Source organism: Thalia democratica, chromosome 7 (genome assembly GCF_965202585.1).
Source record: "Thalia democratica chromosome 7, ktThaDemo2.hap1.1, whole genome shotgun sequence".
NCBI lineage: Eukaryota > Metazoa > Chordata > Thaliacea > Salpida > Salpidae > Thalia > Thalia democratica.
In genome coordinates this window covers 45,520,072-45,592,160 of record NC_139171.1, presented here as the reverse complement: position 1 = coordinate 45,592,160, position 72,089 = coordinate 45,520,072, and the positions used below count along the sequence as shown (strand labels likewise).

The following is a 72,089-nucleotide window of genomic DNA, read 5'->3' as shown; positions in this document are numbered from 1 at the left end:
AACAAAACAATATTTCACTCCTATATTGGCATATAAGAGATTATCAGTAGTTATAAACAAATCTGAAAAAAGTTTTTGAACAAAATAAATGGAAGTTATGTAAAAATATTAAATAAAACAAAATGAAAAACAAAGTATTGAACTTATGGTTTTAAAACTTGTGTGTAACAACAACAAAAAGTTAAACTTAGTGATGCTAAACTTAAGTAAAAATTTAATAGGTACTATAGACTAAAAAAAATAAAAAAATAGTAATTGCTACGTTAAAAATAAATAAAAACAAATTATACATCAATCTTCCTTTATTCTACCAACATATGTTTCTGTGTGTCAACGAATCAACACACTTCAACTGGGTTGTTAATAGGAAAGATAACTTTATCTTTCCTATTAACAACCCAGTTGAAGTGTGTTGATTCGTTGACACACAGAAACATATGTTGGTAGAATAAAGGAAGATTGATGTATAATTTGTTTTTATTTATATTCCAGTGAAGTTACTTCACTAGGATTTTATGTTAGCAAACAATTAAACCTAAATTTTGAACAGTTATACGTTAAAAATAATAATAAACAGGACTGACATTGAAATTAGTTGCAAAAAATAGAAACATAATAATAAACACAAGGTTTGTAATTGATAAGGTTTTACATAGACTGTTAAAAACTAAAGCTCAAAATTTTTAATTTAGCTTTACGACGTAACTATATTGTTGTTTAAATTAGTGTACAAATTGAAGTAGTAATATGTTTTTGCTATATATTTATAAAATTTTGCTAAATTGTCTTATTGGATATGGTTTATGTAATCAAAAGTTTTAATTTGGGATCGTATTTTAATGTAAAAATTTTTTCTAGAGGCGTAAAAAACTTTTCACAAATACAAATAGTTTAACTTACTATATAACAGGTGCTAGTTTAAGTGTTAAAGCAAAGTTTCTGAAAATGTAGGCAGATTGCAAACAGCTTATTTAAGTTGATTTTTTTGTTTGCATTCGCTATCTCTATTTTTTCTAAAATACAAGTCTTGCGATGCTGTAAATGCTAATAATTTCCCCGATGTGGTGGAGGATACTCCATTTTATGTCGTAAATGATTTTTTTGTGTTTCAAATGCCAAATGTATTTTGCTTGTCGATCCCGCTATCTTTATAATTTTTGAAACCGTTATTGTGAATGTACCATCTACTTTTAAATGTGTCCCGATGAACCTATATAATACTGTATTTCCTTTGCAGATGTTATCGTAGCTTAGTAAATTACATTTTTATAAACAATTGTTATCCAATAGGTATAAATTCTTTGATCGGCAGTTACAGGATGGGGTATTAGTGGGGTTGTTTTGTTCTTTGGTTTAATTACAAACCTTGTGTTTATTATTATATTTCTATTTTTTTGCATCTGATTTCAAAAAGAGTCCTGTTTATTGATATTTTAATTTATTAATTCTTTTTTTTTTGTCTATAGTACCTATAAAATTCTAAAAATCGTAACATAAGTATTAAAATTTCATTAAGTTTAGCGTTAAGTTTTATTTTTAATTGTTGTTAAACCACAAATTCAATACTTTGTTTTTAATTTTATTTCACTTAATACTTTTACATAACTTCCATTTATTTTGTTAAAAAACTTTTTTCAGATTAGTTTATAACAACTGATGATCTCATATATGCCAATATAGAAGTAAAATATTGTTTTGTTGATACTGTAAAAATAAATAATAGATAAAATTCTCCTTAAAGGTATTTAAGTCGAGAACTTTGAATTGTTCGATTTAAAACAAATTACAATATTATAAATATACTACTAGTTGCTTTGAAAGGCTGTGAATGTGGATAAACAACTATAAGCGTGTCACTTCACATATAATGTATAACAAATATAAAGGTATTTTGATTTTTTAAGTGCATAGTGCTTCCATGATGTATATCACCAGTAAAATAAAAAATAAGAATATCTAATAAAAGGCTTAAGAAAAATTAATCAAACTTTTAAGCATAAAATGTTTTTTTTGTACTGTATACTTTTTTTTCTGAGATCTAAAACGAAAGACACAAACTTTTATTTAAAATTAAATTTTTATCAGTTTAAAAACTAAGGAAAACAATTTATTATTTATTGAGAACATTATTTCAAATTTCTTTTATTTTTTGTAAAATTTTATAAATTAGTAAACTGCGATGATAAATTCTTGATGATAAATCCAAACTTAAAGAAAGAGAATTTGTTCTGAAACTTATATTTTTCAACGATTTGTTTTAGATTGGAGTAAAACAGCTTACGGACTTCCAGATCCATACACAAGAGGTGAAGCTTCAATAATACTTCCTATTGTACTTCAATACCTTACCCCTACAGCCGTATGCTTCATTGGACTTGGTGCAAATTCAGCAGCAGTTATGTCTTCCAGTGACTCAAGCATACTTTCTGCATCTAGCATGTTCACAAGAAACATATACCGTAATGTTTTACGTCAAAATGTAATTTTTTGCTTTTTAGTGATTTGATACTAATCTTTATTTAACTAGATTTTAACAAGATAAATAAACAAGATACTTAAATTTAAATTAAACTTGACATAAAATATTATAACCCAGATTTTGCTACGTTTATATATAGAATTATGAAACTTAAACTGAACCATTATTATTCTTGAACAGCTACAGAAGTTATAAAAGTTATTATTTTATAAATAAGAAACGTTCATGAAACTAAACATTTAAATAAATGTTAAGAAAAAATTGTTTCACTGAAATAAAATTTTTAGATTTAATTAACATAGGTAAGAATTGAATAAAATAATATTTTTTTAATTTCTGGTCTGGCGTTTTTATTTAAGTATAGTAAGAATATTATAGTTTTAAGTATCTAAAATCTTCCCTTGGTTGTGTGTTGTTCTTCGTGATTTTTTTGTTTTTATCAAAATCGTTTTAAATAAAAAGTCTTTTTTATTTTACAAAGAAAGAGAAAAACAATTGAATCAAAACGTGATGATAACATACAAACGACCGCAGACTATTGCAACTTTACTAACTAACTACAAGACATTAGCTCATGAAGTTAATAATGAAGAAGGAATTTCATCCCCTTGTGATAAATGTTTGCTTTGCAAAGATACAATGGTAAAGAAAACAAGATTAGTAAAGTTAAAAAACAAAAAAACGATGAAATTGAAAAAAAAACTTAAACTGCAAAAATTTTGGGATATATGCGGCGAAATGTAGTGAATGTGAAGAGTCCTATGTCGGCCAGACAATCACATCCTTTTCGCAAAGATGGTGCTCTAACAGACACATCTGGAAGAGTACAATCACAGATGATGTTAGTGATAGAGCAGCACTTAAAATACATTACGCCAAAAAACACAAAACATCAAAAAAAGATTTAAAAGAAGCTTTTTCAATTACCTTTGTAGACACCACTAATAATTGTTCAGACTTAGATGTTTTGGATAGTAAATGGACCAATAAACTCAAAGCAACAATAAATATCAACAAAACTATATTACCACTTTACAGATAATTGACTTGAATACTAACATTTAACATGTTTTAATGTTTATAAAGTTTTTGATTATACATTTCTAAATATCTTTACAAGTTAAGGTAATACGCACTACTACTTTTATCGACTTATTTATTATAATTATTTACTCTATATATTTTTGATTTTTTAACTTTAACCAACAATAAGCTCGATTAATATTTTATTACTATTTTTTTTTTTTTTACATTTTAAAGTATTATAAAACATTAAACGTTTCATTAACAATTTATTATTTTTAAAACATTAAATCAAACACATCAAAGTTTAACAATTTAATTTCATTTAGTCCTTTGTCTTTGATTTGATTTTATTTCATTTATTTTATTTTATTTCATTTAGTTTTTGCGAGATTAAACTAGAGATACTAATAAGATTTACTATTTGAAAAACGTTTCAAATTTTCAGAGCCAGGTATTTTAAAACAAAGTTTGCTTTAAAACTGGATTTATAATTAAGTCATAATTTACTTTTTTTAAACTTTTTATATGCAAGAAAATTTTGAATTAATTCAGTTCTAATATAATTGCCTACTGAAGACAAATTTTTTTGAAAGTACTTTAGGCAATTTAACGAGTACTTATAACTTTGTAGATTTTTTCGTAAAATAAAAAAGACTTTTTATTTAAGTATATAAATCACAAAAGGAAAATTCTAATTGAACATTACTAAAACTATAACTGTTTCAAAAAAACCATCTATGCTATTTAAGTCATTAAACATAGCTTAGATAAATATTTAAAATTTTAACAACAACTTAGGCAAGTGATAACGAATTAAAATGGGTAATACGAGCATCAATAGTAGTTATTGGAGGTATGGTTGTCTTGTTGGCTCTAACAGTGAATTCTGTTTACGGACTTTTTTATCTCTCTGGAGACTTCGTGTTTGTTATATTGTTTCCTCAGGTAAATTGATAAACTATTAGTAAAGTAAGATTTGAAGTGTTATCACATAAAATTATTTTCAAAATCAAAAAAGACTTTAACGTTTTTCTAAAATTAAAAAAATAAAGGTTAAAATTTTATTATTATTTAAATTGATAATTTTCTTTTACCAAAGTCCATGTTAACTTTTAAATTATTTAAAACCAATATGTAAATACCAAACTACAAAAAAAAATAAAACTATGCTCTAAGTTTAATTTAGTAATTAACTTTCAAAAAATAATAATGATTAAAAATAATTTAGCTTTGTGCTGTTATTTACGGAGACCCAAATACTTATGGATCAATTTTGGCGTTTATAATTGGACTGATATTAAGACTAGGAGGAGGTGAACCGTTTTTTAATTTAAAGCCTTTCATCAAGTATCCCGGAGGAGTGTATTTTCCATACAAAACCTTTTCTATGATAGCTTCAGCCATTACTCTCGTAGTAGTTTCTAAACTTGCCAAATACGTCTTTGCAAACAAATATTTGGATTCCAAATGGGACTTTTTAGAATGCAACCTTGCTAATGGAGGTAGAAACTTTATAAATAAAAGTGTGAAAACGGAAGGTTTTGAAGATGAGAAAAGTCATAAAAGTTTAGCTTTAGAAACATATGCACAAGAAACTGAAAAAAAGTCGTTTGACAATAGTGCATTTACAGAAGATTTCTCGACTAAGCTATAATTTTTTTTAAACAAGCCTTTCTTTTTAAACCGGAGACCAAATGATTCTTTTGTTTCAATTTTTAACTAAAAACATTTTAGTTAATCAGTAAGAAATTCAAGTATTTTATATTGCTTAAATTTTAAAGTTTTAACATTAACAATTTCTAAAAAGTACAAAGACATACAAAAATTTAGCAGGAATTTTATTAAACTGGTTTAATGCATCATAAATTTTGTCCCTATGTTCGTAGTTTTATTTTTTTTTGTTACAAAGCTTCAGCAATTTATATACAACAACTATAAGTACAAAAACTCCTTAAAATATTTGCTATCAGTTAAATTAAGTATTGTTATACTACTATTTTTTAACTCAGCAAGTAGTGTGTTTAAAACTATTTTTCATAAGTATTTAAATAATACCAAAACATACAAAACTTCACTGTAATTTTTAAGTTTACAGCTAAAAATCTAAAAGTGTGGTTTTCAAAAATTCTTCTCTTTAAGTTTTGTCGATTTTGCATTCAAACATACATTAAATATTTTGATGTAAAAAGTTTCTTTTTTTAACTATTTATATTTAACAATATTCTTCAAAAAAAAGCATGTTTTATTTATCTAAATATATACATATATATACCACAGATGTTTTTGTGTTAAAACTTTATTCCGACTACAGGCGTTTCACTGCTCTAGAATTAATTTAAGAACAGATCTACGGAGTCTATAAAATATTAACACACATTAGAAAAAAAAGCATGTATAATTATGTATAATATTTATGTGAGTAGTAATTATAAACGAACTTTATGGTTTAAAAACAAATTTTGGAATAAAAATATAAAAATATAAAATTGTCTACAAAAACTACAAATTTAATAAAAGCATGTTCCAAACTCAAAAAAGCTCTAAGAATAGGCAAGTTTTTTAAAAAGAAACAAAAATTAAGTGTGCAGAAACGTTACGTCATATTAAAGTTAACAAATTAATCAATAAGTTTTTCAGCTTAAAAACAAACTATGCAGCAAAAATGTTTACTAAAAATTTAAACTAAGTTTGAAGTACTTATACAGTACAATATACACGGCATATAATAAAATAGAGGAAACATGTAGTATTAAACTTAATGTTTGTGATTGCGTATGAAAATGTTGTGAAATAAATAAGTGCACAATTAGACAGAGTTAATTAAAGTAGAATCGACGGTTGTGAGGACACATATTCGACAAATCTTGCCGCTTGTTCAGAAGTAGGTCTTTATCTTCTGCTGCAGTCACTGCTCTTTCTGTATTGCAAGTTGGGCAAATTCTACTTACTCCGTTGGATGTATATTCGATCTTTAAAACAATACTCCACTCCATGTTTGGCCTTTTACCGTACCTGTGAAAAAAGCTCTAGACATAATCCGATAAACGCGTGCTTTGTTTTTTATTTATGCTTTTAAAAGTATGTTTATGGTTAGCATATTTATCTTTGAAACTACCTGCTGTACTTCCGATATAAATTTTATCAGGGCCCTTACTTTCAACTTTAACTTTATAAAATACATTTTTAATTAAACAAATATCTTTTAATGGGTAGTTATCTTTATTCATTTTACGGCAATTACAAGTTTTAGGCATATTACTTAACTTATCACTATTAGGCTTAGTTGGTTTCGAATATTTATTTATAGTATTATTGTTATGCATTTTACTTATACTTTTGGCACGATTATCACTTACTTGTTCTAAGTGTTCTTTTATAATTTTAGCAATACTTCTAGTTATACGTTGATTATTATAATCTACACTGTTATTAGTATTATTGATATCAATATTTTCATTATCATCACTATTAAAATTATCATTACAGCTTGTATATTTTATGCTTAAAGTTTTAATAGGTTTTTCATTACTGTTACCATAATTAAAATTACTACTATTAGGATTATCATCATTACTACTGTTATTATCGCTACTATCAAAATTATTATATTTATTATTACTGTTATTATAAATGCGATTAGTATAATTAGAAATATTTCGATGTATTTACGTTATTACTATCTTTATTGCTAGAAGTATTATTTGTATTAGCTTTGATATGACTATTATTGAACAAAAAAGCGAAAAAAAAACAAAAATTTTTGGTTCAATGACCTGGATAGCAAAAAGACCTCTCGGTCATCGAGTTGCATACCCAAACTTAATCAAAATTATAATGAACTAAAAATGAAAAAAAAAAAAAAATTTAAACTCTAAAACGAAAAGCTCCATGAAAAATGGCACTATTAAACTTTACAACATTAAATATTTTTCTTAAAAAAAAATAAATAAGTAAATAAAAATAAAATAAAGAACTTTTACACACACATATATCTAACATTATATAAACATAAATATATATATCTAACTTTACGTTAAAAGGTTAAGTTTTTATCAGAAGTTTTAATTTGAAAATTCATCCAGAACTTTGAAAATAAATTACCCTTTTATATGATTTAAAAAAAAGAAAAAATATATATATATATTGAGTCTTTTCCTTTTTTTACTTGTGTTTAAGAATTTTGACTCTACTACCAACTTATTTTAACTTATCAAAAAATAAGCAACAGTAAAAAAAGATATAACATTGAAAAAAATAAAAATAAAGTAAAGCTGCAATATTCAAACAAAGTAAAATAAAGCTGTATCCATAAAAAAAAATTGCTTAAACTAAATAAAAAGTATAGAATAAATATATCATTTTAATTAAGTATTTTGTGCTAAAAAGGATTTTTTTGATAATTAAGTTGAAAAATAAAAACATTTCACATTTAAATAGTTAAATAAACTATTGTAAATTTTTGAAGAATTTTAAAGAAGTGATTTTTACAATAACTGAACTTAACTTTTATAAATGAAAATATGAAGATATGTATTACGTAAAAAAAAAAACAATAATAATTTTAACAACAATGATATTAACAACAACAAATTTCTTTCCATTAAATCAAAAAAAAAAAACTCTTTTCTCTTTGAAAAACTTGTCTGAGTCTTAACTGAAATAATAGAAAGAAAACAGCATTTGTCAACATAAAAAAAAAGAATTTTGCTTTGCTCAAAAAGAGATTTTTTGTAACATAAATTTGCTTGAAACAGTTATCTCAGCTTGCTTTTTAAATACTTTATTTTCTGCTAAAATATAAACATCTATAACTATTCTTTTTACATTTTCATACAATAAAAAAAAAAAAATAAAATATATATAAAAAAAAAAATTGTAAACAGAAAAAAGAAAAAAAAAGTTTGTAAGTATTCTGAACTTTATTCAAAAAAGTAATCTTAAAGAATAATCTTAAAAATAACTGGACAGAAAATGCTAAAATCTCGATTAAACCAATATTAATGAAACCAAACAATTCTACTTTCAAACAAAAATATAAAAAAAATAAACAAAAATTTGGATATTAAATGAATTATTAAATAGTAATCTTAAACTACAATCTTAGAAATAATTAGATAGAAAATGCTAAAATCCAGACTAAACCAATGTTACTGTGACCAAACAAATCAATTTTCGGACAAAAAAAACTATTTATAAAAAAATTAATATATTAATATTAATACATAAAATATTAAAGTTTGAAATTACTGTTTTGTTGTGAGATTGTATCAAAGTTTTAACATTACTCATGCAACTATAAGAAATTTTAACTGTCTTTCTATTAAAAATTTTATGATAAAAGTGGCTATCGGGGAAGTGTTTATCAACTAGCTTTAAAAATTCTTTACCTAAGTTTATATTAACTGAAGAGAAATATGGAGGATTATACCACATTATATGTCGGTTGCGCGGTTTTTTGTGTTTTTTATCTACATCTAATTTTTCATATTTTAGTTTACATTTAAAAACTTCAATTTTTTTATTTAGTTTTGTATAGTGCTTTTATTTCGTTAAATATCCTTTCATTTGAAGAGAGGGTACTTAAACTTTTTTGTGTCATTACTAGTAGGCATTTTTTTTACATGATAAGGGTAGTTAGAGTTAATATTAATAAAGCTTAATAAAGAATTTGGTTTACAGTACGGACGGTAAGTATTATTAGATAAATTTAAAGTAACATCCAAGAAATTCGTTATTTGTGCTCCTATTTCTAAAGTTATTTTAAAACCGATATCAGACATTAAATTAAAAGTTGATTTTTAATCTTTTCGTAAACAAGAGGTTTTGAAAGATCAATGATACCGAGTTTTTCAAAATCTCTTGTTTTCAAAACTGTTGTCTTGTTCTGACCACCCTTATCATGTAAAAAATGAAAGAAGTTATAAATACAAAACAAAAAGCATTTAAATATTACTAGTTTGTCGTGATTTATTTAAATTAAAACTAATTTCTTCAATTTGATAACAACAAAAAAGTTGATCCCGAACTAATAATTAGTTTAAAACTTAAATAAGTTTTGTGTTTACCACGGTCAGATCACACTTTTGCTAGAATAATGTTGGGATAATGTAATTGCTAAACTAAAGTATAACTTTTTGTAATTATTTGAGTGTTAGTTTATTTTAGAAACGCACCTTACTAATTCTATGCTTTATAATTGCTCGTAGCATGGATTAGTTTAAAAAATCACCAAGAAGTTCAATCGATTATTCTTTTTGTTTTAAAAAAAATATGCGACACAGCAAAGTTCCAAATAATCAAGTTTTTATTAAAACAAAAAAAAAGAAATGCATTTGTTCGTTTTTTTTATTTATTTCAAATATATGCTTTATCAATTTTAAACACAAGTAATACTAATTATAAAGCTAATACTTATAAGACATCTTTTAAAGCAAAAAAAAATTATCGACAATGAATATTTTTTAATTATAAATGTTTATAATTTTGTATTCAATAAACGCTAAACTAAACATCAAAAGAAGTAAATTTTTTCTCAGAATAATTTTTATTATAACAAAATGATAAGCTCTTTATATCTATGTAAAATTTTAAAACTTTAATTTTAATATTTAATTAACAACTACTACCTTTTTAAACTAATGTTAAGATTACCTTTATAATTAAAACAACAGTATCAGTTATAAAACTACTTAGTTAGCTTATACGTTTACTATATCAGCTCGCTATTTCTTAATGGATTTAGTTTAACAAACATATATATATATATAAAAGGCTGTGCTTAAAAGAATCAACAGCCGTTTTGTATGCGTTAAAAAAAAGGAAGGTTGTTTAAATAAGAGGAGTGAATTCATACCGTCTTGTCGACATATGAAAAAGCTCCTTTTAAAATACAATAAATTTTAAAGTATTTTATGGTCACTTAACTCTGGTTTTTGTGAATTTTAGCTGTTTGATTAGTTAGATGGAAGATGAATTTTTACACCGAGTATATGTTATATACAATAATCAATTCTTACGTCATAATATTTTTTTTTGTTTTTTTGTATAACTTCTACATCTCTGTTTAGTACAGTGCTTTCTATTTTAAATTTAACTAGCTGATGATTAAAACATTTAGCTTTATGAAACATATGTACTAGTATTTTTAAAATCGTATTTTTCTAATAAACTATTTAATTGACCTTCAAGTGGGCAATGTAGAAGGTGTTCAAGTTTGAATAATCACCTTATTTTATATATATATATTCTATATATTCTTTTTTTTTAGAGTATATAGAATGAGTTCTATTTATAAGAATATAGTGGTAGTTACACGTAAGAATATTGATATTTACTCTAAAACTTTTTGTATTTTTTCTTTTATTAACCACTGCAGCGAATACAAAAACATGAAAAACACAACTAACTGATATCTTACACAATTGAAAAATAATTATTATTATATTAAAAACGAGTTGTAGGTAAAATTATTGGCAAATTTTAGGTAAAAACTTACATTTTTTTGAACAATAAAAAGATTCTGCGGTAAAAACATACATTTAGGCTCTTGGTTTGGTTTAAAAAATTACCAGTTTAGTATTATAAATTTTTAGTTTCCTGCGGCCCTAGAAAGACTCTTTTCTAAATAGTGCGGCCCACGAACAATTTTTTCTAGAAAAATTTGTCCTTCAATTAAAAAAAACTACCAGTCCCTTGGTAAAAGTACTCCCTTTCTTTCTGAAATAATGATACTTTTTGGATACAATTTTAAATAATTGTTTTCTAATATAACTAAACATTGTGACTTAATTTTTATAAAATTTTAGTTTTATCCATTATACTATTATAGACTATACCTTAAATTTATAGTTTAATGTCAGACAATTTTATATAATAGTTTTCAAGATTTATAAATAATTCGCAAATCGGTCCAGGACACCAGTCAAATGTTTTTACTAGTGATTTTTTTCCCTGCATCAGTAGTTACAAAGATAAATAAACGATGGTTTAAAAATCTACCAGTTTATTGCAACATTTTGTTCAAATTAATTTCGGACAACCGTTCATCATCAGTGAACTTTAAAACTAGTAGAACTAAACCTAGTATTTAACATAATAGTTTTGAAAATTAAGAACGAAGATTACAAGTATTATTTTTATTATAGCTTGAAGTAAGTATAGAAAAATGTTTAAGATTTTGTAAAACTATATAAACTCATTCAAAATTTATTAAATTAAAAAAAAAAAACTTTAGAATTAAAACTTTAGTATGCGTAATAAGAGCTACCTTCATTTAAAAATAACTTTTGTAGGTATCAAACTCTGAATTAAGTATCTACATCTAAAAAACTCTTTACATAATAACTAGCTAGTTATAAGTTAACTAAAAGCTTTTAAAGTGTATTAATCTAGTTTTTACTTAATAGTTATTAGATTTAACTTTTTTGTTTCCAAATTTATGAATATAAGTTTATTATTTGGGAATTTTGTTGCATTTTAATAGGAGAACGATAGTAGTTTATTTTTGATAAAATAACTAATTTACTTAATTATTATAAGGATTTTATGGACCTTAAAACGGAAATTAGTGAACTAAGTTAAAGAATTAGAAGTAGAGTACGATATATCATTAGATAAACTTAAAAATACTAAGTAAAGGATAAAAATAAAAATATTCTTCACCTACAATTGAATAAAGTTTAAAACAACTAACCGACTTTTATATTTTTCAGATTAATATATATAAATATGTATATAGTGCAGGGGAGTGTCTAGACATTTTTCAAAGGGGGTTCACAATTTTTTTTGTTCTTAATTTACCGCTTAAGCATTTCTTAGGTATGCACTGCCAGTTAACTATGCATTATTTAGCCTAAAAACTCTGTGCTTAAAATGTTTTTTTCTGCTTAGAAATAATTAAAAATCATATAAGTAGTAATAGAAAAGTATAATATTTTTTATGTTGTTATACTTTATAAAATTTAGAAAAATTAAAACTTAAAGAACCAGAAAAAAATTATGAGCTTACAAATTGTATATCAAAATTCAAGTATTTTATTTTAAACAAATATATTACTTACAGTTTATTTAATTAACGAAAATAACGATCATTGTATTATGTCTTATATAGGTAGTTATAGACCAAAACTTGCAGGTAGTCTTAGTATAACATAATCTAAATAATTATAATTATAATTTAAACTTTTAAAAATTAACTTAATAAATCTGTTGTATAATACAAAACTGAATAAAAAACCTTTAGAAGTTGTCGAAAATAAAATTGCAAGTCAGTTGAATAAAACAACTGAGAACATAATTTTTACGAGCATCATCATTAATTTTCATATTTTTTTGGAACAGAATTAATAAAAAGCGAAGCTGGAATAAAATTTTCTAATGTAAATAAACTTTTGAACTTTAAACAATCTAAAAATACCAGTAAAACAAAATGTAAAATCTTGATAATAAATCATTCAAAAAAGTTTCCAAGAAAAAATATGCTACTTAATAACTTTTACCTATTATCACATCACAATTAAAATTTCATTTGAAATCTTTTTCAGCTGGGCAAAAACGAGCATTTTTTGTTACAAAACTTATGATTTTTCAGTGTTATACATTCAACATTCATTATTTAAAGTTTATCAAATAACCAAAACAAAGTCAATAAATAACGTTTTTAGTGATATTCTAAGAATATTTTTTTCTTTCTTATTTTCTTTTTTTTTTCATGGGGTTCACAGGAAACCAGTAAAAACACGCCCCTGATATACTTTAAAGATCAAAAAAAAGTTCACGACTTAATGATATGGAGAGTGATCATCATAGAACTCTATTTGAATAAGATTTTATTCAACTGATGATCTCGTTTGATGTTCAAACGAGTGAGATATTGTTTTCTTAATAAAACTCAAACATTTATATATATAAATATATATATTAAAGATAACTATTGTAATGAACTAACTGAAGAGCTGTTCTGTCTAACAGAACAGTGAAACATTTTAGTAAAATATTGTGTTGTATTAAAATAAACAATAATTTTAAACAGCTTACGAACTTTAATCTTGGATATGTCATGGACTACTAAGTGACTTTTTGAGCTACAAACACACTTGAATCCAGGGGGTGAAATTCTCAAGATTGCCAAAACAACCCGCTATAAAAAAATTTTTCCTAGCAGTCTACAAAATCTTGAAAATAAAATTTGCATAAGTTTGAAACTGTATATTTTGAATCCAAATCTGAAATGAAAAAAGAGTAAGTAAATTACTTCTTTTTTTTAATTGTAGGTGACGAATATTTCTTTTGTGTCACTTTGTATTTTTATTGAATATATAGTTTTAAGGTGAAAAAGTTTTGATGTTTTTAGGGAAATCTGTGGTTGCTTTGTTTAAAAAATAGTTATGCTTATATAATTTCTTTAAACAAAACTTAAACCGTATTAACAGTTAACTGTATGTTTAGCATATATAATCTAACACATAGAAAAATATATTCATGTCATAATACAAATAATGCATAAACTAATAAAAAAGAAAAAAATAACTTTTAAAGGTCATAGTAGTTTTTTTAAAGTATCTAATAAGAAATTAATCAAATAAGTTTTAAATATATGGCTTTTTTTTCAATACTTTCAAGTTTATTATAAAATTCCAAAAACTAAAATCAAAACATCTAATTTATACATTTTTAACAAAATTATATATAAAGTTAATTAGTTTTTTCTCTTTATTTACATAATATTCAGTTATTGATTAGAATAGTATTGGTAATATTTATTTTTTAGTCTTAATTACTTCAACAAACAGTTTTTCAAAGCAAGGATACTATATTGAAACTTGCTAACTAGCTGTTTAGTCTTTTCTTTTTATAAATAGTCTTAAGTTTTATTATAAAAAGGATCTATCTTAATCACTCTTTATAACTTTTTGATGTTTTGGATTTAGAAAAACAACAAGCTTAATAGTAAAATCAAACGTGATCTATATTTATTTTTTATTAATATTCAAGCTAATTTCGTAATTTAATTGTTTTTAATGTAATATGTTACTAATTTGTGCTGTTCCTTAACTTTTAAAGACATATCTTAAACTTTTATACTTTTTTTGTTAGTATAGTTGTTTTTACTTTGTTCGTCAAAAGTTATTTAAGTGCGTATGAATCTACTAACAAACTAAATATAATAAATGCATAAAATTTTTAGTTACACATTTTTATATGTTTAATTAAATATAAATAAAGACCTAAAAGGTTTTAATGAGGGTTCCAATTTACAAAAATACTATAACGTTTTTGTAAATTATTTTTTTGTAAATTGTATTTTCAACTAATTGCCTTTTAATCATAATATTTTTTTCTAATAAAAGATACTCTGTACAGTTATTTAAAAGTTTAAAAGTTTTTTTTTTATTACTTGTTTTAATTGACGCAAACTTTATGTTTTAAGAAAAATGCAAAGCATTTTAACTTTCACTATAAAATAAATACATTTTGACGTAGCAGCCAAAACAATGAGTAGTATTAAAAGCTAGTTAGTTGTTAACTAACTTGATACGTACACATGACTACATTTTATTGTTAAGTAAAACTAATTTCAAACACCTTTAAAAAAATATTGAAAAGTTTTTTGAAATGGGAGCTCTTTTGACAAAATTCAAGGACTTGTTTAGAACATTTGGCCCTAATCACCCAGCAAGAATTGTAATGATTGGACTTGATGCTGCAGGTTTGTTTAAAATATATTGATTTGTTTAGTATTATTACATGTTTTATTAAATTCAAACTTTTATTTGCTATTTTCTGACAAAAATAGTTCTTTAACAATGTTAGAACTATGTAACATCTGTATTAAAAAGTGAAATATTACTACTAGTTTTAGAATAAAATTGACACTGATTAATTTTCTTGTAGATAAAGTATTCAAAAATAATGTTTATTTTTATAAATCATACTTTTAATTTTTATGGTAATACAAAGTTACTTTTTCTCTTTTTTTTGAATTGGAAGTTAGCTTTAGGTTTTGTGAGAAACGCTTTTCATAAAAATTTTAGCAAGCTTCCTTAAAATTTTTGTTAAACAGTAAATAATTAACATAAGTTTAAACTTTGCTAATATAAAATCAAGAATAAATTAATTATAAACAGGAAAAACAACAGTACTCAACAAGTTAAAATTTGATGATTACTCCCCAACAATTCCAACAATTGGGTTCAATGTTGAAACTATAACACCTTGTCCAGGAATCACAATGACTGTTTGGGATATTGGTGGACAAGATAAAATTAGACAGCTGTGGATACATTACTATCAAAATACTGATGGTTCGTATTTAATTTAAGTATATTTGTTGAAGCGGTACAGCTGTAATCTTGAAAAACGAGTAAATAAAAAAAAGATAAGATAAAAACCCTTTTAGGTAATCATTAAAATTTCAAAAGTTATGTGTTAACTTAACTAAATTCTATGCATACTTGCGTGCAAAGATGCACATTTATATAAACAATGGCTCGAACAGGTTTGTAGATTTTTTTTCGACTGGGCCAAGTTTTGAGCATAAATAGTGGCACAAGTAATAAAGTGTTACCATAATAACTTAACTTTAAAAATAGTTACAATACATGAAAGATACTATGAGTCAAGTTTGTTTATATTTTTATTAAGCTTTTGAAACTGCTCGAACAAAAATAAAACCGATAGTATTATTATACATAAAATTGAGATCTTAAATTAGTAAGTTAATAAGGGGTAACTTAAGAAAATTTAAAGGGCAAAAACTTGAACATCCCTGGTCTAACTATAAAATACTTAGAAAAAACCGAAAAAATCAGATTCATAAAACTTTTAGATACTTTAAAGTTTTAGATAATAAAGCCTACTTTGGTAGCAATAACATTATTTACATACTTACTTAAGAACTACCATAACTGAATATCTAAGTTTCAAAGTACAATAATATCATATGTATGGTCATTGCTCAGTTTGAGTAATACTGGTCAAAAGTTTTTATAATTTTTGTTATTGTTGTCAAACCGCATAAGTTATAAACAGCTTTCTTGTAAACCAGGGTTCCCCTGACAGCAAAAATTGCTCCTAAAGGTGCGATATTACCAACTTTAAGAAACCTTGTTGTAATCACTTCTTTTTTTGTACTTAAGATACCAGTAACAATACTTCCAAACTCAACTAAAACTTCAAAAATATCTTGCAACAAAGTTAATACTTTTTAGGTACACGGTAGATTTTTTATATAATAAAAATAAAAAACACGGTTTACAGTGTTTTTCTTAGCTTGAGTTAAAAAATATTGTGTGAATTATTTTTTTTTTTTTAAATTTTTGTGTTTATAACGAGGGGTGGAAAAGATATGGTAATTCAAGCAGTTTTTTACAGCCTGCAACCTATAACTAGTTTATAATAACATTAAAAAAAATTTTAAAAATTATTTATAAATTTTACAATTACGGTATAACCTTAAATTCGTGTAGCTGTAATACTAATTTCTTGATTAGCTAATTACATTTAGTGGTTAGAGAAAATAATGTTTAGTAGTCAAGTACAAAAGTAAGCAAACGTCTGTTTCTAACAATAAGGCTCATAATGTACAATACGCTGCAATTCTTGCAGGTTGACTGGAAAAGATTTTAACTATTTTAAACTTTACTGTATTCCTCTTAACAGAGTAATTAGGTGTTTTAAGTTAATTTCAAACAATTGTCTGAATGTACTATTAAGTTTTTACAGAAATAATGTATATTTTTTTCTATTATCTTGTTCGTAAATATGTGTGTAATCTGAAATGTTTAACTTAAACACTATTTTGAAATATTTAAACTACTTTAAAAACATTTACAGGACTCGTTTTCGTAGTGGATAGTACAGACAATGATAGAATGACTGAAGCAGCAGATGAACTTCAACTAATTCTTCAAAACGAATACTTAATTAACGTTCCACTTTTAATTTTAGCGAACAAACAAGATCTTCAGACAGCAATGAACATTAGACAGGTTACTGAAAAACTGCTAATGGATCAAATACAAGATCGAGAATGGTTTGTTCAAGGATGTAGCGCTATCAATAACGGAAGTGGTCTTGTTCCTGGTTTTCAAAAATTGTCTGGTATGCTACGTAGATTTAGAAAAAAATATCCAAAACATAAAAAAATTCAAAGTGTTTAATATTTTTTTGTTTGATATCAAATGAAACTCATTTAATATTCTTCTAGCTACTGACAAGAGAGAATTAAAAACAAAGTTTACTTAATATGCACTGAACAACTGAGTTTTCGCAATAAACCAAGTTATGGTTTTATTTTAATTATACTCGTTCGGTAGCACATAACACACAGTAGGCCCGCAACTGGAAAAAGCAAAAAAAAAACTTTCCAAAGTTTGTAGGTTGAAAGCCAAGATTCTAGCGCATTTAGTGCTTTAAACTAAACTAAAAAATTCTATTTATAACAAAAAATATGCCAATCTGAAGATTGTGATTTGAAGGGTTTTTAATTCTTTCAAAAATCTGTGTCTTTAAAAATCGGAAACCACGGGCTAAATAAAAAACTATTTAAAATATAATTTTACATTAAAATATTTTATTACCTTTTTCACAGTTTTAGAATAAATTATTTAACACTTTATTTTTTTAAATTATTTAATCAAAAAATAAATTATTAAGTTTAAAAATGTTTTTTTGTTAAAAGAACAGTATTTTTTTAATTATTCTTACTGAAATTCTACTAAAATTTTTAGATAAAATATTTTTGGCACACATGTAATATATAAGTATTTAACTATATAATAATCAACAGTTTTTTACAGCCATTTCATATATGATATGTTTCTATCTAATGTATTGCTCAGTAAAGTTTTAGTTTATTAAACATATTTTGCAGAAAATTAGAACTTTGTTTTTTTATAAATATCATGACGTTGTAATAATGAAGGTTTTTGTGCAGTAAGTTAAGTTTTAAAAATACGCTACTTTTAGTTTTGTTATTGATGTTTGTTATTGTTATATTTAAGAATTTGTGCAACTTGAAAAAGTTTAAGTAATTGGTAAGTTTCTTTTAAGTAAGAAAAAACTTTGTAAAGTACGGAAAGATATAGTTATATATAGAAAAATGACAAAATCTGCTCGTGTGTGCGGCTTAAATATAGTTTGATTTAAAGTTCAACTAAGGTTTTTTTTTAAGTATGTTTAGTAATGAATGCATATGTTTCGTCTTTCTCTTTTCTTGCTTAGTGTTACAGTCTTGTCTGATTTATCAATACCGATTTTTCTAAGTTACAAAGTCTGCAGCCGACCTTAGTAAATAGTTTTGATTTTGTTCTGTTTAGTATTTACCATTTAATTTTATAGTCTGTTTTGTTATCTTTTAAACCCTAAATATAGTTTGTCAGTTTTTCTGTGTGCCTTTTGTTAATGTTGTTGAATGAAGATTTGTGATTTCTATATCTTTGTTTAAAACTGTTTTCCGCAGATCCTACGTAGTGTTTGGTTGCATTATTGGATGTTACTCTCGCTCTATAGATTATAGTATTACAAAATATCATATTATATTAGAAAGGCATTGGATGTTTAAAGGGCAGGGTTCTTTGCGACAATTGAAACGTTTATCTTTTGTGTTACTTTCATTCTTTATACTGTTTTTGCTTAAAATTTTAGTGCTGTGTGCTGTTATTTTGCTTCTAAAATTACTTGTACAACTGAATGATATTTTAATTGTGTTGTGATTTAATATTTTTTGTATAAATGGTTTTCATCATAGGATGTGCTTATTGAATTTGAAAATTTTTAGCCTATTAAGAATTTACAGTTAAACTAAACGGTAGGTTGAAAAATATTATATCTCTTTTTCTTTGTCTTTTTTTTTTGATAGAATGGTCTTGTCATATTTTAAACTATCTTTGTGATTGGCTGAAATTATAATTATTTTTTAAAGTTCGCTTTTTACATTGTCAAAGGATTCTTCACTAATAAATTTTTTTATAAGTCATCTGTTTATTGTTCAAGTAGTTGTTTTAGTAGTTGTCGGCGGTGATTGGAGTTGTTGAGTTAAAAATTGTTTGAGTATAAAATTGGTGAATTTGGCTTGTTGTAAAGTCGGTAACTTGAGCTTAATATGTTAAAAGATGCATCTAAAAAATCTGTTTAGAATAATCCAGGTTCTGTTGATATTTCAAAGTAATTTTGTTTAAATAATTTAATGAAGTATTTAGCAGTATTTTCAGCTGACCTCGGTGATTTGCTTCTTGTTTTCCCTAGTCAATCATCTCTCCATATGCCGAATTCATTATCTGTAAAAATATTACTTTTTTAATTTCATTCGGCAAAAATGGTCCTATTAAATCGCAGATTTCTGCCCCGTTAAATGATCTTATGCTAACGTTGAATAACTGGTTTGAGCTTATTTTTTCCGCGGTTTGATAGTTACATGTCAAAATTTCCTTACAAGAGTGTATTGTTAAATTCATATCTTTGTCTGCTATTGGGTAAAAGTTTTCAGCGCATTCTAATGCTTTAATTAAATTACTTTTAGTTATACTTGGATAGAATTTTGTGATATCAAACATTATGAACCTGTAGTTTTTGTTAAATTTTGATTTTTCGGAGAAACAGTTAATTACTTCGTCTGTGTTTTTCCATTAATTTATTTTAGAATGTTCTCGTATTGATGAATTGATTGTCTATTAAAATTTTTGAGTAATGGTTACAGGTGACTTACTTGGGTTTATAACTCTGTATTCTAGTACTATTATATGTATATATTTCTAAAATCCTCAGATTTATTAGATTAAAGTAAAACTAACAAAACTTGTTCCGATTACGATTTTTTTTAATAAGAAGGAAGCATTCTATAAATGTTGCCCAATCGCCGAGAAGTATTTTTTCGTAGGTTTCTCCGAACGACCATCAAATCAGCTTTTCAAGATTTTCGGAAATTGTTTGATGGTCGTTTGGAGAAACCTACGAAAAAATATTTCTCGGCGAATGGGCAAAATTTGCTGGACAATCATGAGTGCGCGAAAAATTATAAAAAACAGAACTTTTTTCTATCGGAGAACTCTTTTCAGCTACATATTCTAGAAGCCTTATGCGTTCGATCTTTAAGCCCCAGTTTATGTAAGCAGAAAAAATTGGTATAACAAACTAGGCTTTTTAAATCCTTATATTAAGTTATTTTAAAGTAATTAGTTTCTCCTAAAATATTTTTTTCAAGTGTAGTTTTATTTTCAATTTTATCGCTGTTTTATTTTAACTTGATTTAAATCTAACAAGTTTTATTAGTACAGCAAAGTACTTTAGTATAAGCTTTTAATAATTTTTACACTTGATTGTTACGTCATTTTATGTTTAAAACTTTAAACTACAGTATAATTTTATTTCAATTTCAATTCAGTTTAAATAAGTGTTTAAAAATATCGGATGCTGTTGTTGTTGGTCGTGCGGCAAAGTTTATTGTTTTTTAGTTTAAATTAGTAAGATACAATTTTTTACAAGACTTACTTCGAAAGTACTCAAATAAATTTAAGAAAAAATGAAATGTGTTTTGTTATATCTTTTAAATAAGTTATGCACCGAAAAAAGGTGTATAAAAAAACTCACTCCCTATTTCCGGTAAAACGCGATTTAGGCCGTTGTGTATCACAAATAATTATTGTAATTTATTTATCAAGCAACATTTATTAGTATAGTCTGTTTGTTGGCATACTCAATTATTTTTTGACCAAGCTAGGGTCTAAAATAGAGTTTTCAAAAGTAAGCCATAGGGGGCAGAAAGCTGTAAAAGGGGCAAAAAAGGGAACTTGACTAGTAAAAAAGGCGATCACTAGATACTACGGGGTTTGAAATGACAAGAAAGAATTTACTTTAGGGTCATTTCACGAAAGTTATAGAACTTCGACTAAATATTCTAGGGTTTTTATAAAAGATGACTAATTTTTTAATTTTCTTAAAACGTAGCGATCAAGAAATGGAGTTTAGGAAATCCTGGTCTAAACTGTCGCGATAATTGTTTACACTCGCGATGGTAATATGGTGTATTTTAGTGGTATTTCGTGAGGTCAAAAACAAATATCGGCTATATTAATAATTGACAATAAAATAATTAATACAAAACTTACTTAAGAGTAACAACCTAAATTTTTTTTTAAATAAATTAGCTTTTCCATTCTAAACTTTCAAAAATTGCATACTTCTACTAATAAGTAAGTATTTAATGTAAGATGATTTGATGGCATAATATTACTAATGTTGTTCGTTTTTAATATTTTACTTTAATAGTTTTTTAAAGCTTTAAATTTCTCGTTTAATTTTAATAAATAAAACAGTTTTTTTTATACAGAAATTTATTCTTTACATTATTAGTTAGTTTAATGGTACTTGTTATATACAAAATTGATTAATAATTTTAAGGATTTGCAAAGTGCAATTATTTTTTTAAAGCTGAGCCATAACAAATGAAGCATAATAAAGTTTGAAAATGTTATAACTTTTACTTTTTGCAAATTATTGTAATAGGTTAGACACATATAATAAACGACTAAAATAATTTTGACAATTTTTTTTTGAATTCTGATTCAAATAACACTGGTAAATAATTTTTGGACTAGAAACTTACACGTGTGACAATCTGCTTTTAACGTTTTGAATTAAACAGTTGATTATATCAACTAAGTATAAAAATTATGAAAATGTAAGTCTGAAAATCATCGCTGTTTACAACAGCTAGATTTACAAAAAAAAAAATTATGGTAACACTCAGGGGAGTCGCGTGGGGTGGAATGCTGGAGCTGTAGCTCCACCTAAAAAAAATTTAAAATTGTGCTTTTTTATTTTATTTTAGAGTTTAAGCCTTTTAACACTCTGCTTTAAATGGGTCCCTGCTTCAACTGTATAATCCCAAACTACGTCAAAATAACTTTATTTTTAAGCTGAGGAATCGAGCTTTAAAATGACATTAATGTTTTTTTATTACCTTAAAAAAAAGGAAGTTATTTTATCATGAAGTTGTACAAAAAATACAGTCATATGTGTACATGAACGTCGTTAACTTCCCTGCTTAATTAGTTTTTTACAATTTTTTATATTTGATGTTCAAAATGTTCGTAAAATTAGAGCTGCAAGCTCAACCTGTGTCAGCTGCATCTTAAACATTTACAAGTTTTCAATACAAAAAATGTTGAAAAATTGAATTCTGGAGCTGCATGAACTTGCAGCACCAGGTGATTAAAATCATGATCACAGTTGAAAACTTACTACAACGCGAGAACAATAAAACAAGCTGAACTCGAGCAGAGAAAACTTGAGCAACGAAAATTCAAGCAGGGGCAACTCGAGAAGGAATAAACTCGAGCAGGGAAAACTCGAGCAAGAAAAACTCGAGCAGAAACAACTCGAGCAGGGGCAACTCGAGCAACAGAAATTCGAGCAGGAAAAACTCAAGTAGAGGCAACCTCGTTTTTTAAAGTTACTCGCATGTACTTTTTTGTTTTTTCTTTTACTAGTTAGACATGTCATGAAATTAAATAAGTAAACTTATAGTTGAAAAAATACATAAACTTACAAGGACATAAATAAAAATAAAAGTAGCTATAGTTGTTAAGAAAGGGTGATGATATACATGGGTATGAGATAACTTAAACTTAAAGTATTTAAGATAGATTTAATTTAACAAAATGTTAAATAGTTTTAAAGTAACTAGTGGTTGTGTAAATTTATCTCATCTCTTGTAAAAATGTTTGGCTTCAACTATCTCATACATCTGTGCTTTTTAAGTAAATATAAGTTTAAAACTAAAAATAAAGTTAGAATGCGTTTAAAAATCACTTTAAAATTTCTTTTTAATCTAAAGTTGCTAGTTTTTATTGTATATATATTTCATACTATAATAGTTTAAGTAATTTTTTTTAACATAGGAAAACCTTTAAGCGTTTTTAAAATCCTTTTATTGCAGACTAAAAATTTTTTCATTGTAAGCTTTTGTTGTAAAATTCACACATTCTCTTGTCAAAAATAACTTAAATACTCACTATAAAACAAAAACATTATAATTAGAGTAAAACTGAATACTTAATCTAAAATAAAATAGATTATACTTTTTAAGAATCCGCGATTTGAAATGCTACTTCCACAACATACTTTTAACAAAACTAAGGGCTGATATGGTAGTAGAATATGCGACTTTCAATCATCTGAAAAACATATTTCGTACAAATGTTTTATTTTTTAGTTTAGGAAAACAATAAGGTGTTTAAAAAATTTCATTTTATTTTTCTATTAGCAAACACACTTATTTTATAATAACTTTTATTTATACAAAAAGTATTTCCAGTAAAAAACAAGTTTTTCAAAAAAAAGGTTATTTTTTTATACTAATTTAAGAAAACTTTGTTCATTTGTTAAAAAAAGTCATATTTTTCAGTATCTATATAGAAAACATGTATATGATGTGGCTTTTTTTTCTAAATTTATCTGAACTAGCAAAACATTTACTTTCATCAATATCGAGATTTTTTCTATTACAAAATAATACTTGGTTTATGGCAACAGTTAAGTCTTAATTCTTCCAAAATAGTAGAAAAAGTTTTGTCGAAGTTTAATTTAATATGCTTTCTAGTAAAGTAATATTTTAAGTTGAGTTCTATTTTGGAATTGTCAGGTTTACAAGGGAACTCGTTTTTTTTTTTGTTTTCAATTAATTTGTATTAAATATTTAAAACTCGAGAGGAAACATTACTCGAAAGAAAAAAGGAAATTTAAAAGATCTTTAAACTAACTTTTTAATTTTGTAAACTTATATAAACACTAAATTATATTATATGTATCTCGTTATTTGAACCTATTTAGCTTTGTGTGGATCATTTAACTTTAAATTAGCATAAAATTCTACTTTTTTAAAGTCGTTCCTAACAAATCAATCTTTTTAAACACCATTATTCGAGAGTTAAAGTTGTATAATTTATTTTTAAAAGACTTATATAAAATTAACATTGTTAAACTGAAACTACAACATACGCAAAAGAAACTTTCTATTTTAAGACTGTTATCATGTTTAAAACATTATAAAAAGAAGTTTATACTTTTTTTTTGCTGAAATAAAATCGACAACCACCTAAATTAAACTTCAAAATATAAATTTGATTAAATGTACAATTTTGTATTCATTATTTAAAAATTTTAGCGAAAACCATAACTTATATTTCAGGACTACTTAATTTTTTTTTTTTTATAGTTTTGAAGTTTTGTTTTGCTTAAAGTATTCTCTACATCAATCCCTACCTTTTTTATTCATAATTATTATACGCGCTAAACTCATATATTTAACTAACTGTTGTGACATTAGTAGTTTTTAAAACAATAATAGAGTTTTCTGTTTACTAAATGCTTACAGTCCTGGGAAATGACGTTAAACTATATCCAAGTGATGTACGACTCGATAACTAAAAGGTTCCTTCGTACACAAGGTCTTTAAACCAAATATTTGGAGTGCTTTTTTTCGTTCAAAAAGTAATAAATGTAGTACAAAAGAACTACTTAAAACAATTTTACACAATCTTTTAACTTAAATTGTTAACTTAAAGTAACTTTTAAAGCATTCAGACTACTTAAAAATAAAAAAAGTCAAAAAGTTTTAAATTCAAGGAAATAAAGTCTTAGACTATGTTTACATAAATATTCTATATTCATTTTACTATAATATTTTGTAAATAAAATTATTCAAGTACTACATTACATTAATTAATCGCAGTAAAAAAGTTATTACAAATAAAAATGTCTTACAAAAAAACTCTTTAAGTGTTTTTAGTCTAATATAAGTAGAAAGTGAGATAAAAACTAAATTTCTGAGCTAAATTTTAAATATATTTTCAATGATTTAAGTTTAAAAACAAATTACGATTTTTTTAATATAACGATCACTTTTCGTCAATCTACATTTTAATGTTATAATATTTATTTTATTCAACGCTGTATGAAAGTAAGAATTTATTTTAAAAATAATTTGTTTAGTTGAAAAACTTCTCAGTGTAAATTAACAACTCTAAACTTGCTTCAGCTTAACATGTTTTCGTTAATTGAAATTTTTTACTATCACTTGTAAAGTGTAAGTTTTAAAATTGTAAGTTTGTTTATATTCTAATAGTCTTTTGGACTTTAACTTTTTCTAAAGTAGTTGCTTTACTTTTTATGTGTAGAATACAATTTAAAAAAAAAAATTTTTGTATCAATAGATACAACTTAAACTTTTACCAATAGATATGTAACCTAAATTTTGAAAAGTTTATTATTGAACACGAAAAAGAAATCGACTTTCACAAATATGACTAAATCACCTACATAGTGTATAAAAATAACTTTCGGTTGTTAAGATAGACATCAATTGGCATTTACTACTTGAACTAACTTAAAAAAAAGTTATTTTAGTATAAAAATGTCTACAAAGATTAAAAATAATAAAATTAAAAACAAATAAACCACAACACTTAAGTCAGTTATTACTTTACAGTATAAAACATAGCATTTTAAATTTAAATGTTAGGTATAAATCTGCTATGTATAAAAACTTAGGCAAAACTCTTTTATTTTTAACTACATTGTTAAATAAACTACTGACAATTTAACAAATCAAAAAAAAAAAAAACTTTGCAAGTAAATTTTATAAATATAGCGAAAACATGACATAGCAATTTTCATATTGTCCAATAAAAACGAAACAGTTATTTGTATCGTTTGTAAACTAAATAGTCCTAGTCAACAAAATAAAACTTAGATTAGTTTTCCACATATTTTGTCTAAATGTTATTTTAGGTAAAAAAATGAAATTTACTTGTTAGTGAAAGGATATTTTTGTTATTTCGTATTAATACTTAAATTAATATTTTCTTTATTTTTTTTGTACAGATTTAAACCCATTAGTATTATGATTTGATACATTATTTACTCGTTACTTATTTTGCAAACTACTACATTGTGAATTTAATTCATAAATATTATTGAACAAACATTTTGCAAAAATTTATGTCAAAGCAAACATTTTTTTGAAGATTCATGTGATTAGCTTTAAACAATAAACACTTTAGAGTGTTTGAAAGTATAGCAAACTTCTAAGTTATATATTTACTTAACTAAAAATATTTGTTTCAAAAAACCGGTCAACTAAAAGTTGCTTAGATCAAATTTGTTACAAATAGTCATGGATAAGTAGTTAAAGCATTATAAAAGATTCTGATAAGTCTTTTACCACTTTATAAATACTAAATACGATTAAGTTTTGCTCAGTTTTAAAATATAGATCATTTCAGAAAATAAAATAAAATGGCTTGTAAAAACAAAAAATAATTTGTTAATATCAATCATTAAATCTATTAAAAAAATAGTTTGAGAAGTATAAAAAAATTATCTTTTGAAAATCTTACTTGTATAGTTTTAGAAAAATAATAACGCATCTTTTTTATATAATCAGTTTTAATTTTTTTTTCTGAATTATTTTATATAAAGTTTATCTTATATTACTCACAGCTTGAAAACTTTTTCTTTTTTTAAGTCTTAAATGAGCTAGCCTGATAAATTCTTCAGCAAAATATTACCTCAGCTGAAAATGTATAACTTATGAATGGTTACCTTGGTAAATAAATAATTAAAGATTATAACTATATGTGTAAAGTTTTAGTTCCAAAGAAAAGAAAAATTTTACTGTTGTTTAAAACTTAGAACCAAAGTCACTTGTTCTTCTTACCATAGTATTTAAAAACTTATATAATTGTTTTGAATTTAAATTCTATCAATCGTTTTTATAAAAACCAAGTTATACTTAATTTTAGAGCTTAACTAGTTTTATTTTTAGGTATATCTTCAGTGTAATAAGCAATGACATACTACTGAAGTTAAATTTAAGTGAAAAAATGTTTAATTAAGGTAATGCTTAAATTAACTACACTGATTGTAATTTTTATAGTAATTTTAACTTTATAATTATTATATCTTTAAAATTCTAAGTTTTTAAGATTGTAAAAAGTAATAAGTTTATTAAATGTGAATGTAGCTGCAGCTTATGTTAAATCATGCATGACAAAAAGCACACTCAAACTCTCTTACTTGTTAATACACTATTACCCATATGGCTTTGAATTCTCTTAGGCTATCACAATTAAATATACTGTAAATTTTGCTTTAAATCTTACATACTAATTTTGAATACAAATTATTTATTTTAAGTTCTTGGGTTTACAGATAAAATGAAATTTGCTATTTGGTTTTGTTTTAGTTAAATTGTAATTTAAATTTTTCAAATGTGATAAAACAATTCAACTTCATCAAATAATAGTTTGATTTTGCGTGAATAAAATTTTTATTTTATTTTTAATTTTATAAGTGCTGATTCGTTAAAAAATCAGAATTTAGCTTGCCAATTTAAACCTATATTTCATTTTTTGTTTGTTTCTAACAATATACAATAAGAAAGAAAAATAATTATGAAGAGTAAAAAAATGTAATTTAGAATAACAATTGGCTTCATTGGTATTTTTTTATTCTTATAGTTCTTAAGATTTGCATAGTTTGTACACACATGCTCTATTCTAAAATTAGAGTACTGCTCTTGTATCAACTAAACTTCACAATTTTTTTAATTGTTCACTAGTTGGTTTTGATCTCACACTGTAAAACTAATACAATTTTATTTTCTTTGAAGTATTTTGGTTTATCTATTTTATATCAAAAATGTCAGATTAAATTTTAAGATAGATGCAGAAAGATTTACTCTTTTTATTTTTTACTTTAACAGTAGCTTAAATCATAATGGTTGCAAATAAAAAAATCTACATCAAGTTTCTTTATGTTGACCAACTAGATTTTATCTTGTAAAATTGAAATACTACATTTTCAATGCTGTCATCAGGAATTCTCTGACACAAAGCCATAGTTTATTTTAAAGTTAAAAGATATAGATTTTTATATAAAGTATCATTCAAACATAACTGGTACACACTCATAATTCCTAGGATAACTCGGGCTAGTTTGAATTTTTAAAAACTCAGGCTTATTTGAATTTTTGTGCATAACTTAGGCTAGTTTGTACATTTAGCTTAAATCTCAGGCTAGTTTTATTGACTTCAAAAGTGTTTTCTTGAAAAATGTGTTTTTATTAAGTCCTGTTTTTTTTTTTTGTGGTATTTTTAGGTATTTAATTTTCATTAACATTTTTATAAAATTTTGGTCATTTAAGTTTTTTTTAATTTTTCTTATAAATTTGATATAATTTCGGCTAACTTTTGGTTATTCAGGCTTGCTTATTTGGTTTTAAGAGTGGCAACCCTGTATTTAAGCTATAGGTTGAAAAGTACTTATAAAATAGTTCTTTATTATTATTATTTTAGATTTATAAAGAAACATATGAATAATATGTTACTAAACATGTATGTGAGATAATATTTTTTATCCTTGAAAAAAAAAATGTATAATTAAACAATATATCTAACATTTAGCATATTTGGTTAAGTTATTTTATTTAACTTTTGTTATATCCAATAAATCGACAATAAAACAAATATTTTATGTATAAATCTTACACGATAGTAATATAATAGACTTGGAAATTTGTTTTTATAAATTTTACATTTTATAATGATAGTAAAATTTTTATTAATAACTAGTAATGATTATAGCCTTAATTAAAAACAAAAAAATCTTTGTAGTTTTAACTGTTTTAAAAGAAAACTTTAACTTTATTTTTTTTTTTTTTGCAGTGTTTACCTGTTTTTTTTTTCAGTTATTACTTAATTAACCAAATTCAAAATAGTAGTTTAATAGTTTTTATTCTAGCAAGGTTAACAACTATTTTTTTAACAGGAGATACAGTTTTTAAAAGAGCATTTTATTGTTACTTATAATGATTAATAGTTTATACTGGAAATAGAAACAAAAAATATGTATCAAGGTAATGTGCCTGGACAATTTAATGGTTCGAGGTTGCCAAGTACAGACTATTCGTCCCATCCTAACTACCCGCCTGGGTTTACACAGACTGGACAGATGTCCGGACAGCAAAACCATCAGCAGCAGGCAGGTCAGTTACCAGGACAGGGAATGCATCAACTTGTACAAGGACAGCCAGCCTCACAAGCTGCTGACATGCAGCATATGCCATATCAACAAGGTACATCAGTCTACCCAAGTAATGTTATGCAACCTGGGTATGGGGGCTCTCAGTCGTCTGTTCTAGGAACATATTCCTACAATCAAGGTTTGGAAATTAATGATTTAGTATAACAAATAACTATTATTTCAAATCTTGTTTGTGTGAAAAAATTTTAGGTTTGTATTTTGGTTGATCTTTTAATTTTTTTAATTAAATTTACAAGTTTTGTACTTATACTATTTTTTGTTTATAAAAAAATATATTTATTATAATGAATGAAGTAATAACTAACATTTGTGAAATACATTTGTTTCATTGAACACTAAAGTAAGTTTATAGTTGACATTCAAGCTATTGCATGCAGTTTAACATATACTTTAGCAATACATAAATGTGACAGGTCAAGGGTTTCATGTAAGTCTTTATAAGTATAGGTAACTAACTCTAAGATTTGGAAAATTTTAAGTTTGTTTCTTTTAAAACTAATTTTTTTTATTGTTTATATATTTATTTTAAGTTTAACCAGTTTGTCAGTATTTTATTTTTTAAAGTATTGTTTTGTCAAAACTTAACATACTTTAAAAAAATAATTTGTATCTGAGAAAACTATTTTTAGCAGACAATTGTAATCTTTGTTTTTAAAAGGACACTATTTCACATTAAAGTATCGCTCTGTTATGTATAATACAACTTTAAAAAGAAACTTTTTAATCTAATTACAAATGTATAAATATTCACATACTAAATTATTTTTTAAATAACTTTTTTGATATATTTTTTATAAGGCACATATAAATAACTTATTAAATATTAATTTTTTTTTGGTAGTAATATAAAAAAATCAAAACTGTGTTGCAACTCTGTGTGAACAATTTAAGATGTTGTTAACAATTATTTTTTGGATTACTTTTCAAGTTTTGTTTAGGGAGAGAATTATAATTTTTTTTCTGATTTTTACACTACTTCATTCAGTAAATTAGTACATGTTTTTGTGAGATAGATAAAGTTTTTGTTATTTTTATTTGGCGCTTCCTATAAATAGACTTAAATTTATAAGTGGTTTAGCATAGAGTAGTTGAAAGTGAAACCTTGAATAAAGTTTTTAAGTTGATTAGTTAATACATGGTAAAAAGCATTTTTATATATTCTACTTAAATGCTAAAAAGTATTAAGATTATTTATCTAATCAAACTTTAACAAATACTTAGTCTATTTAACATCAATTTACTTATTGTTAAATTTAGTTATTATTTATAGAAAAAAAAAGTGTAATAACTCAAATATTTATACTAGATTGATTTCTTAATAAGTTACCTGTAGTTGTGATTGTTATTTGTAATATTTTATTTTGTTATGTAAAAATAATAAAAACAATTAGGTTTTTTAGTTATAAAAAACAACAGTTAAAGAGAGCTTTATTCCATCAAAAACTTTTTTTCAACATATTCTTTTTTTTAAAGTGCTTACAATTTGTTATTAAATAGTGAGCAATACCTAAAATGTAGTACTTCTATAAAAGTTCAAAATAATTGTGTTTTAACAGGAGATATGTACAATGGATCGTCTCAAATGATGGCTACAGGATCAAATGTGGCGCATCACCATCCTCCTGCTTCCTATCAGAGACCTTCTATTTCAAACTCAATTGTGAGCTACATTTATAAAAGAATATTATTAAAAAATATTTTATATTTAGCTAATCGTACTCTTTAAGTTTCAATCGTTTTTATAAAAAAGTTTAGTATTTGTAGAAAATATTTTGATATTTGATTAATTTCTTTGATAATGTTTTAATAATTTGATAAATGTTTTGTACTTTTTTTTCTAAAACGTTATATTCTAGTTATCTCTGTCAAATTGTAACTGTATCTACGAATATATTTTATGGACTTTTAATATTTAGGAATATATAAAGTATTATAAATACAAAACTGTAAGAAAACAATAGCTCCTAGCCCTGAATAATGAAAATAAAAAATAAAAAAGCCATTTTTTTTAATTTCAAGAAAATTGACAATGAAAAAATTACAGTCTATACTTAATAAAAAACTCTTTACAAAATTACCTTATCTCAAATGTTAAATAAAACTTTAATATTTCTTGAAAACTGTCTTGTATTTTAAAATGATTTAACGTTTTATATAACGGCTAATGTGAAATTTTGTACAAAAAAAATCCTTAGACCCCTATGGTTTTAATTCATATTTTATTTAAGTATTTATAAATAAAAAAAGACAAACAAAATTTTAGCAAACTATTCGTTTAAAAAATTCTAATTTGTTCAGTATACTTATTTGTATAACACAACTTTGTAAGTTGCAATTGCACACAGCCATTTCTTTTTTTAAAGTTTTACTAAATAACAAAGTTAAAATAAATTTTCTAAATGTTAAAAAAAAATCTAGTACTTAATATTGATGTAATTGAAAAAAAAAACATTTTAAACAAGAATTAGGGTACAACTGATTAACTGCAATTATGGAAACAGTAGATTTTGCGCTTTAAAAATATCATATTATGCAGTTTTACACCAATAAAGTAAAACTAATGTGTAAATTAAAAATAAATAACTTTCTTAAATACTTTGAAAATTTTTATAATCCATATTTGATACATTGTGTTCTTTTAAAATTATTAAAGAAAGGATTTGTGAAATTATCTTATTTTCATATCTTGTTAGATTAGTTTTAAATTTTTTGTTTTTCTTGAAGAAAAATATCAGGTGGTATTTTGAAGTAAAAGTAACAACTTAGTATATAAATTTACTTTTTGTAGTTCAAATCTAAACATTTTTTCTGTACTAGTTTATTGAATTAGTTTACCCTTTAAATAATATTATATTCTTAAGCTAAAAACGCTCACATTGAGTTAAATTAATATTAAAAATAAATTATAGTAGCTAGTCCAATTTATTTATTAAATAAATTTGTGATACATAACTAAAATTCGTTGTTTATTAAAGGTCTACAAAATTTTATTTAAAGTGTTTTATTTGGAAGTTTCAAAATGTAGTTTTATATTTTAGTGTTATAAATATAGTGTATTAAGCATTTAATTTAAAGAAAGAACTTTTATTTCTTACAATTTAGTTTAGTATAAGTGAAAAGTGATTATCTTTTATTAAAACATTTAATTACAAAATTTTTGTTTCTTATCCATTTTAAATTTGACCAAACAAAAAGTAAACTTATAACTAGTGCTGTTTTAGTGTTTAACAATTTAAAATAACAACAAATAATGTTGATGAAATAACACTACATTTAATATATAAAAAATAAAACACTATTGATTTTATTTGATATTGTCTAATCATTAAATTTTGTTGACTGTAACTTCTTTTTAAAAGACAGTTTGAGTGAAATTTGATTTAATTTTGTTTTGGATTTGATATTAAGCAAGCTCACTACTATAAGAACATTTAAAGATTAAATAAATAACTATCATATTTTATGAATTAAGTTTTGAATAGTTTTGATGATTCTGTTTATAACCTTTAAATTTATTAGGGGGGAATGCAGCATTTTACTGGTTCAGAAGAGAGTAGAAGTGTGGCACCTGCCTCGTATTTAAAACATCAGCAACAACTACAATCGCAATATCAAGGTTTAACTTTCTTTGAAAACAGTGTTTTCACTAAAGTTCACTTAGATTTATTTCGTTTTATAAGTTCTTCGCTGAAAAAATTACAAAATTTAGATTTAAATTATTTTGAAAAATCTGTAGAAGTTTTAAATAATTTGAATAAAAGCAACTACTAAATATATTGACTTAAAAAAATTGTTTTATTGTATTTTGGTGGTCTACAACTTTTAAACAAGGTTTAATAAAGGTATTTTATTTTTCAAACATTGTTTAAAATTGTAAATAAGTTTGTTTTAAATGTTTTTTTTTAATCTAGGAAGTTCAATGTACACGCATCCTGGTGCAAATTCATCTCAACAGCAGTACAACCAGCAGCAGGCCACCAGACCACAATACACAAGGCCACAGTATCAGCAGTCCATGCAAATACAACCCGGTTTGTCTTTTAAGTGTTTTGTTGCCACGTCATTGTGCAATTTTCGCTGTTTGATTTTTTCTCGCGCACATAGCTGTTACTTTACATGTAAAGACGCTCGCATGCACTTTTTAAATTAAACAATTTAGTTTATTTGCCCCGCTCTGTCGCTTATTCGCTCAAAGCGTTTTTTGTTTCTCGAAACTATTTGCTGTTTCTCAATTACATTATAAATTAATTTTACGTTTCAACTATAATCTTATAGAGAATTTCGAAACGGCTTAACTTACTTTTTATTTTTATTTAAATTAACTTTACACTTATTTCCGATTTTTTTAACAATGACTTCAATAAATATTGAAGTTTAATTCCAAATGTTGTAATGAACAGGCAGCCAATATCATGGCGGCGTTATGCGTTCGAACTCGTCGTATGTAAATCCGAATTCAACTGCATCGGTAAGTTCTGTTTCATCGCAACCTTCCAACCCTGCTTCATCTGCACACCACCTGAAGCATCAGCTTCCTTCTGCAAAGCAGCCCGTGTCATCAGGACCTCCTCAAGCGACTAATACAAGGCAGCAACACCCGTCTCAAGTACAAAAAGTATATGGCTTTATTGAATATGAAGTTTTGCCAAGATAAGAATAATTTTTGTGTTTAACTTATATTTTTTACACAAACGTTCGTACTTTAGATAATAATATTTGAATCGCGTTATAAAACTTTTTCAATAAATTTTGAGTGCATATGGTTTATAATGATTAATTTGTAGAGTTAAAATTAAGAAAGAGTGAATTTTTTTTTAATATTGTCAAAAAAGAATAATATTTATGATAGTACTTTTAATTAAAAAAATATTTAGACAACTTAATTATAATTTGCATATGTATGAATAAGTAATTTTATTTCTATGCATTTGTTAATTTTAATAGTTTTGTTTTGAATTCTAAATACTTTAAAGATGAATCAAAATCGTAGTTGTTACTTTAATTTTCTAAGCAGTTTGCTTGTAAAACATAAGCTAGTTTGGTGTACTATTATAAACTTTTTGGTTTATTTATGTTATTTATTCACAACTTTTATTGTAAATCCTAGATATGAATTGGTAAACTTAAGTAAAATATTTTAGCAAAGTTAAAATGTTAGAATAACTAAAGTTAATTATTTTTATTTTGAGCTATAAATGATGTATAAGTTATGTACATCATACATTTATGTATTACAGCACATAGTTGTAATCAGTATTAAAAACTTTTAAATCTTTTTTTAGGCTGCAATGTCTTCAATGCAGCAAACAATGTCGCCTAGACATTCAACTTCAATGTCTCCGATGAGAGCGATCAGACAGTCGAACCCCGCTGCCTCGCAAATCCCAACTTCTTCACCTGCCAGACAAACTCTCCACCAGCAGCTAACTTCTACTTCCCAACCGTCTTCACGCCTTCAAGCTGGGTCAGTTCAGCGCACCTCATCGCCAAGAACCTCTTCTTACCGCAATCAACAGCCTCACCCGCACCAATACCAAGTCCAGAGTTACCCTTCTATGATGCGAACGCCACAAGATACTTCTAAAGATGGCGGTGCTGCTTATGCTCAAATGTTGCAGCAATCACAACAGCAAGCCATGAGAATGCAAGTCCCTTACAATGGTGATTTAAAAGCACAGCAACATCCTGGCTTCAACCCACGATATCCAGCTAGTAGCTGGCCTGCTAATCGAATGCCTCATCAACAGCAAACCAATAATACTGCTTCAATACAATCTCATCCACAGTATTTAGTTCCACAAAATAGCCAACCACATGGGCAAAGTAGGTCTGTTGGAATTCGGCCTTCAATTAACATGCAGTCTACTCCTGGCCAATATCAACAGCAACAAAGCATGCTGCAGCAATCCATGGACCAACAAAAACAACAACGTACGAGTTCCATTGATAAATCAAACATTCACCAACCACCAACTGTTGACCCAACTAATTACCAACATAACATAAAGTCTAATCGGTCAAATACCAACAGCATGACTGCTGTACATGGTGCTAATGTTCGTAAGCCATCATCTCAGCAGTCTCAAACTCCGATTTCAACAAGACAACAGCAAGTTGCTACCAACTTTACAAGCTTGCTTGATGACGATACTGATTTTAATTTGGACACTTTGCTGGCTGAAAATGGAGGCGGCTTTATGCAACAATTAAATAGTGAACCTAATCTACCACCGACAGTTTCAGCAAGTAAACCTGTTGACCATTCAGCAATCAGACCGTCCAACACTACTCAATTACTACAAGCACCCTCTTCGAAACTTCAAATTAATTCAGGCAAAAATACGATTGTTTCTCAACCGTCCATAAATTCTCAGAATTCATCACTACCTATAAATAGTTCTAGCCAAGTTATGAGAGTAACAAGTGAAAAACCTGTTAATGTTCAACAAATGCCCCAAAACAACATGCAATCTCAGTTTACTTCTGAAACTAGAGGTGTTGGCCAAGACAGCTTGACCAAGCTTTTAACAGAGGATAACATTGATTCACTAAGGCCTATGGTCAATTCATTATCAGATCAAAATAAGCCAGAAGTTGATCGAGCTATAACATCTCTAACTAAAAACTCTGCTGTTCCTGAAAATCAAGTCACTAATGTCAATAAAAATGTAGGTCAGTTAGACACTGAGGCCAACATAAAAGAACAAACCTTTAATGTCACTACTTGTACTAACAATGACGGTAAGATTAGCAACCAGTCAACTATAGTTCAACAGTCTTCATCGAAAATGTTTAGTCCAAACAATAGTTCTGTTAACGTTCCTCCAGCATTATCAGGTGTAAACGCGCAGCAAGTTAATACAGCAGTTTTAAAACCTGTAGGCAAACCGGAAAAAACTGCTACACTTTCGTATCTTCCCCAGGATAGCATGGATCCTACTAAAATCCAAAAAAAAATTACTAATCAACAGCATGGTAGTCTTCCAGCAACTCAAGAACAAAATGTAAGTATAATACCATAATAAATTTAAATTTTCGTAACAAAACATTTAATTTAAATTAAAACTCTAAAATAATTTTATGATTGTTTCCAGATTATTTTTATTAGTAGTAATCTTTTTATGAAAAAGATTATTGATTTTAGTAGAATGTTTGTCATAAGCTTTAATAGTGAACATTATAGTTAAATTAGTTTCCTAATTTATCTAATTGTTAAATAAATGAAAAAGTAACAGAAAAATTTATAAAAATTTTAGTTCATCTAATTTTGCTTGAAATGCTTTTCATTTGTCTTTAGCCAGCGAAAACGAAGTAGCAAAAATCTTCCAATATATTTATTAAAAAAAGTTTTTTTTTGTAGATGATTAGTGCACCGACAACGCAAACTACTGTTAATGCTGCATCTTCACAAATGAGCAGCAACTCAAGTATACCTACAGAAATTTCCCACCATAATCAACATTTACAAGGTCATGCAAGCGTAGTAGTAACTAGCACGAATATAGCTAATAGGACAAACTCAACTAGTTTGCAAGGATCTCTATCTCAATCTGACAGCTCAAATAAACTAATGACTTCTAACAATTCCACATCTAATCAACACACAAATAAAAGTTTTCAGCAAAGAACAAGTGCCCCTTTAACTGCTCAGTCACCTAGTCAGACGAGTACTGGTACTATCATGGGACCTACAACCCCAACAAATTTAAACAATCTTCAAAAAACTAATTCATCAACAAATCAGAAACAGGCAAATCAAACTTTGTCTACTCCCAACACGTTTCAACATCACCCTAGAGCTTCGGTTGACACGACAACAGCACAACATGTTCATAACGTCGCGCATAGAGACAATAATACAATAAAACGTCTGCATGGCCCCCAATTTCAAAAAGGAGCTCCTGAACAAATTGCAAGTGATCAAAACCCGACTGCTCCAGCAAACCCCAACGACTCCAAAAATTTACACCGTCCACAAATACCATCTGCTATACCTCCGGATGTATCTGGCCCTGTTCTACGTCCACAAGCAGCTTTTATGAACGACCCTAATTCGTTGCGACAACAATTATCAACTTCTCAAGAGCACAACATAGTACAGCAGAGACCAGTTATGCAAGGTCACGGTTTGATGCATGCACCAGGTATTCGCGATCCATCAATGATGTCGCGTCAACACGCTCCACGGCTTGGAATAGCTGGACAATACCCGTCAAATATGCCTAGGCACCACATAGCATCACCAAGACACTCTGGACAACATTCACACCCCTATGCTTACAGTCCTCATCCACAACCACAGTATGGACCGCAAGTCTTACCCTCTGGTATGCGAGGAAGATCACCTTATCCACCTGGTCAAATGCGAATGAGACCTCCTTATCAACCTAGTATGAGGCCCACAATAACTCCTCAACAGCATATGCTGTTGAACAAACAGCAACAGCTTCATCAAAATTTACAGGTTCCACATTTGCATAAATAAAATTTTATCTACTACTTATAACTATAAGCTCTTCTTAAATTAGTTATAGACAAACTTGTTTTTTTATTTATCAAAATGTCTAGATTTAATTAATATCATAGTTAAATTTATATTTTTAAAAGTTTTACTTACATTAGGCACTAAGACATGAGTCGAACCAGTTGAACGCTCAAATGCAAAGGGTTCAAAAGGAAGATTCGATGAATCGCACTGTTGACAATGATACTACAGAGTCAACCCAGCTAAAAGAACTTCGTATGCGTAGAATGGGAATAGATAAACAGATAAGACAGGTATAATGTAAACTTTTTAGCTAAGTTATGTTATTTCTATAAGTAAAAAATGATAGCGTATAATTGTTTTTAATAATCTTTCTAATTATTTTAAGCTTTTTGTATAATTCTATCTGCTTTTTAGCTAACTTTAATCTATTATAATTTACTTTTTTCTATTGTTGTACAAAATTTTGTCGTCAATGTGCATTGTTGTAGCGAATTATTAATACAAAAAACTACAGTAATCACAAATGGTATATTACTTAGTATACTGTACTTTAAGTATTTTATATAATGCTTTTTTTTTTGTAAATTTATGATATCATTGTCTTGTTTTAAACTTTGTAAAGTTAAACATAAGTTTAATTGAATCATGTTTGTTTGTATATGTTTTCTTATAATTAACTTATATTTACTTTTATTTATTACAGACAAATATTTTTTAGATAACTGCAGATTTGCGTAGAATTCAAACTGAGTTAGGACCAAGACCTCCACTTCAACAAAGTGTTAGTTACAGCTTTATAAATTTATTTTTGAAGCTATTTTTTTTTAATTGCTTTGGTATGTTTAAGATTTAAATTATTTTTTAATATAAAACATATTAATGATTTCATAAAAAAACTAAATTTCATGAGAATTACTTTACATATATACTAACTACTTATAATAATAAAAAAAACTTTCCTATAATAGTAGTTACAATAAGAAATACGTTTTATAACCTCATTGTTTCTTAGCTTATACTTTTTTAAGACAGTTTGAAGGTTAAACTTGTATAAACTGTGGACTTTTTTTTATAACGTTTAATTGATTTAGTATGGATAATGATACTTTGTTATATCTTAAACCAGTAAAAAAAGACTAAATCTTTTAGACCGATGCAATGGTAATTGGAAGCGGAGCTAATTTGGAAGAAGACAAAAAGAAAAAGAGGAAAAAAGCTCAAGGTAAAAAGTCTGAAGAGGAAAATGGAACTAACAAAAAAGAAAAAGCCCCTCCAAAGAAAAAGAAAAAGAAGGAAATTTCTGATGAATGGTTGGTCTTGAAAATATTCTGATTTTTCTATTATAAAAAATAGTCCGTACTAAGTAAAACTTTTGAAGCATTCTAAATATTTTTTATTTGTTCAGTGATGATTCAATGGGAGATAAAAGCGACAAAAAAAAGACAAAGCTTAAAAAACTTTTGAAAGACACAGACTCAGAAGAGAGTAAGTATAATTATATCTTTTTAATCTTTTTTTTTTCAATCAACTATCGTATACTTATTTTTCCTAATTGAGCTGAAATTTTAAAATTACAAAAATTTATGTTTTATAGTTATAAATATATCGAGTATTTAATTATTTTCTGATTTATCTGATTTTTGTTAAAGTATTAGTTAGTATAATAATATTTACTTAAATTTTTGTTTGTTACTATTCATTTAATTGTTTATTTAATTCTAAAAAGTTGCCTCTTGAGTTTTAGTGATAAATTATATATCTTAAAGATTATACATGTTTTGAGGTTTTTTTTTTTTAATTTTGTTAAAAATAAAAGATTTATTTTTTTTATTCCATGTAATTACTGTATAAGCAATAATACCTAGCTATGTGTTTTACTTATAAAACAATTAAACAGTTAAATCGTTTGATATTAATCGAGTTTTTTCAGCTTTAGAAAAGTAAGAATAATATAGTATTTAACAGTTTTGTTGTTTAATAAAGTACAATTTAATGTATGATAAAAATTAAATTCAAAAGAAGGCAAGATTGAACCATCAGAAACTTCAGAGGATGGCAAAGGAATGTCAACTGAAAATGTAAAAGACGATGCAGAGGATAGCAAAGATGCTGATTTTAAGCCACCAGTATCTAAAAGAGCAGAAAAGCGCAAAAAACGGTAAATGTTTTGTTTCACATAATTATATTAAAAAAACTTTATGTCAGCATATTAAAAAAAAATTAAAAATCTATTTTATAAGTTATTCTTTCAGATCGCTTTATTACTGTTTTTTAAACAAAATGCAATTGTCATATACAGAACATTTGCGATTACTTTACAAACATTTGTTTTAGGAATTCTTTAAGTTTTTTATTCAGACCTCCTGCAACATTGGTTAAACCGAAAAAGAAGCGTAGAAAAGGGTACGACTCAGGAGATGAGCTCAACGCTTTAGATGTTTTGCCGTCGACCCCGCCACCAATTGAAGATGAAAGCTTAGTTGAGGTTATTATTTAATTGCTGCATCAGTTTCTGAAACAAAACTAAGGTAAAACTGTATTTTTCTAGGGCTAAAATGTTCTTCTTAACTCAAAAGTTATATTTTATACTATTTTATTATGTTCTTTATATTGTGCATTAAAAGATACAAACTGATATGTTTTAATAATTTTTAAATGAATATTTTGTTTTTTTTTAATATAAGTTTTATCTTTTTTATGTTCAATAAACATTAAGTTTTATAAACTAGAAAAATTAACAGAAACGTAGATCAGGAAGAAACGTAAAAAGAAAACGGTACAACGAAAATAATTTCGACTTGGATCTTGGTGACGATGTTGCTGACTTCCAGTTGTTACCTATTGATTCAGCTGGTGCTAAAAACCAAGAATCTGCTGTTGCTGAGATAAAGGTGTGCTTTTGTTTTGTAAACGATGAACTTTTAGTAGTTATTATTGCGTGATTATACGTTTATATTTAAGTTTTACCAATAACATATTTTTAAAAGACGTTTACTTCATAAGAAAGGTATAAGTATATCTAATTAACATATTTTCGACATAAGATTTATTTTTCTTTAGTAAGTAGTTTTTTTTTAAAGTTTATTTTAATCTTTGTAAAAATTTTAATAGTGTAAATTTTTCAAAAATTATTAAACTAATTTAAATGCTTGAAATCATGTTTTTTATCATAAACTAGCTAACTTATGACAAAAATTAATTACTATCTATAAATTTTTACGTTTGTTTAGTTGAATACAAAGGTTTTTTTTTGCTCCATTTTAAGTAAGTTTATTTTCTCTACTTAAACTTTTTTTGTATTTTAGCATGTACAGAAAATAAAAACTTTGTTGTAATAAAAACAAAGCAGTAATTTTCAAAATATACTGCTTCTTATTAAAAGTGTATAGTTAATTTTTAAAAAATGTGAATTTTTAAACATTAGTAAAAGTAAAATAAAAATCTCTTATTTACAACTTAAAAAACAAATTGGACGTATTGAATTGAAAAAACCTTGGTTAATAATTTTTTAAAACTGGTAAAACATATTTAGTTTTATACTAAACTTATTTTATCACGTTTTACACTACTTTATTCAGAAATGCTATAAAATTTTACATTTAAATAAAATGAACCAAAGTTTTTATTTATTTATTTAGATTTATAAAAACTAATAAATAAACTTAACAAAAACAGGATTAAGCAAAAAACTTACTATTTAAAAATTTTTACACATTTAAATTCTAACTGTATATTAATTTTTGAAATTTTGTTTTTAAGTTTATTTTTTATTGACAAAAGTTAATTGCTGACTATTAAAAGTATAATAATATATATTTTTTTATAAACGTTTTCTTTTTTATTTTAGTTAGAAGATACTGGAGATGAAGTGCAAATTGTGGAAAAAATTCTTGCTCATCGAATTAGAAAGCGTCGTAAAAAGAAAAAGAATCTTGAAAAAATAGTTGAATTAAAAGAAGAAAAAAGTTCCGTTTCGGACAGTGACAATAAAAGCTCTAATGTTGCAGATAATGGTAAGGGGGTTTTTAGACTGAATTTTTTGCGTTGAACACATATATTACTACTAAATAAAATTAATCCCTCAAACAGAGAATACCAGCGTTAAAACTGAAAATGATTCTGAAACAAGCACAGCAGAAGATGGCGTTGAAAAGATGGATGTTGACAAACCTCTAGATGGTAAGAAAGAAAACAAAGAGAAAGAAGAAGAAGAAGAAATTTTTGGTCTTGGAGAAGAAGAATATTTCCTAAAATTCAAAAACTAGTTTGTACTTATTTTTATCAGCTTCAAAATGCAAATAAATTTTTTTTAGTTAATCATTAAAGTTTATCGTAATTTTTTTACTATCGTATTAAAACAGCAGCTGGTAAAATTCTTAATATGAAAGGCTTTTATTTTATTAAGATGCAATGTTGACATTGGAATATTTAAATACAATTTCAGATACGTTTTCGAAAATACTATCATAAAACAGTATATATATTTTTTTCTATATATTTTTTTTTTGAATTTTAGTTTTAGTAGGCTACTTTTTTATAAACATAATGTATGACTTGTACTTTTCAAAACGTTAATCAATGTTTAGTTAATAATGATAGCTGTTTGATATTACAACAGTTAAAAAAACTTAGAGTACCGTGATTGCTGTAATATATTTTTACAGTTCTTACTTGCATTGTGAATGGAGAATCAGAGAAGAGATTGACGACAAAAGATTCGATGGCAAACTGAAAAGATACCAGCAAAAGCACAGATCTAGGGGTCGTATGTCGTACCACGATGATGATGATGATCGAACTGAGGATATTTTCAATCCGGATTTTGTGGTAGTTGATCGCGTTCTTGACGTGATGGTTGGCTCTCCAGATCATGAAGATGATGACAGTGCCGGAGACGATAATGCCAGCGTATCTAATGCAACAGTTCGTATTCACATTCTTAAATAGTTAATTTGGTATCTTTAAACGTCAAAATAAAACATAAAAAACCTTACGCTTGTAAGCCGAAGATTTTTTAGCTTTTTAAAACTTTATTTTGTTTAGAATTTTGTGAAAAAAAAACAACGCTTGAACTAAATAATTATTGATTTACTTGACTTTCTCAAAATAAACAGCCGGAGAAGCACTATCTAGTGAAGTGGTGTGCACTTTCATATGAAGATTCTACATGGGAACGTGAAGCTGACATAGATGCCACAAAAATAGCTGAGTTTGAAGAGAGGTGCAGCATTTGTCCACTCACCAAAAAAATTGTCAGTATTGTCATAAGCAGCGTATAAATTATTTTTTTTCGATACTTTTAAGTTAATTAAGTCTTTAGATTTTTGTAATATAGTGTGAAAATGATTTGTTGTAATAATTTTATTATAATTGAATATTTTAAACTTGAAATTGCAGTCGAGACCTCATAAAGATATGTGGAAGCGACTAACTCAAGCTGACACTTTGTTCAAAAATAATAACAAATTGAGAGAGTATCAATTTGAAGGTATCAATTGGCTCCTTTTCAATTGGTATAACAAGTAAGATATTTCAATTACGATTTAGTTATGTTTCGGAGCTTTTTAAATAGTTTGATTAAACAAAAAAAAAACATATACGTATAATTTAAAATTAAAAAAATGTGTTTTTTTTTTTTTTTTACTTTGTTTATAATAGACGAAGACTGTATTTTCTCTGCCTTATATAACAAATAGACACAACACTAAAACTTCAAAATGTTTAAATTTCAAATGATGTTTATTTTTATTATACTTATTGTACATTGACAAATATTAAAACATAAGGTGAGACCAAGCCTATTAATTGTAAAAATGACCAATTACTATTATTTACAACTTTACTACGAACTTGAATTGTAAATTTATTTTAAGCGATACATATTATTTTATCAAGACAATATTAATGAATTTTTTACAAAAATAACTTTATTTATACTTTTATAATTAGCTTTTGGATTAAACTTGTCTCACGTTATTTTATCTATTTAGAAATTAAGATTATTGAAATTAAAAGAGATAAATATCAATTATTTTTTAGTTTTGACTTTTAAAATAATTTTTTTACAATTAAAAAGTTGTTTAAAACCATAAAATTCAAGTTGTCTATAAACTTAGGCGTAATTGCATACTGGCAGACGAGATGGGACTTGGTAAAACTATTCAATCAATAACTTTCTTGCAGAAAATTTTTGATCATGGAATCAAGGTACGAGTTAAAAAAATATATATAGTAGTTTTTACCAATTATATTATTAATTGCAATAATTATTTACTTCTACGAATAACAGCTAATTTCTTTAAATTTAGTTCTTTTAAGTTTATACCTTTACATTTAAATAAAAATCTTAAATTCGTATACTTTATTTTTATCAGTTTAATTTATTTTTATAGTTTAAAATATTCTAGATAACAATTTTTTAAACTATATAGGGACCTTTTTTGGTTGTTGCTCCATTAAGTACCATTGGTAACTGGATTCGAGAGTTTGAAGCTTGGACTTCCATAAACGCAGTTGTTTATCACGGAAGCCAAGTCTCTAGAGACATGATCAAAACATATGAATGGAACTGTCGTGATGAGAAAGTTAGTATTGACAAGGTTGAATATCAAAACGTTTGAAATTTTAAAATCAAATGCGTCAGTTATTTTACGATAAGAGTGTTAAAAAACAGGTAAAAGGTCAACAATAAACGTTATTAACAGTTGGACGAAATACCAGGAAGCTACAAAATGCAGGCAGTGGTGACAACATACGAAATGATAGTACTTGATACTCCACATTTGCTTGAAGTTGATTGGAAGTGTCTCATTATTGATGAAGCTCATAGACTGAAAAATCTTTCTTGCAAGCTTGTTGAGTGTCTTCGTAGCATGAAACTGGTTACTTTTTTGCCACTTGTTCTTAGTTATGTTATATTAATCATACATATTGTTAAAACAGTAGTTGATACTGTTTTTAAAGTTTTTCTTAGAAATATTGTTTTAATGATCTTTACAGAAGATCTATCAAAAATGTCCAATTTCATATAAATTTTCTTCTTTTATTAAAGGAGCACAAAGTTTTACTGACTGGAACCCCTCTACAAAACAACGTGGAAGAACTTTTTGCACTTCTCGCTTTTCTTCAACCTGAAACTTTTCACAATCAAAATGCATTTTCAACTGAGTTTGGAAACTTAAAGGACAAAACACAGGTTTTTGTTTTACTTTTTAGGTTATTTAATTTAAAAAACCTTTTTCAACCTTTTAGTTACTTATTTTTTTACAAATTTTAATATTAAAAAATGAAAAATTAATAAAAGCTTAATTTTTTCTTTTAGAAATTTATATAAAATATAGGTGGAAAAACTCCAACAACTATTAAAACCAATGATGCTAAGAAGATTAAAAGGAGATGTAGAAAAATCACTTGCCCCTAAGCAAGAAACTATCATTGAAGTAGAACTAACTCCGATCCAGAAAAAATACTATCGGTAAACTTTTAACTGTTTTACAATACGGTTATGTTTTTAATTTATGGTTTTGAAAAATTAATGAAATTTGAGAAGTTTTTCTACTTTACAAAATAAATCTATTTTGCGTTTAAAAATTGAAATAAAATTTCATTGAACCTTTTATTACTATATAAAATGTAAAAATGAATTTAAAATGTTTCAACATTCAAAAAGCTTTAAAATATTATTTAATTTTTGTTTTTTTTTTGTTTTTAGTAACATAAAATAACTTCAATTCAAAAATATTATTAATTATCTAATAAAGTAATAATTATACAGCTAAAATAAATATTTAAACTGCATAATATTCAAACTTTAAACAAAAAGTTTAAACTTGATTTTCTTCTGACGATTTAAACTAAAACAAGTAAAATATTTGCTACAATTCATACTTCATTATCAACCTTTGTAGTGCAATTTTGGAAAGGAACTTTGAGTTTCTTTCAAAGGGAGCATGTGCTGGAAATGTTCCAAACCTGATGAACACGATGATGGAGTTGCGGAAGTGCTGCAACCATCCGTACCTTATAAAAGGTGCTGAAGACAAGATCACAGATGAGCAACAGATGCTTAATAACAAGTTCGATCCGCTCAAAACCATGGTTCAAAGCTCAGGAAAACTTGTGCTTGTAGACAAGTTGTTGCCTAAATTGAAGCAAGGAGGACACAGAGTTAGTTTGAAAAAGTTTTTATAGAAAAAATGATATAGTGTATACCTTTTAAACTAAAGTGATTTAACTTTTGCTTGATATTTTAACAATACATGGTGTTACTAGTACAACAAAATAACATTTGTACTCAAAATACGATATTTAAAGTTATTATGTATGTGCTACATCAAAAAGTTATTTTATTGACTTATTTTAAATATAAATAGTTTACATTTAACTTTTAGGTTTTGGTGTTTTCTCAAATGGTGCGAGTTTTGGATATCTTAGAGGACTATCTAGTGCAAAGAAATTATTTGTATGAAAGGTTAGACGGAGGAATACGCGGTAATGAGCGACAAATGGCCATTGATCGATTTAGTAGAAAAGGTTAGCCATAAAAATTATTAGACTTTGTTACTTCAGAAAATAATATTTTAGAGTACTGAAGTTATTAGTTGTTTTTATTAAACTTTGTTTAAATAATTTTGAAGCTTAAGTTTTTTATAGAAACATATTGAATTTGGTCTATCACATTAAAACGGGCTAAGTTTAGATGCTTAATTAGCACTAAATAAAGTTTTATTGATCAAGTTAAGTTATATTCCAAACTCAAACACGAATACTTTTCGTTAAATTATTTAAAAGTAGTTTATTTATATTAGTGCCGTTTATATTTGAAAAAAAGTATATTTATAACATATCATAATTAAAATCGTAGAAACTTCTGATCAATCTTTTTATTAAATTTTTTTTTTTGTATAGTAATATTTATAAATCATACAATTAAAACAAATTAATACTTTTGTATGTATAATTAATTAAGCAACCCAAAATATATTAAAAGCTAAAAACAGAATGAGTTAATTTACAGTAAGTCGAAAAATTAAAGTTGTCTCTAATATGGTTCATTTACTCAAATTTTAATTTAAAGCTTCTTTGTATAATTAAGATAAAAACGCTTTATAACCATAAAAAGTTATTTAATTGACATTTCAATACCGTAGTTAAATAATAACAGACTTCCTTTAAAATTATTTTAGGATCAGACCGGTTTGTGTTTCTTTTGTGTACTAGAGCCGGTGGTTTAGGTATCAATTTAACAGCTGCAGATACTGTAATCATCTACGATTCAGATTGGAATCCGCAAAATGATCTACAAGTTAGTTGTTTGAAATACGGCCTTAGTATATAAAGTATCAAGTACCTATTTTAGTACTTTTAAGTACAAAACAACACTATCTTGATACTCTATCTTACAATTTAAAACAAAAAATATGTATAGTTATGTAACATACTTTATGTAACTAAAAAGACGTAAATGTAGTAGATAATTTAAAAAAATAAATAAATTACTGAAAATAAAATAAATAGGCACAAGCAAGGTGCCATCGTATCGGACAACAAAAGCCAGTGAAAATTTACCGACTGATCACACGAAACTCTTACGAACGAGAAATGTTCGACAAAGCTTCATTGAAACTTGGACTTGATAAGGCTGTTTTGCAGTCAATGAGCGGAGGCGCTGCTCAAGCTGATAGTTCACTAACTTCTGCCCCTGTACGCTTTATATAACTACGTTTTTGTGCTTTCTCATTTAATTTATATTTTCAAACATAAACAGTTTATGTTTAGGTAAAGTAAGAAAATGAATATGTTTATTGCATATTTTTTGTAATGTTAACAAATTGAATTTTACAACCATTTCACAATTAAAATAAATAAAACAAAAAATATTAAAATGGTAGACCTAATTATAAACTTATTTTATGTAAACCTTTTTTTTATAATAATCTGTTTTTCACTGTATATAAATTTGTTACAGTCATCGGGAACACCGCAACTTAGCAAAAAAGAAGTCGAAGATCTTCTAAAGAAAGGAGCTTATGGAGCTGTAATGGACGATGATGAAGCAGCTAGTAAGTTCTGTGAAGAAGACATTGACCAAATACTTGACCGCAGGGCCCAAACTGTGACTATCGAAAGCGGAGAAAAGGGATCTACTTTTTCAAAGGTAATATTTTGTTTGTTTTTTACAAACATAAAGATATCTAGACAGCAACAACTATATACTAGAGATCTTTGATACTTTATACTTAATAAACAATATATGGGTTTTTTCTATGTATTAGAATAAAGAAAAGTATGCGAAGTGTGTGTATATAAACATTTTTTTTAAACAGGCTAGCTTTGTGTCAGCTCATAACCAACACGATGACATATCTCTTGATGATCCAAATTTCTGGGAAAAATGGGCTAAAAAAGCAGACTTGGATATTGAAAGAATGAAAGACGTAAGTTGAGAAAATCTGCGAAACCTATATAAAACTAATTAACTTTATTAAAATTCAAAAAGTTATTTTTCCGATAACAACTAAATTATCTCTAATACAGAACAAGCTGATAATTGAAACTTCGCGGAGCCGCAAGCAGACGCGCAGGTTCGGAGGCGCTCACGCGGAAGACCCCGATATGCTCGCTGAGCTCGGCTCCGACTCCGATCTCTCCGACTTTCTCGGCAACGAGTCCGGAGCGGAGGAAGGCGGCAGCAGCAGAGGAAAGAGAAGCAAGTACGGCAGGACGCGAACTGGCGGCGCAGGAGGCGGCGTGAGAAAAGGATGGGGAAGGAGAGAATGCTTTCGCATTGAGAAATGCCTGCTCACATACGGGTTTGTTAAAGCTTTGTTGTGTTGAGTTCGCGCCAAAATTTACGTACTGATCTTTAATAAGTTGTTAATATCTCAAAAAAAATATTTTCACAGCTGGGGTCGTTGGGAATTGATTTTGAAACGAGGCGGGTTCAATTCGGCTGTAGGAATTAAAGAATTGGAAGATATGTCGCGCGCTGTGCTAATGTTTTGCTTAAAATATTACAATGGAGATGAGAAAATCAAAGTAAGTCAAATTTTAGTTGTACGCACAAAAAATTTATGTTTAACCAGTTAGTTGTTTTTCTTTATTTTATTGAGTGAAAATCTAACGCGTGCTTATTAAATTCATATCAAATACATTTCTCTTTTTTGCTCTTACCCCTTTGTATTTTCCATTTTTATTTTTTCTTATGTTTATCTTTTACTCGTTAGTTTAATTGCAAATGTATATGATGCCTGTTTGTTGTAGCCTACGCAAGTTTACATCGATTTTAGACTTGTTTTCTTTCTTTTAAAAGCTTCTTTTTGTCAATACTTTATCTATGCTAACTAGTTAACGCTTTAATATATTATATTAGTAGGATATAAATAACATAGGTATTTTTACGACTATTTTAATGTTATAGAAAGTTTAAAACATTAATCTAAAATTTTTTATAATAAACTTACAAAAATATGAAGTGATAATCAGTTTGAATTAAATTATTTAACAATAAATACTTGCATAATTTTTACAACTTCAATATTTTATTCAGTCATTTATGTGGGATTTGATTACACCAAAAGAATTTGCTGAAAAGGTGAATTTCGATCTGAGAAACCACGAAGGTTTGTGAAGTTAATTTAAGAATTCGTTTACTTACTTAGCTCAAAAAAATGAGTAACGCAGCAACAAAGAAACTCGTGAAACTTACTGAAAATTAAAGATTTTTTTACAAAGCGACAAAGTAAATAGATTTTAGTAAAGAAACGTGCACAAGTTAAATATGTGTGTGTTTCGCAAGATAAACAACTGTCTCGTTCAAATTCTTTATCTCGTTTTGTGCTAAACATACTTTTTCATGTAAAAACTAGAAATTTATTCGAAAATTTATTATACTTAACTAGTAAAAAACAACATTTTAATGAACTTTACGTTTAGTTTGAATTATTTTCTCTGGTATTCTATTTTAACTTAATTTAATGTTTTTGATTATACTTAAGTATTTTTTTATACAATTTAAAAATATGTTTTAACGTATAAGCTGAACGATGAATTCTTACTCTAGTAAAAAAATCGTTTATTTACTAAATTCTAAGGTAAGTTTATATATACATTTAATAAATTTTTATTCTGATTTTGATTCAATGAAATTTTAAAATTTTAGTTTATAGTCCATTCCAGTTATAAATTTAACTTTTATTATTGGTCCCTTTGACTATTCAAAGTTTTTGTTAACTCAAATTTAATTTTAAAAAAATTTTGATAATCATTAAACCTTTAAAAATAATTTAGTAATAGAATAAACAGATGCCATTACTTACAATTTGAAAGTTACAATTGTCAGTTGTGTAAAATTTAGGTTAAACATTTTTAGCAGCAATATGAAGGTTTATCTTTTGTGTTTGTTGTTAGATGAAGATTATTTTCGATTTACAGATATTTTGTAATTGCAATAATATATCAGTTTTATAGTGTCTTTTAAAAACTTTTTTTTGTACTTATAACTTTGTATTTAGAACTAAACTAATTTTATGACTAGTAATTCAGACGTGAAACACTAGTTTAAAGTTTACCTTCGGTAAGTAGTGCCGATTTAAAAGCAAGCATATTATTTAAGGTCTCACAGCACCAGTTCCAAGGGGTCGAAAAGGAAGGAGAACAAACACCGATGCTGGCTGTTTGCAAAGGTTTCTAGAAGAACAGGCGATCAGGGAATGGGCCCGCCCGATCGATGTCGATTCTCTTTTAAATGATGACGGATTTCGCAAACATATACAGCATCAGTGCAATAAGTTAATTTCATTTTTCATACAGTTTTATTAATTCTAAACTTGTGCTTAAACTTATTTTATAGAGTAAAGAATATAACTGTGGTAACTACATTATGATAAAACATTGTGCAAAATTGTTTAAATAGTCTTTGTAACTTTTGTTTAAACTACTTACTTTATGTAAAATATAAGCTCACAGTGAAAATTAGGGTATTCGCTTTTACAAATGTTGTGTCATGTTGTTATAATATCTTTTTATAATAATAGTTTATAATAGGTTATAATTTTTTAACCTCTGTATTGTATTATTTCAAAATTATATGGGTAGCACAACTTTTTTATTCAAAAAATATTAGAAAGAAAGTTAAGAACTTGAATGCTTAGTTGCTATCTTTTATTTAAACGTATTTTACTTATTCATAAAAACTTTGCTATTCTAATATTTTAAAAAGATAAGTTTTTACGTAAGACAAAGTCTAGAAATAAATGTAAGTTCTTGATATGTATTACAGAGTTCTTTTGCGAGTTAGAATGCTTCATTATCTCAAAATTGAAATTCTTGCTGGATTCACTGAACAAGTAGAAAATGATGCAACACTAGCGTAAGTTTGCTATTTATTTGCCGGATCTAATAAAAGCTTATGTAAATTAAGAGTCTTGTATTTATAAACAATATATTATTAGGGACTTGAAAATTGAAAAAGTGGACAAAATGGTTGACCCACCGACAATGTGGTGGGATAGCGATTGTGATAAGTCCATTCTTGTTGGCACATATAGACACGGTAATTTAAAACAGAAAAACTTACAATTTTTTTCTGTTCTGCTTTATAATTGTTTTACATTATCAATAAAAGAAAAAGAGTTTGTTACATAGCTTTTTATAAAACGAAGGTTCGTAAACATATAATTGATAAAATAATCAAAACGTAAAGTCTAATTTTTATGGTCTTAAATAAAACAAATTTAAAGCATTTCATCTTAATAACTGATTATAAGTTTCAAAAGAGAGCTGAATTGTGTACTAGTTTTTCAAGTAAAAATGTTCTATCTATGAAGCAATATCTATGTAGTAAAATTTGTTAGTGTTAATTTGTTACTTAATGTTACTTTATTTTTCAAACTTTAATAAGTTTTTAAGTTTCCATTCTAATTTCTTTAAGTACATGAACACAGGTATAGTTTGCACTTTTTCGCCACAAAAAAATGTATAGTATTTGTTGTATTAAAGATACAAAATTTTTAAAATGTTCATTAATTTTATACATTTAATGCCTTTTTATTAAAGTAATTAAATATAACAAATAACGTAATACTGATTTCACTTTTTTCTAGTTACACTTTTCTTTTAAAGGTTACGAAAAGTACAACGTGATGCGAGCCGACCGCAAATTAGCCTTCCGTCAGCACGTTGGTCCGCCTGATGAGAGGGCTTTGCTCGCTGAAATCGAAGTGGAACCTGAGTGAGTTGATTGCTTGCTTTTACAAGTGTTATTTTTATTTTTACGAAGCACTTGTTTTGTTACTGCAATTAAAAACTAAATTTAATAGTTACAGTAAGGTACTTATAAAATTTAAGTGTTATCTTTATCATTTAGTAATGAAATAAAGTTATGAAAATTAAAACAGTGATGCAGATAACGACCCTGAATACAAGCCAGCCAGACCGACGTTTCCTGAACTTGACTTCATAGTAAGTTTTAAGATAATAAGTATTTTCTTTGTTGTAGTTTTATTTATATATTTACTTCTAGACAAACGACGAAACCAACACTGATGGAAAAGACACCAATGGTAAAGACGGGAAAAAGAAAGGTATATTAATTTATTTAACCTATTTTTATAATTTTTACACTTGTTTTTAATTTCATGTTGTCTAAAACAATTGAAAATCAAATAAATGAATTTAAGTTTAGACTTCTTATGAAAATAAAAATTAAAACTACTTTTTAATTATGATCAGTAAATGAAAGTTGTATTAAAGTAATTTTAAGTTTTTCTTGTTTTATTAGTCCTACTTTAAATATGTAATAAACCGAATAAGGTTATAAAAAAAAAAAGAAACGACCTTGTACAGTTAATAAATGTTATTCATATCTAAAGATTCTTATTCAAAAATTTATAACTTTTATAACTAATTGAATTTGTCATTTGTTTCTCTAAACTTTAATATTAGCATGTGTTTTGAAAACACTTTCATAAATTTTAAAATTTGTCTTTCGTTTTAGGAAAAAGAGATTTACCAAATGAGTGGCTTTCGATCACTGAGCTCAATGCTCACTTGCGACGTATAGTGGCAGCTTATCAAAAGTACAATAAGCAGGTAACTTTGTAATTTATTCTTGATTCAATTGTAATGCAACATTTTTTTAATCTAAAATCCAATGAAAATTTTATTTATAGGTGAGTAAATAAAATTTTGAATGGCAAATTTTTACAATGTGCAACTTTTTAAAAACGTTTTATGGTAAAAATAATTTAACTTGAAACATCTAATTGATTAAGAAAACTTTATGCGAACAAACTTTTGATTTTTTCCATTTATAAAATCTTATTTATATATTAAACTACGTTAATCTTCAAAGTTTTTGTAGCAATTGAATAAATAAATGTAATAATATCAGTTGTAAATGTCTTAAAATTAGCTTGCCTGTTTTGACAAAAGAAAACATGAATAAATGATTATTTCAATCAAGTTAAAAATATTATTTTATTTTATTGTAAAGTTTCATTCAATAAAAAAATATTTTTTTGTTTTTAAATGTCTTTAGTACAATTCACAAAAAGTTATTCGACTCTCTGAACAAAATCCATTTTTCAACGTACTTTGTGGTATTACGTGGTTTCATCAATTTTTATTAAAAACTTAACAGAAGCAACAGCGCCTCATGATGGCCGAACGCAGGGGTTTGGCTCGAAGTCGTGGAGGAGGAACTGATTCTCCGAGACCTGATTCCAGAAGATCTATTACTCAGAGGTGATTTGAACATATTTTTTGTACTAAAAATAATTTACTTGCCTTAAATTATGTTTTTTCAAGTTAAAAGTAGTGGTTTGTTTAAAAAATAACATCGAAAATAATTAGCTATGTATGCATAAACTTATTGAATTTTATTTAGTCTGTACAAGTTTTAATCTGGAAAATAAATATTTTGAAATTGAAAACTATTTCTTAAAGTTTCGCGCATTTACTTAATAAAAAACATTGTTTTTAACCATAAGTACCATATTTTTATGATATCTTTTTAAACTTCACATTGTTAGATAATGAATTTTTTACCTCAAAAGCTAATAATTATTTACCTTCAAGTGAATTCTTCTGTTTGAACTGGGATTTCGCCAGGTTAAATACTTTATTGCTGTTGTACATTCGTTGCATGATTTAAGTTGCAAAATCGGTTTTACTTATATTTTCAGAATTGTTTACGTTTAACAGATTCTCTTAAAACTTGATAATGAACAAAACTATGTTTCACTCAAGTATTATTTTAGCTTATGTGTTTAGAAAGCATTTCTGTACTTAATGTTTTTATCAACTTATGAGCATTTGTCAGTCTCTAGTAATAAAATTTTTACAAAAAAAAAAATTTTTTAAGTCCTAGCACAGTTTTTTTTTAATATGTTGTTTTTGACGTGTTTATATTCATTTGTAGCTTTGTTTTTAGTTTATAAAAGCTTATTGTTTAAACAATGTAAAAAATACTTTTTTCAACTACTGAAGTATAACTTGACACATAAAAGTTTTTTTTTTTTTTGATAAAAAGATTTATTTTCAAAAGTTCTACACAAGTTTTTTGTCTTTTAACTTTTATAAAAAGATTTATTAGAGTTGTCTTAGTAAAGTTTGAATGTACAAGCTTAAACTAATTATAGTTTAAACTTACTTGAATTACTTATTGTTCAGAAAGTACTACTTTTTTCAAAACCAGTGATTATAATAAAATTTCACTAAATTTTCTGGTATAATACTTTTAATTATTTTTAAAGTATTTATTAAAGTATTATATGTTTAATTAAACATGTTATTCATATCACAATATTCAAACATAACAACTGTCAGCATATTAACAAAAAGCATTGACTTAAGTAGTTTAAAGTTGTACTATGTAATTATAAAAAAATATTTAGTACTTTCGACAATATTAAACAACATAAATTTTGCTTATTTAGTTTATTTAAGTATAGCTAAAAATACGTTTTATATCTTATATTTTTATAAGTTTATTGTATTTATTTACTTTCTCATACATAAATAAAAACTTTTTTTGATATTCTAACAATACAATTTTGAAAACTACAGTAAACTACTATAAAAAATCAACTACCATTAATTTACTTCTAACTATACTATTGTTTTAAGCTAAACATTTTTAAAATAATTTTAAACTAATAATTAGCAGGTGGACTCGTAGGGAGGAAAATGAATTTTACAGAGGACTCTCCGCCTTTGGTATTGAATGTAGTGATAATCAATTTTCTTGGAAAAGGTTCCGAACTTTTTCGAGACTTGAAAGAAAAACCGACGAAGCCCTGAGCAGCTACTACATAGCTTTCAGAAATATGCTTGAACGTGTTACCGGGTATCAAGGGGAGCCTGGAACTTCTGACGGAACCGGAATAGGTTGTTTTTTGTATAAATTTTTCATGGTTTTTTCAAAACACTGTTTTCATTTAAAGTTTAGCTGAGCAAACATGAATAATTAATGAAGATATTCGTGTATTTGCTTGAGCGTTTTAAGCAGGTGCTATTTTGACTTATGCATTGAACTATTTTCAAATCAAAACTTAATGAGTTGATCAAGAAGCTTTTATATTCGATGGAGTTAATTTTACAATTTTTAGTTTTATACTTGTTTCATACATCAAACAACTCATTTACAGGCTTAAAAGATACTTTTGCTTTTATAAAAAAAGCAAATTTGTAAAACCACCAAAATGTTATTTAAGGTGTAGGTGATAAAATCAACGAAACAATAGAACCAATCGCAGAGGAAAGAGCTCAAAAGCTGCTTGTAAAAGTACAAATAATTGTTAAAGTTCGAAGTAAGGTCCTGCCTCACAAAGATTTACAGAATCGTTTGGCATTGTGTCCTAGAAGTGCAGACCTTCCAATTTGGTGGAAACCGGGTCTTCATGACCATGAGCTTTTGCTAGCTGTGGACAGGTGAGTATTCACTACCATGTACAGACTTGTAATCAGAGTTTTAATAATTGTTTAAACTTAGGAACTTTTACAAAACTAAAAGTTTTATTAAGTAGTCTAACACAGTGGTCGTCAAGCTAATCATATTCTGTGTACACCAAGCTGCAAAAAATAAAATCGGTGCACCCAGAGATCTAATTTTAATAAGCGCCGCTAGTGGTGGGACTACGTAAACACTTTTATTAGTATATTTCTCCTTCAAAGTCATAACTCAGTTTGTATTTACATGCAAACCATTTAACAACTGAAGCTGAAACTTTTTATTTGATCCTCTTTTTAGTTGATCTCTTTATATGTTTTACCTTATTTTCAAAATGATATTTTAGTTATATGGCTTTGGCTTACATACTTATTAATTGAACTTTTCTCTGCAATTACTACAAAATCCCCAGTTCAGTATTCTTTAAATGCTTTATTAAATATCAACTACATACTTAATCTAACTCTATGTATTTTTTTTGTAATCTCAAAATTTCGTGCACCCCTAAATGAATTTTGTGTACCCTAAACATTTCGTGCACTCCAAAAAAAGTTTCGTGTACACTAATGTGCACCAGTGTACACCTTGACGACCACTCTATCATATCAAAAAATTCTCGCTATGAAACTTTTACAGGTACAAATTATAGTTCTGCAACATAATGTTATAACAATACTTTTAATGTCTAAGCAAAATATTCACTGTCAAGTAATGAAATTTTGTATCAATAACTTTTGTATTACAGATTTGGGTTTTACAAAACTGATGTAAACATTTTAAAAGACCCTAACTTCACCTTTAAAGCCAGTCAAGAGCAGTATGAATCAGATCCTGTTTTATTTAAACAGCAAATTGTTGCATTCGAAAAGTAAGTCTACAGTTTGTATTAGTTTTATTATATTAGCAATATATTACCTACACGCTAACTTTTAGATCAGAGTATGAAAAAAGTTTGGCCATTGCCAAAGAAAAAAAACAGCAGGAAAAAGCAAATGAAAAAGGTTTTTTGTTGTAGTATTTTTCATAATTTTTTTTTTAAATTAAAATATAAATTTTAATATTACAGCTGATCCTAAAAATAAAAGAAAAGACTCTAATGATAAAATAAAAGAAGAAAGAACAGAGTCTTCAGAAACTAATACCAATAAAGATGATGTTCGAAATGAGGACTTAGAAAAAACCACTTTACAAACTGTGATAGATGAAAGTGAAAGTAAAAAAACAGAAGACAAGGAAAAAGAAAAACAATCAGTCGAAGAAAGCAAAGAAACAAAACTAGTAGCTGATTTAAATAATGATGAAAACAGTTTGAAAATTGTTAAAGAGTCAATCGCTAAGGCTACAGACAAAAAAGACAGCTTAGAAAAAACTACTGCAAAATCAATAGTAATAGAAAAGGTTAGAATAACTTATCGTTTTTTAGTTTATGTATTTTTATATTGTTATTGTAGTAAATTAAACATGACTGTTAACTTTTATGATTTTTTTTAGGTTTCTGAGCCAAGTAAAGACAAAACAGAAGAAGTTTCAATAAAAGAAAGTGATGATCAACAGAGCACAGAAGAAAGTAAGAATATGAATTTAAATTCCGAAAACTTGACAGTAGATGAAAAAAATAACGGTAATATAATTAAAAAGTCTGTTAAAGTTGATAAACCTAGTGAAAAAGTTAAAGAACCCATTGCTGCTAATGAGACAGTCAATGAAACAAAAGTATCCGATGAGTCTTTAGACTTGTCTAGTAAAAAATTAAGTGATGATAAAGTAAATGAAAACGATGAAAAGGAATCCAAATTGAAAACAAAACCAAATGACGATTCTGAAACCGAAACAAAAGAGAACAAAAAAACTGAAGATAAAAGTAAACTGTAAGTTTTTTATACGAGCGTAATAAAAATTTAGCTTTACATTGTGGCGCATAGTTTAAAAAGTTTGCGGCGTGTAAAGAAAACTATTTTATTTATCATCTGTTTAAAACCTATTTGTAAATCTCAAATAAAATATTAAACGAGATATCTTTAAGAATAAGTCTAACTCACGTTGATTCTAAGACGCTTTTGAAAAAATTGCAGTTTTATAACAACCGATGAAGATAGTTGTGAATCAAGTAAGAAGAAAAAACAAGAAAAAAAATTGTCCCTTAATTCTACTGATCGAAAACTAAATGAGATAGAAGACAAAAATTCTGAGTTAGTTATTTTTACAAGTCATGTAGTTATAAATTAAAGAAACTTTTGTTAACACTATTTCGTTGAAAGATTCATCTATTAATTTTCTCTTGGTTATTAAAACGTACTAGTGAAATCAAATGTACTAACTAATACATACTTTTAAGCAATTTATACAATAAATTTTCAACATTTTTATTTAAATAAATGCTTCTAAATAAATTCAAACTGTAACTACTAAAAGATTTATTATTTCTAAAAGTAGTTATGTAATGTTTTTTTTTAGGTTTTTTCTCCTTTTCTCAGAAGTATATCTTATATTTAAAAACTTGTAGTTTTACTTCCAAAATGTCTTTTTTTTAATTTCTGTATAAAGCAAAACAAATATTAAGTTTTTGATTGTTTAGAAACTATTTGGTTCAGTTTATATTTCATTAATCTGTAAATATCTAAAATTAATGAGTATTAATTGAAAATAATTGTATCAAAAATTTGATATTTCAATAGTTATTATTTTTTATTAGGTCTCTAAAAAAGGAGAGTGCTAGCCGACGTTCGACTCCAGATCTTGCCGTCCCCTCGAACGTTTTAATTGCACAGAATCAAAAAGGCTTATGGCCTAAGGTTTTTATGTTTATTAATTTATCGATATTTAAAGTAAAGTTATTTCTACAAGCTTTTGTTTACATACAGTAAACATATCGATTTTAGCATCTGACATAAACAACTTTGCAGGACAAAATTGTACTTTCGCGCGTGGAGCAGATTTGTTTGTGTGTGGAAAGTAACGAGTGGCCAGCTCAGGGTAGCACCTTGCTTAAATCTAGCGGTTGTGGCAGCCGATCTATGACTCCTACCGCATTCAACCAACATCAACAACGAATGTTGCATAACAACATATCGTCCCCATCAACCCCTTTGCCTGACTTTTCATCTGCAGCTATGATGGGTACGTAGGGTTTTTGTAATCTTTTGAAAATGGTAAAACTTAATACAGAGTAAGAGTTTTTAATAAATTTTGTTTGAAGTTTAAAAAATTTTAATCTTACTAATATATAATTAAAATTACCACAGATGTTCTTGTGCTAAAACTTTATTTCAACTAACGGCGTTTCACTGCTCTCAAATAAATTTAAGAACAGATCTACGGAGTCTCAAAAAGCTCTAAGTATATTCTTAGAGAGCAGTGAAACGCCGTTAGTTGAAATAAAGTTTTAGCACAAAAACATCTGTGGTATATATTCCGATAAGCTTAGCTTATCAGGATCTCCAGGATTTAACGCCTTTTAACGTTACATCTTATAATTAAAATTATATATTTTAGATATAAGCGAACCATCGATTTGTTGTTTGTATATTTTAGTTTTTTTTTTGTTTTAGTTTAGTAAGTTAGGTTTGATTTAAGTTTTTGAGCATGTAATTTGAATAATAAAATAAACTAAGATACCATTTATAAAGTTAGATAAAATTGAAAACATTTAATAAAGTATAAAAACCTCAAAATAATTATTTTTTTAGCAAACGACGAGCAGCTAGCTGCAATGATGCAAGCTGCAATGAACAGTGGAGGTCGAATGCCTACTAATTTCCAACCATCCCATAATAAGAGGTTTGCACTTTTTTTTACATTCAAGGTGTTTTTTTAAATCGTAAATGAATCGTTTAAATTTATAAATGCTTGTAGGAGTAAAAGAAGCGGGCGAAGTCAAAAGAACGCGATGTCTCATCAGAATCAAAATGTCCGTTTAGTTTTTATATAACTTTTGTAAGCGTGAGCTTCTTTATCTATGATTTCGAAGTCACTATAAGTATGTTTTTTATTAATGACCAATTTGTAAACAGGCGCTTGATAAACTAACGCAGCAAAAACTGGAGCAGTTGTTCAACGAAAATTCAAACAACATGTCTCCTGAACAATTTGCAGCTGTTTTAGTGAGTTTTAAATTTATTTAACCGAAAACACCATTTTATTATATAAAACATTTTTAGGCTCAAATGACTGATCTAAACGCTTTGAAATCTTTATCAAAAGAAGAGGTAATATGCTTATTAATTGTACTAGTAGTATAATTAGTTTGCTAAGTTTTTACTTGTGCTTAAAATTAACTATTTTTGTGAATACTTCTGCAATTAGTATTGACTAAATAATTGTATTTGTATCAAGGTTTGCTTTAATATAATTAGAAATTATAGTGTAGTTTGTTATTTAACACAGTTTTGTAAAGTATTCGTAACTTACACAAAACGGATTATCATCAAAAACTTTCTATAAAACTAAAAAGCATCAGTAGGTTTAATTTTTTTTTTTGACAGTTCTTTTCTTCACTGACTGATAATGCTTCTTTTAATGCAACAATTTCGCAGGAAAAAATAAACGACATGCAAAGTCCTTCTCGATCTCGAAGCCGCCGCAGCACTTCCAACACCTCTGCGTCGTCACCGTCTTTCTCCAGAATGAAAGAAATGCCGTCGGGAAGCGGCAGCAACAAGATGTCCAGCTTGCAGCAGCAGCAGCAGGAAATGATGAAGCAGCAAGCCATGATGCAGATGATGCAGCCCGAGATACTGGCGGCGATGGCCAGTCAGAACCCCATCATGGCCCCATTGCTCACCGAAGCGATGAAGCAAGGCATAGACCCGATGCAGGTGGTCATGTCTATGATGCCGGCACTCATGGACCCGCAGCTGATGCAGATGATGGCTTCGCAGATTCCCGCGCAAACAAGCGCTGGAAGTTCTTCGCTTCTCAACCAGTCTGGAATTTTGTCTAATCAGCAGCAAGCGATGAAGTCTGCGGGAAGCTCCAAACGTAAGGGCCAAGCAAGTTCGTCTGCTGCGAGCAATCAACAGCAAATTGCTAATAACCCCGTTAGTTTAAACATCCGTGTATGTAGTTAAACTAAAGTTTTCACAACACATTTTCAAGTTTAATGAAAGTTAAAACGTATTTTGAAATAATATTTTTTTTTTAATGGGCTGTGTATTTTAAGTTATATTGTATAATATATGTAAACTACTATATAATTTACCTAAACCCATTCACAATTTACTTGCAAAAGCCGTCTTTTAGGATTTATTTAAACAATTTGTTTACTCAATATTTAATGAAACACTTGAAATTTGAAGAGGATGTAATGTGCGAAGGAAGTCTTGCGTGTTTGCATTTAAGCGACCACCCACTTTATTTCTTTTATCTTTCCTTCACTTTTGTAGTTGAGCTCATTTTTGTGTGTTGTAAAGTTATAAAACAAAAGCTTTTAAATAAAAATGTCTAATAAATATTATATAAAAGTATTTTTCTTTGTATTAAAATAATTATCGACGTTTATAAATGAGTGAAATAAGTATGAAATCTAAAAACCAGTACTTACCAAATCTGGAGGTCATTTTAGAAAAATAACTATTTTTATATGTAGTATTTTCTAAACAAAATAATTTTATTTAAAGTTGAATTATTTAACAATTTATAGTATAATAAACTTATAAAGTTATTATTTTCTCTTTTCATAAGTTGAAAATACACAGGCTGAAACAAGTTATATAAAACTTATATGTAAAACGTTAATATCATACCTTTCAAACAAAGCTCAAAATAAATACGATCGTATTTAAAATTTCACCAAATAAAGTTTGTCGTTTCATTAAAATTGCATATACAATGTAGATTTATTTAAATTTCCCATAAAAAATATAATTTTAGAAAACGATAAAAGTTATACAAAATCTCTTCAAACTTCAAATATTTACACAAATTTATTCAGCTGGGAATGATGTCGCACGCTGATATCGAAAAAATGCTAAAAAGCATGGAAATACCACAGGAGCTGCTGCTCATGCAAGGAATTATGCCGCCTGGGTTCGCCCAAGGAATGATGCAACCTCCTGTTACGCCGAACAAACCTTCATCGTCGAGCAACACGCCCCTCGACCTCGGGTTCTCCGCGAACAACAAGAAACCAGAATCGGGTAAAACACAGAATGCTTCGGCGGCCAAAGAAGAAAAAGGCTCGAGCATTGCTTCTGCAGTAAACATGAGTTTACTCAGTGAAAAGTCTCGAAACCAAAACAAGCGGAAAACTGGTGGCGGTAAAATCGATGCTATCTTCCAAAAACTGAACACCAAGCCACCTAACAAGGTATTAAATTGGTACAAATTTATTTAACAAAATATAGAATGAGTTTATTTTTCAACTTCTAACAAACCTTTCAACAAACTCTGATTTTTTAGAAGCCACGTAAGAGCAAGGGTATCGGATTTATTACGCCTCAAGATCTACCAGAGCAAACCAGAATTCCACTCGTAAATAAAGATGGTGTGAAAAAGTGTGGTGATGACGCTCCTATCAATAAGGATCTTGTTGAGTTCCTTAATAAAAACCCAGGTACATTTTGCCTTTTAAAATATTGATTATAAAAAGCTTGAAATAATAATTTTAACAAGCTTAAAATTTTAGATATTAAACCAAGTTTTTTCATAAGTTTTATAAAAAAAGCAGAATATTCGGTTGATTACCAAGCGTTGCGTCAACAAGTGAACGAGAGCAAGAAAGCGGAGAGCAACTCGCCGTCACACCAGCCCGCCACTTCTACGAGTGACGACAGCGGCGCTTCGGCGTCATCAAGTGTCGTCGAGGGCAAACAGCAGCCTTCTAGAGAAACCGCCGATCTCTCGAGCGTGTCTCAAGGCGGTGAAAAAACTGCCGAAAACGAGACGGACGAAGTGAAAAACTCTACGACCCCGGCCGACAACGATCGGTCGTCGTCAGCCACGAACTTCGACGCCAAATGGGTTAAAACTGAGTTGGACGTCGACGGTAAACATCAGCCAACGCACTCGAAAACCCCTAATAGCGGCAACCAATCCGACGCTCAACAGTCGTCGAGGTCTGCTTCTGCGTCAATGCCAGGCGGTGGACCGAAACAAGCAGAAATGGAAATGATGATGAGCTTGATAGCCAGCACGCTTGCCCCTGGAGCGGACCCAGCTCAAATGATGAACATGCTCGCGCAGATGCCACAAGAAGTTATGGCAGCATTGTTTAGCGGTCAAATTCCTCAAGGTAGATGGAAATTTAACTTAGATATGCATAGTCTAAATGTAGTCGAATAATATTGTTGAGTAAGAAGTCTACCTTGACAAAAAGCTTCTTAGACCAAATAAAAGTTAAATTTAGTTGTATTAATTACTTTTTTTTTTGTTGTCAGACAAGCAAACAGCAGAGATGCTTCAAGTTTTGCTCGCAAACGGCGGAGTTCCAGCTGCTTCCCAGCCTCAAAATATTCCTTCATGCGCCAAACGCAAGTCCAGCACCCCGACTAGGAAAGCTTCAGCTTCTGCGACTCCGTCACCAGGTCCTCGCAACAAGCAGATAGGAAAAAATCAAAGTACAAGTCGGCCGTCTTCAAACCAGAGTACTACGCTAAACGACAGCCCCCCAGGCGACGTTTCCTTGTTGAAGGGCGACGAAAGAGTCAAAATGATTGATCTTTCAACTGGAAACATTGTTCGTTTCGTTTTTTTTTTCAATTTTAATAGGTTTAGCTAACTAGATTTAATTACTCAATATTTTTTAGATAAAAGGAAGACAAGCTCCTGAGTTGCGACTGATTCGAGACCATTTAAACTCTCATCCACAACATTATATCGCTCATGAATGGAAAAACCTACTGACCAAAACGGTTTATTTTTCTGACTATAACCATATTTTTTAAACATTCTTAAGTGTATGTACTTATAATAGTACAAAACTATTAAAAATACAAAAAACTATTTTTAAATGTTGCTGACAATTGTTTTGCAGCTTTTCAACGCAAGTAAAGTTTTTCAGTATTAGTAAACTAAATAAACACGTTGCATCATGGCGTAAATAAACGAAAATTAATTAGTTTAAGCTATTTGTTTTGAAAATGCATATGTTTAAGTATAAAATTGTTTTATTTTGTCTTATTGTAGGTTATTAATTCATTTAAAACAATTGTGTTAGTCGTGTAAGCAGTGTGTATTATCTTACGAATACCGAAAGATAAAGTTTTAAACCCTAAAGATTCAGACAAGTACCTAGGAATATCAAAACAAATGTTTTACACACAAATTTCTGTATTATACTTTGAATTGAGATTCCTTAAAGCTGTTCATATTTTACGAGCAGCGAAATGTCGTTAGTTAAGTAAAGTGTTGCGCACAGCAAAATTGCTTTTGATATCTTATGCGTGTTACATAATATATTCATTTTAGATAAGACATTTAATCATAAACAAGTATTTTGCACGTTTTACGTTTATAGTTTACTATCTTTAAAAATTAAGAAATATGTGTGAATAAACTAAGTTTAAATTGTATATTAACTAGAGCACTAACTTGACAATGCTGTTTTTTTTAACAAACAATACTACCACTAAGGCTACTATTAGGTTTAGCTATAAAAATAGTGTGAAGTATAAACATACGATAAACATACTTCAATTATCATATAAACTTAATTTTTAAAGTTGTGAAATCCGTATAGTTTGATTTTAAAGCAGCGCGTCATGAGTTAATTATGAAACAAAAGTTACAGTATAAAACGCACTCAGGCGTAAAACAGCAGAACTTACTAGAACGTTAAACTCAAAAAGAGAGAAAAACTTTCGAGCCAGTTGACGTTTTAAACCTAATTTCTGTGATATCGATCTATTGTAGTTCGATTACTTATGTTATATGTTTTCTTTAATCAAGACTTTATACATATTTATTTAAAAAGGATGTTTTCGGTCGTAATATTTTTTATCTTTATTCTAGTTAAAGTTAATTTTTCTGTTTGGTTAGTAAATTAAAAAACTGCAACTAAATTCTTTTTATAAAGATTAAAGTTGTTTAGTTTTTCCGTAATATAAATCGACTCAGTACCCTGTTATTAATGTTTTGTTCTCCTTAACTAACTTAATTAAGACTCTTATTTTTTGACTATATAATGTGAATTTTTAAACGTTTCCAGTGATTCAAATTTTTTTTTAGATACTCGTTTTTACTGAATGTAGTTTTACATATACCTTCTCTTTTATTTTAACTGCAGTTAGTTTCGAAGTTTCCAAGAAAAGAAAAATTGCATGATAAAATTTAGTACTCATATTATATTTAAATAAGTTACATGTGTCTTAGTAATAAAAACTTTTTGGGTGCGGTTTACAGAAGCTGTGTGTTGAAGTGATAGTTTGAATTTTGTGTTCACGTATACTTATCACGAGCCATATGGCGCCAACTATTTGTAAATTATTTAAAATTTATCGACATTGTCCTTAGTTTCGTTATATTAAAAGTATTTTTTCAAACTCCGGTGGTAAGACTCATTTTGTACAGTTTTAATGGTTAGAGTTTATTCGTAAAATAAATATAAATTTATTCTTATCTTTTTTGATAATAAGATTTTGAAGCACATATATTTTTACTCAAAGTTTCATAATTCCTGTAAATTATTGTTTGTTAGTTATCGTGTCTTTCATAAATTGATGTCAGCCTTTTTTCGAATACAGTTTGTGTCATTTAAAAGCATCATTCTTTTTACAAACAGAACAAGTTTTTACCAAAAGAACTTTATCATCGCGTTTTGCCTGATAATCTTGACCAGACCGCTACTTCATGTCAATCTACGAAATTCAACTCTCCGTCGCCTCAAGTGTCAACAAGTCAGCAACAACAATTAGCTCAGCAATCTGCGCTAGATCAGCTCGTTCAGACTTACATTACGATGGGTTTTCCACCTCAAGTTGCATTGCAAGCAGCGTTTCAACAACAGCAGTCTGGTGTGTTATATTTAGTTGTATTTCATAAAAATATAGATATAATTTTAAAATAGCTCTAGAATTTCTGAACAAAAAGCTAAGAACATAAACGTGTAAGCTATATAAATAAATATTTTATTGTTTATAAAGCTACTTATTTTTTAGTTTAATTTTCTGTAAAAGTGCAAATAATATTAATTTTTTTTTATATTGTTTAAAATAAGTCAAAAAAGATATCAGTCTTTAAATTTTGAACATATCAAAAAAAAATATTATAAACATGTGCATTTTTTTAATTTGAGGTAAAAACTGAAAGTATTTAAAACAAATAAACTACAACAACTTGTAATCGGAATTTATTTTGTTGTTAATATATAATGAAACCGATGCTTTTTTTTGTATAGTGCATTCGGCGTGTTTTCGTGAATGTTCCTATTTGTTGAGTATGTTGTATTTCAAAAACTATTCTAGTACTGTCCAACACTAGAAATTTTTAAACCATGTACATCCGTTATAAAAATAAATAGCCATCGTTTTGAAGTTATCTAATTGAAGTATCAAAGTATTTGTAAACTAGTGGTAGCAAAAGCTATTTTGCTCATTTAATAGCTTTTTATCCCCATCATATAAATTTTTTTATATGTTAGCACAAAGGTAAATTTCAGCAAGTTTTTGTTAATTAGAACAATTTTGTTCAACAAAATTTGTTTGTACAATTTAAGCACATATCAGTTTTGTTCACCATATTTACTAAAAAATTTTGCTTATGATAATATGACTTAGTGGTTGAAAATTAAAAAAGTTTTCATAATAAAACTAAACACATTTAAGAAATTTCTAATTAGTGTATACTAGATAAGTTTTAAAGAGTTTAATAAAGTTTCTTTGAGAGGTAATTATAAAGAATAACTACGAAATAAAGTTGCAAGTCCAAAAACTCAAACTGTTAATTTTGAAAACTTGCATACTAAATCATTTTTTATCTGAAATTTAAATACAACTTTCGACTGTCTTTTTAAGGGCCTAATTTATATATAAAATGTTGATAGAGTTTTTTTATAAGTAGGTAATTTTTATAATATTTTAAATTGTTAAAAAATAATAATAAGGCCCGCTATCAGCCGAGATCGGCTATGCGTGTTGTGCACAGAGAAGAAAAAAACAAAAAAAATACATGTTAAAAAAAAAAAAAAACATACACAGTGATGCAATAAACAAAACACAAACACAAAAAAAAAAACAATTAAATTCATTCTGCTTCTTATTTCTTCATCTTCTTCTTCGTTTTTCTAAAATATTCCTTTTCTCTTTCTTGCAGTCTTTTGTGTATAGTTGATCTCCATTTGGCACGGTCATTTGCAAGCAACTCCCAATCATCAGTTCCAATGTTCAAGCTTTTTAGGTCGCGCTTGCATACATCCTTCAATACTTCCTCATTGGTGATCTTTTGCTGCCATGTAATTCCAAGGATGCGACGAAGGCATCGTAGGTGGAAGGTATTGATTTTCTTCTCCTGTACGCTAGGTAACGTCCATGTCTCGCTACCGTAAAGCAGAGTACTGCAGACACAGGAACGGTAAACGTTAGCCTTTGTTCGAATGCTTAGCTTTTGGTTATCCCAAACTCTTGCAGTCAAGCGAGCGAAAGTGCCTGATGCTTTGCCAATGCGACTATTTATTTCTTTGTCCAATGATGCGTTTGACGCAACATTTTAGCCAAGGTATACAAAGTTATCTACATTCTCGATATCCTTAAAATTGATCTTGATTGATGGTAAAATATTTGTTCCTTGACTTAGAATTTTAGTCTTCTTAAGGCTTATAGTAAGGCCGAAATCCGAGCATGCCGAAGAAAACTGATTCAGCAGTGTCTGCAGGTCTTGGGCAGAGTGAGCCACGAGTGCAGCATCGTCAGCAAATAAAAGATCACGTATGGTGACTTTCTTCAGATTTCGCTTTAAATTGTTAAAGTTATTTAATAAGTCAAAATTATAATTGAAGTAAATTATTAATTTTATAACTCAAAGTAACTTGCATAGTACATTTAATAAAAAGTAAATGTAAAAGCTAGGTAAAAACTGTCTGAATTATTCAAGTATATATCTTTATGTAAATTTTAACCAAGTTTAATAGAATTTAATTTTAAAATATTTCATTATCTTGATTTTAAGATTTCTTAAAATAAACAGCACAAAATGGTTACTAATGGCATTTTACTATCATCAATAGCTTATTCTTATCACAGCATAACAAATATAGTTTTTATAAAAATTTTCTAGGGCCTTCAATGCAAGAAATGCAAATGATGATGGCGCTTCAGCAGCAGCAGCCGGACATGAAACAACTTGCCGCCTTGCAACAAGCCGCCGCAATGCAGAACCCCTTGCTTGGTTTGATGGGTGCCGGCAGCATTCCCAACCTGATGGGAGCCTCTGGTTTTCCGGGAACTCCCGATCAGGCTACTTTGGCCGCCCTGGCAGCCATGAGCGGACAAAATTCACCGGCGTCCCAGCTCAAAAAAGAGCAGCAACGTCACAATGAACAACATAACAAGAAGAAAATGAAAAAGGTTAGTGTACAAATTTTAAACATTTTTTAATAACTTTATAGTATTTAATTTATTTTTTAAATTGTCTTATACAACCATATTTTGCCAAATTTACTGACATATTTATATAAAACTTAGTGTAGGTAAATTAGTAAACTTTTGTTTTAGTTTTTGTATGGTATTTTCTTACTTATTTTATGGTTACAGTTGTAAAAAAAATAATGCAAAAAATAATTCCAAAATTATATCAAAATATAAGAATTAGATTTACTTTTGAATAGGGTTTAATCATTTAATGCACCTATGAGCTCTTTAAACAATTTTTTTTTTGCAAAACAAAAATCAAAAATTTTAAAGATAAGGTATATAAATACAAGATAAGATAACTATTGAAATAGTCTATAAGTTTTTATTTGTTTTTTACTTTGATAACTAAGTTTTATTTGAAATTTAAAGTTAGATCGAATTGCTCAGAATAACTGATAAGAATATTCTCAAAACCTTAACTAAATTCATTATCAATTACAGTTACTTATACAAAATTATTTCCTTTTATTCTCTAGGAACAACGAAGCTCTTCTTCAATGAGCAAGCAGGCGGCAACCAGCTCTCAACAAAATCAAGATCCAATAGCTGCTGCATTGGCGATGCTGCGTCAAGTAAGTAGCTAGTTGTAAGCATTCAAACTGCTGATAAAAATCTAAAATATACTCAAGACTCTGAAATTAAAATTTGAATAACGATTTTGCCACATCCACAGAATGCTGGACCGAGTGGATTTTCCGGTGGTCCTTTTGCGCCGAACCCCTTGCAAATGATGATGAATCCGCAGCAAATGATGGCCATGGCGGCAGCAAGCGGCGGAAACAGCGGGGCAAACATGCTAGGTGGCCTCCCAATGGAAGTTCTCATGAACCCTGAATTGTTTGCTGCACAAGTTCGTTTATGTATTTAAAACTACACATCTAACACCGGTTGAGTTTTCTATACTTCTAATGACTCTTTCGATTTTAGTGTAGTTTTTATGCAGTTTTAAAAATTTATTTTTTGCTTAACAGTTGAAATTACTTGTTATGCTAAACAAATAACTCGATAGCATTTTCTGCAGTTGTAATTTAGTATTTAGCTGAAAACTAGTTTGACCTATTTAATCATTTGAGGTAAAAGCTATTTAAATATTAAAAATGTTTGTATTATTGATTTATTGTATAAAATTTATAGTCATTTTGATGTTAAAAAATAATCCTTGCATTGGTTTAGTATAAAGTACGTCCTGTGTGACATTTTCTAAAAGTGCAAACTTATTCTTGTTCATAAGCTGATAAATCAACGGTATAACACCTTTTTAGTTGGCTGCAATGGGTCAGATGTCAGGAAACATCACTCCTGCCGGAAACGTTGCCCAAGGAAGTGATTCAACGTCATCTACTAGTAAAAACGAACGTAAATCTTCATCTTCAAGTGGGAAGAAAGATCAGGCCAACAGTAGCTTCAAATTATAATTTTAGGTAAGTATAAAATTACTTAAGGTTAGGTTATTTAAAACGCTTCATTTTTTAAATATCAATAAAAACAGATCGGGTAATCTTCTAGCATAGGTGGTAAAAAATGATGTTTTCATGGAAATGTTTGGTCCGTCTGTCCTTCCACTAGACCACTGCTGGGTCTCGGACAAGATCGGCTGGACCAATTATGTTAACGAGATATTTACTTGTTTGGTTAAAGTGCTGCTAGTTCTAACGGTACTTGTTGTTTAATGGAGCAATTTATTAGCTTTATTTTATAAACACATGAATTTTTGATTTTTTTTTTACGAACTAGATAAATCTTGTCCTTTCCATTTTGATGATCGTGTCCTTTAAGTTTTAAGTTGTAATTACGAATTTAATTCTTTTAATGATAAAGTTCTGTTGAACTATGGTTATAATTAATTTGTACAAAAACTACTGTTGGTGTTTATCGTCACAAAAGTTTCCCTAAATTCCGTCTTCAGTGTTTCACAATTTTAACGTTTTTTCTATGGCTAAAGTTGTTATAGTTTCATTTTACTTTAACAAATTAATATAAAACGTATTTGTTAGTTTTTCAATTAAAATCAAAAGTTAATAATAACTGACATTTTTTTAACTAATTTTATTATCTGCTGTTTTATTTTTTTATGTTAAAGTGTAAAAAAGCTTATAAAAGTTAGTCTGCTATTTTATCAGCTATAACTGTTAGGTTCTGATAAAAAAGCTTATTTAAATTGGGTAAACAAGTAAGTTTTGCTTTTAACTTTCAATTCAATTACTTTTGAAATCAGTACTAAAAATTATTTGTTTTGAAAAAAACTTGAAACATTCGAGCACAAACCGACAATTCTTATAGTGCAGCTGATTTACTTTGTGTCATTAGTTTGCATAGAAGAAAATCTAGTTTCATAAGAAATTAAGTAAAATAAAAGGTATCTTAAAGCTCGTATTTTTATGTAGTAAACTTCATATTTTTTAAAAAGTTTGTTACTTGTAATAGCTTTGTTAGTTAAAAATATTTAAAGTTGTATAAGAAATAAAATTTTCTGAGCCAAATTTAACAAGGTAAAACTTCATTGAAGCTTTCCCATCGTAAACTGTTTTCTCACCTTATCATTTACAATTAAATATTGAACAAATGAAAGCATAAAATAGAGCTGTATAACAAAAATACTCCGAAATAATTTACAAAAAAGATTTTTAAAAAATTCTTCTGCTTTTATCTTGTAAACCTATCATTTTTACAAGTAATGTTTTTGCTTAAGACTTAATTTTTACTATCAAAACGCTATGAAATATAAAAAAGATATTAAAATATGGAATAAGTACAGTTAAGCTAAATTTAAAGAACTTATATTAGTGATATCTAAGAAGTCTCGAAAGATAGAACTTGTTAACTCGGTTAAGCGAATAATTTAACAGTTTCCAAACTATATAAGCTATCTTTTTACCACTATATTAATATCAACAAAATCTTGAAAAACATTCAAGTCAATGACTTTAATAATTTAAAAATCCATAAGTTCAGACTTGTTCCAGATTAAAAATATTTTTCAAATACTAACTATATGTGTGTTACTCTACAAATAATACTATAGGGAAATATATACTGTTTTTTATGACTACTACTCAGAATGTTAACTGGTTCGGCAATATTACATTGCTCAAACTTTGATACAAGTTATAATGGTTACAAAATGTTGAGTATGAATTGTATTGTTGCTTAGATCAAATATTGAAGTTAAATCAAAATACTCATAATAATACTGCGATTAAACAATGATTAGCTATAATTTTAAGTGGATCAGTTACAGCAGTTTCGTATGTATAACATTTTTAATTTATACATTTTAGATTATTTATCTCAATGACACTTTTTAACGTTTGATCTATGACTTCAATATGCTTTATAAGTCAAGCTATTCTATAGTTTAGGGGTGGGCAACGTACGGCCCACAGGGTGAAAATGACCGGCCACCGACCGTTTTTTAAATTTTAATGAGATCCAGCCCGCAAATGAAAATGACCGGCCCGCAAGTGATGTTACAGGCCCGCAAAT

The 72,089-nt window shown here is 27.2% G+C and overlaps 3 protein-coding genes across 7 annotated transcripts in view; all 3 read left to right on the top strand.

The window, feature by feature from the left end:
• LOC145841390 (high affinity choline transporter 1-like) overlaps positions 1-5,159 on the top strand; it is a 13,305-nt gene extending 8,146 nt beyond the window's left edge. The window contains exons 7-9 of the mRNA XM_082948752.1: positions 2,262-2,479; positions 4,304-4,450; positions 4,734-5,159. Of these exons, the coding sequence (XP_082804878.1) occupies positions 2,262-2,479; positions 4,304-4,450; positions 4,734-5,159 (791 nt within the window). The remainder of the gene's footprint in view (positions 1-2,261; positions 2,480-4,303; positions 4,451-4,733) is intronic.
• Positions 5,160-15,118: 9,959 nt separating this feature from the next.
• On the top strand, positions 15,119-22,934 carry LOC145841389 (uncharacterized). Its single transcript, XM_082948751.1, has 4 exons — positions 15,119-15,212; positions 15,631-15,807; positions 17,339-17,580; positions 22,770-22,934. The coding sequence occupies exons 1-4, from the start codon at positions 15,119-15,121 to the stop codon at positions 22,932-22,934; spliced, it is 678 nt and encodes a 225-aa protein (XP_082804877.1).
• A 6,402-nt stretch (positions 22,935-29,336) lies between these two features.
• On the top strand, positions 29,337-70,970 carry LOC145840136 (uncharacterized). 5 transcript variants are annotated; one of them, XM_082947276.1, is made up of 67 exons: positions 29,337-29,726; positions 31,165-31,268; positions 33,128-33,224; positions 33,520-33,639; positions 34,009-34,223; positions 34,891-36,612; positions 36,969-38,072; positions 38,231-38,386; positions 38,815-38,877; positions 39,246-39,406; positions 39,502-39,581; positions 40,116-40,254; positions 40,455-40,581; positions 40,838-40,987; positions 41,944-42,109; positions 42,186-42,360; positions 42,761-43,019; positions 43,211-43,348; positions 43,494-43,618; positions 44,213-44,303; positions 44,528-44,680; positions 44,801-44,977; positions 45,148-45,291; positions 45,437-45,570; positions 46,004-46,262; positions 46,487-46,628; positions 47,282-47,400; positions 47,613-47,798; positions 48,064-48,252; positions 48,422-48,532; positions 48,633-48,907; positions 49,001-49,133; positions 49,645-49,717; positions 50,710-50,884; positions 51,376-51,465; positions 51,548-51,648; positions 52,218-52,326; positions 52,493-52,556; positions 52,618-52,678; positions 53,092-53,186; positions 53,737-53,840; positions 54,174-54,206; positions 55,264-55,484; positions 55,811-56,027; positions 56,792-56,914; positions 56,980-57,047; positions 57,113-57,444; positions 57,538-57,914; positions 58,119-58,235; positions 58,739-58,838; positions 58,950-59,163; positions 59,733-59,823; positions 59,899-59,953; positions 60,057-60,146; positions 60,204-60,251; positions 60,579-61,082; positions 61,976-62,350; positions 62,443-62,596; positions 62,708-63,274; positions 63,420-63,718; positions 63,789-63,893; positions 65,762-65,993; positions 68,251-68,540; positions 69,083-69,178; positions 69,280-69,456; positions 69,869-70,027; positions 70,096-70,970. In XM_082947276.1, the coding sequence occupies exons 1-66, from the start codon at positions 29,411-29,413 to the stop codon at positions 70,019-70,021; spliced, it is 13,440 nt and encodes a 4,479-aa protein (XP_082803402.1). In that variant the 5' UTR covers positions 29,337-29,410; the 3' UTR covers positions 70,022-70,027; positions 70,096-70,970. The 5 variants fall into 5 exon arrangements, with proteins under 5 accessions (XP_082803402.1, XP_082803401.1, XP_082803400.1 ...); XM_082947275.1 differs by having other exon boundaries at positions 55,261-55,484; positions 62,711-63,274; XM_082947274.1 differs by having other exon boundaries at positions 55,261-55,484.
• Positions 70,971-72,089: the final 1,119 nt, after the last annotated feature.

What these genes read in the sequence shown, in the direction of transcription:
- LOC145840136 (XM_082947274.1), top strand. Translation starts at nt 29,411, where the DNA reads ATGTATCAAGGTAATGTGCCTGGACAATTTAATGGTTCGAGGTTGCCA. An exon ending in GGAACTGTCGTGATGAGAAA is followed by an intron (nt 44,681 to 44,800) that starts GTTAGTATTGAC and finishes CGTTATTAACAG; the next exon opens with TTGGACGAAATACCAGGAAG. An exon ending in CAACCATCCCATAATAAGAG is followed by an intron (nt 59,824 to 59,898) that starts GTTTGCACTTTT and finishes AAATGCTTGTAG; the next exon opens with GAGTAAAAGAAGCGGGCGAA.
- LOC145841389 (XM_082948751.1), top strand. Translation starts at nt 15,119, where the DNA reads ATGGGAGCTCTTTTGACAAAATTCAAGGACTTGTTTAGAACATTTGGC. An exon ending in GATTGGACTTGATGCTGCAG is followed by an intron (nt 15,213 to 15,630) that starts GTTTGTTTAAAA and finishes AATTATAAACAG; the next exon opens with GAAAAACAACAGTACTCAAC. An exon ending in TTACTATCAAAATACTGATG is followed by an intron (nt 15,808 to 17,338) that starts GTTCGTATTTAA and finishes AAACATTTACAG; the next exon opens with GACTCGTTTTCGTAGTGGAT.